Below are 72,089 nucleotides of genomic sequence, written 5' to 3' on the forward strand. Positions count from 1 at the left end.
CGGGGGACCCCGGCCCCCGCCGGCCGGGGTCTTCTTCCTGCGTTTGGTTTCTGACTGAGTCTGACGTCCTATCCTTGGGAGCTTAGCCGAGTTTAGGTGGCAGAGCCGGTGGTGGGAGGTGGGGCTAGTGATTGGGAGGCGGGGATAGTGCTGGGCAGACTTATACGGTCTGTGCCAGAGCCGGTAGTGAGAGGCGGGGCTGGTGGTTGGGAGGCGGAGATAGTGCTGGGCAGACTTATACGGTCTGTGCCAGAGCTGGTGGTGGGAGGCGAGACTGGTGGTTGGGAGGCGGGGATAGTGCTGGCCAGACTTATACGGTCTGTGCCCTGAAGAGGACAGGTACAAATAAAAAGTAGCACATATGAATTTATGTTGTTGGGCAGACTGGATGGACCGTGCAGGTCTTTTTCTGCCGTCATCTACTATGTTATTAAATTTAGATATTAGATATGCATCATATGTCAAAGAATAAAGTGGTTGCTCAAAGCATATACTAACCACAATTGCTCAACTGCAAAACATTATGCACAACTTCGTGCAAAAACACACTCAGAACCTTACTGTACCATAAATATTACACTGGGCAGAACCTAATATACCAATATACCACCCATACGGAAAATGTAGACCATCAACAATATGAAACAAGGATCATAATATCACAATTCTCATGTAGAGCCACAAAACATCCTAATTCATGTTTAATGTGGGATAAAATGCCATACATAAGTAAATAAATATAAACATTTAATGTTGAGCACCTGATTCTCAAAGTGGACATATTCCAAACACTATAATGAAAATAAAATTATCTTTTCTACCTTTGTTTGGTGACTTTGTTTTTCTGATCATGCTGGCCCAGTATCCGATTCTGCTGCTATCTGTCCTCTTAACTCCGTTTCCAGGGCTTCCTTTCCATTTATTTCTTTATTTTCTGCCTTTCTTCTTCATTTCTTGTCCTACATCCGTAAGTAAAAGCTGGGTGCTCCGCAGACTTGACTGTCCAGTGGATCCAACTTCTACCTATATTCTTCATCCATGTGCAGTTTTTCTCTCTTCCTTTTCCCTCATCTCATCTCCTTCCTCACTCTTCCCTCCCCTCCATCCATGTCCAGCATTTCTTCTCTTTCCCTTCCCTCTCCTCCATCCATGTCCAGCAACTCTCCTCTCCCCTGCCCCCCCTCCAGCCATCCACACCCACCCAGCGATTCTCTTTGCTCCCCTGCCCCCCTCCAGCCATCCATACCCACCCATTGATTCTGTCCTCTCCCCTGCCTCCCTCCAGCCATCCACACCCACCCACCCATTGATTCTCTCCTCCCCTCTCTGTTCCCAGGCAGATTTTCTAACAGGAGCTGCTCATCCAATCAGAGAGCTCTATTTGAATGCAGATTAACATACAGACACTCTAATGGGAATTTTTAGTAAAAAAACACTAGCTTTAGCTAAACCCTTCGTTTTTGGATCAAACTTCACATTTTTGATCAGAGCCATGCCCTAACATTAAGGCTGTAAACATTTCCAACAATTTTTACCCATAAATATGCAAATGAGAACCTCCCAAAAACGGACTAATTTGCATGTGGCTTGAGCAAATTTGAGTACATAGCATACCAATCCCACTTCCTAGCACCTAAATTCTGCAATTAGATTTAATGCAAATACTTTTAAAACTTATTTTTAGCACTTTTAAAATTTCAGGGGTCAGTGCAAGTCTCTTTGGTATGAAGTGCTCATGTGTAGGAATTCATCCTAGTTAAATATCTCCCTGGCAACCCAGGATACCTCCAGTCAACCCCCCTGCTCTGCTCTCCCAGCAGTAAGGTAATCAAATTACAACTGGTTATACACAAGGCTAGAGATGGCTTTCACTGCAGCTGCTGCTATTTAAACCCCCCAGAGCAGCGGGACTCCTGGGAGAACTACTACTACTACTATTTAGCATTTCTATAGAAACAGCTGATCCATCCTGCTGTGGCTGGGGAGGCATAACCTCTCCAAGCCTCTTATACCGGGCGCCTATGGATGTACTGACCAAATACCAAAAGTGATCCTAGAAAAGAGCAAGGCTTCAAATACTGATGTTGTAATTCACCTGAGGACAAATAACCTGGCCAAAAATATCAAGTTTACAGCACAGGGAGCATTCCAGAAGCTTGAGGAAGGTCTGAAATCTTTGGTTCAGACTGTGGCTTTTTTTGAAGTAATTCCTGTATGGGGGAAGGGAGAAGAAAGACTACACAAAACAGTGGATTTCAATAAGTGGCTTGAGTCTTGGTGTAAAGAAGAAGGTTTTAGATACATAGGAGCATGGGGTAATACATGGAAAAATAACAGGCTCTACTGTAATGATGGGCTACATCTTTCTGTTACTGGAAAAAGGAGCCTTGGGGAGAGATTCAGACAGTATGTTTCTAGACTTTTAAACTGGAAGGTGGGGGTGTCAAAAGGAAGCAAGGGAATTTGGAAAGTCACCCCCAGAATAAACATGATGGCAGAGGGTAAGGTCATCTAAATATAGAAAACCACCTAAACTTACTATGCAAATGGAAAGCAATGAGCACAAATGCTGGTAGTCTAGGTAAAAAGGTTCAAGACTTGCAAGCTCTGATGTTTGAAGAAAACTTGGATATTGTTGCTATTACAGAGATGTGGTTCAATGATTCCCATGAATGGGATGTAACTATACCGGGCTATAATCTTTTTTTGGAAGGATAGAGAGGGCCGAAGGAGTGGAGGAGTGGCGCTGTATGTGAGAGACAATATCAGAGCGGCTGAAATGCAGGGGACCTGGGGAGAGGAAGAAGTTTAATGGATCAACCTGGAAAGAGAAGATGGAACCTGTATCTACACAGGGGTTATCTACAGACCTCCAGCACAAACGGAGAAGCTAGATAAGGATCTGATTGAAGATATTCAAAAGATTGGTATGAAAGGGGAGGTGCTACTCTTGGGAGATTTCAACTTGTCTGATGTGGATTGGAACGTCATGTCTGCGGAATCAGAAAGAAGTAGGGAGATAGTGGACGCCTGTCAAAGTGCCTTGCTCTGACAAATGGTGACAGAACCCACAAGGGAAAGGTCAATGATGGATCTGGTGCTCACGAATGGAGGAAGTGTTTCCAATATCCGGGTGGGTGCCCACCTATGTAATAGTGATCATCACACCATATGGTTTGATATAAGGGCAAAGGTGGAGTATGGACGCACAAAACTCAAAGTACTGGATTTCAGACGTACTGATTTTGATAAAATGGGGGAAAACCTGTAAAAGGAGCTGTTGGCATGGGAAGGCGTAGGAGAAGTGGAAAATCAGTGGTCAAAGCTAAAGGCTACTATAAATATGGTGACTGATCTTTACGCGAGGACAGTAAACAAAACCAAGAGAAACAGGAAGCCTATATGGTTCTCCAAACAAGTAGCTGAAAAAATAAGAGCAAAAGAGGCTTTGTTCAAGAAATACAAAAGAATGCAGTAAGAGGATTTAGGAAAAGATTATCAGATTAAACTGAAAGAAGCGAAGAGGGAAATACAGCTAGTGAAAGCGTGAGCAGAAGAAAAAATGTCTAAAGATGTAAAGAGAGGTGACAAGACCTTTTTCAGATATATTGGAGAAAGGAGAAAAGATAGGAATGGAATTGTAAGACTGAAAGATAATGAGAATGGTTAAGTGGAGAATGAAGAGGATAAAGAGAATGTGCTAAACAAATTACTTCTCTTCGGTATTCACTGAGGAAAATCCTGGAGAAGGACCACGATTGGCTACCGAGAGAATATCTGGGAATGGAGTGGATACTGTGCCGTTTACGGAAGAAAGAGTTTATAAACAGCTGGAGACTCTGAAGGTGGATAAAGCTATGGGGCAGGATGGGATATTGAGGGATCTCAGGGAGGTCTTGGTGGGACCTCTTAAATATTTATTTAATAGATCTTTAGAGACGGGAGAGGTTCCACGAGATTGGAGATGAGCGGATGTGGTCCCTCTTCACAAAAGTGGAGACAGGGAAGAAGTGGGAAACTACAGACTGGTAAGTCTCACATCGGTGGTAGGAAAAATAATGGAGTCGCTGCTGAAAGAAAGGATAGTTAACTTTCTAGAAGCCAATGGGTTACAGGACCCAAGGCAACATGGTTTTACCAAAGGAAAATCCTATGAATCTCATTGACTTCTTTGACTGGGTGACCAAAGAACTGGATGAAGGACTTGCGCTAGATGTAGTCTACTTGAATTTCAGCAAAGCCTTTGATTCTGTCCCCCACAGAAGACTCGTGAATAAGCTGAAAGAGCTGAATTTAGGACTGAAAGTGGTGAACTGGATAAGAAACTGGTTGACCAACAGGTGGCAGAGGGTGATGGTAAATGGAATCCACTCGGAGGAAAGGAAGGTGAGCAGTGGAGTTCCTTAGGGGTCGGTGCTGGGGCCTATTCTGTTTAATATATTTGTCAGAGATATTGATGAAGGAAAGGTTTGCCTTTTTGCGGATGACACAAAGGTAGCCTACTACTACTACTACTATTTAGCATTTCTATAGCGCTACAAGGCGTACGCAGCGCTGCACAAACTTAGAAGAAAGACAGTCCCTGCTCAAAGAGCTTACCATCTAATAGACAAAAAATAAATAAAGTAAGCAAATCAAATCAATTAATGTGAACGGGAAGGAAGAGAGGAGGGTAGGTGGAAGCGAGTGGTTACAAGTGGTTACGAGTCAAAAGCAATGTTAAAGAGGTGGGCTTTCAGTCTAGATTTAAAGGTGGCCAAGGATGGGGCAAGACGTAGGGGCTCAGGAAGTTTATTCCAGGCGTAGGCTGCAGCGAGACAGAAGGCGCGAAGTCTGGAGTTGGCAGTAGTGGAGAAGGGAACAGATAACAAGGATTTATCCATGGAGCGGAGTGCATGGGAAGGGGTGTAGGGAAGGACGAGTGTGGAGAGATACTGGGGAGCAGCAGAGTGAGTACATTTATAGGTTAGTAGAAGAAGTTTGAACAGGATGCGAAAATGGATAGGGAGCCAGTGAAGGGTCTTGAGGAGAGGGGTAGTATGAGTAAAGCGACCCTGGCGGAAGATGAGACGGGCAGCAGAGTTTTGAACCGACTGGAGAGGGGAGAGGTGACTAAGTGGGAGGCCAGCAGGAAGCAGATTGCAGTAGTCTAAACGAGAGGTGACAAGGGTGTGGATGAGGGTTTTGGTAGAGTGCTCGGAAAGAAAGGGGCGGATTTACGGATGTTGTAAAGAAAGAAACGACAGGTCTTGGCAATCTGCTGGATATGAGCAGAGAAGGAGAGAGAAGAGTCAAAGATGACCCCAAGGTTTCGAGCTGAGGAGACAGGGAGAATGAGAGAGCCATCAACAGAAATAGAAAACGGGGGGAGCGGGGAGGTGGGTTTGGGGGGGAAAATGAGAAGCTCGGTTTTGGTCATATTTAATTTCAGGTGGCGTTGAGACATCCAGACAGCAATGTCAGACAAGCATGCTGAAACTTTGGTTTGGATGCAAGGTGAGATATCAGGGGTAGAAAGGTAGATTTGGGAGTCATCAGCATAGAGATGGTAGGAAAAGCCATGGGATGAGATTAATGAACCAAGGGAAGAAGTGTAGATAGAAAAGAGGAGGGGACCAAGAACAGAACCCTGAGGTACGCCGACAGGTAGAGGGATAGAAGTAGAAGAGGATCCACCAGAGTGAACACTAAAGGGCGGAGGGAGAGGTAGGAAGAGAACCAGGAAAGGACAGAGCCCTGGAATCCAATTGAGGACAGGGTATCGAGAAGTATGCTGTGATCGACAGTGTCAAAAGCAGCGGAAAGATCAAGAAGAATGAGGATGGAATATTGACCTCTGGATTTAGCCAGTAATAGGTCATTGGAGACTTTAGTAAGTGCAGTTTCGGTTGAGTGGAGAGGGCGAAAACCAGATTGTAGTGGGTCAAGAATAGCATGTGAGGAGAGAAAATCAAGGCAGCGGCGGTGAACAGCACGCTCAAGTAATTTGGAGAGAAAAGAAAGGAGGGAGATGGGTCGGTAATTAGAGGGACAAGTAGGGTCGAGTGAAGGCTTCTTAAGGAGAGGTGTGACCACAGCATGTTTAAAGGCAGCAGGGACAGTCGCAGTGGAAAGTGAGAGGTTGAGAATGTGACAGATAAAAGGAATAAGAGCAGGAGAGATGGCATTAAGAAGGTGGGTGGGAATGGGATCAGAGGAACAGGTGGTACATTTTGAGGAAGAAAGGAGAAGTGTAGTTTCCTCAATAGTAACTTCAGGAAAGGAGGAAAGGGAATGAGGGGAAGGAGAGAGAGGGGAACGAACTAGTGGAGGGAGAGATGGGGAGGTAGAGAAAGCAAGGTTTATCTTTTGAACCTTGTTGTGAAAGAATTCAGCAAGGGTCTGAGGAGATAATGAAGGGGGAGTTGGGGGAGGGGGCACCTTGAGGAGAGAGTTCAATGTGGTGAAGAGAAGTCGAGGATTAGAGCCAAGAGAGTTGGTCAGTTGGATATAATAATCCTGTTTGGCACGTAAAAGAGCAGATTGGAAGGAGGTCAGCATGAACTTAAAGTGTAAGAAATCAGCAAGGGCCCGAGATTTCCGCCAGAGGCGTTCGACGGAGTGGGTACAGGAACGTAGGTAGCAGATATTAGAAGTCAGCCAAGGTTGGGGTTTTGTACGCCTTACAGGGCAGGTCATCAAAGGTGCAAGAGTGTCTAAGGCAGAGGATAGAGTATTGTTGTAAAAAGAAACAGCCTCGTTGACAGACGTGGATGGTGCCACAGTAGAGAGGAGGTTTGAAACATGGGAGGATAGAGATGAAGGGTCAATATCGTGAAGATTCCTAGATAAATTAGATAAGATAGGACGGGACTGGGAGGGAGGAGATTTAAGTGTGAAAGTTATAAGATGGTGATCAGAGGAGAGAAGATCAGAGGCAAGGAAACTAGAGGGTGAATAGTTGGAGGAGAAGATGAGATCAAGACAGTGACCATTTTGATGAGTGGGGGAGGTGGAGCATAGTTGGAGATTAAAGGAGGACGTTAAAGCGAGTAACTTGGAAATATAAGAGTTGGAAGGATCATTAGCAGGAATATTAAAGTCACCAAGGATGAGAGAGGGGGAGGAAGGATCATGGAAGAAGGCAAGCCAGGCATCAAAGTCACTGAGAAAGGATGAAAGGGACTTATCAGGGGGACGATAAATGACCGCTATTCGAAGAGGCAGAGGAGAGAAAAGGCGGATAGAGTGGACTTCAAAGGAGGAAAAACAGTGAGATTGAGGTGGAAGAAGGGGTTGAAATCTGGAGGAGGGAGAGAGAAGTAGTCCAACACCGCCCCCACGGCCAGCAGGGCGAGGAGTATGTGAAAATAGATAACCGCCATGGCACAGGGCTGCGACTGAAGCAGAGTCATCAGGGCAGAGCCAGGTTTCTGTTATGGCGAGCAGATGGAGGTGACGCGAGATAAAGAGGTCCTGGATATAGGCGAGTTTGTTACAGATAGAGCGGGCATTCCATAGGGCACAAGAGAAGGGCAGAGGAGGGGAGTAGAGGAATAGAGATGAGGTTAGAGAGGTCACGGTGAGATCTGTAGAGTTTGGATAATAGTTGGTGAGGAGGGCCAGTATTGGGATTGATGTCACCGGCTGAGAGTAAGAGAAGGAGTAAAAGAGAGCGGAGGAGAGTAGGAGAGGTGTGGCCACGAAGGCGGAGATTAAAAGCCAAGAGGGAGGAAGAGGGTAGGAGAGAAGGTGAGGTGATGAAGTCGATGGATGGGCAGTGAGTTCCTGTAGTGGAGAGAGGTAGGGGGTGAGGGAAAAGATTAGGAAGGGACAGGGCTAGGAAGAGAATGTGAATAGGGGCCATAAATGGCTGAGGTACTTTAGCAACTGGGAAGAAGATTAGATGTAAAGAGAAAAATGCCCCTGCACCTAGAGCTGAGTCCCTGAGTGGATCGGAGTGGACCAGGGTGTCACCCCGGAGAAGGCTGTAAGGATATGCAGATGAGCTGCAAGTCCTCCACAGCACCTGAAAGGCAGCTGGTGGTAGAGCTGGGCACCTCTCAGCTGAGGAAAGGCTTACCAGGGGATAGGCCGAAGCCAGCATTCCTCCCCCTGAGGGTCACCTGATCCTAGCCAAAAAGCACCTGGAAACTCTGTGCGCTTGGAGCGAGGGCCCTGGGAAGATCTCAAAAGCATTCGGCATTAAGACTCCTGATGCAGGCCTAACGGCCGAAATACGACGTTGTGTCGAGTCTTTATACCTCAATAAACATCTTTATTATTATATATCCTTTCAGTCTTTGGAATCCTTGGTCGTCCTCCCACTTTTATTTCATTTCTGGTACTCAAATGCCAGGTCACCCTTCAGGGGTGGAGTGATCACTGAGGGACCCACACTACAATAGCCAGGCCCCCTGCAACCAGTCACAGAATCTATGGTAAGGCAGAATTTGTATGTAGAGCCTGAGCTCTTTCATTAAAATATGAGGACCATGGGTCAATTTTAACAGACAATGGAAAAGGTGCCAGTACTCAGTACCCCCAAGTACCCCCTCAAAAAAAGCCCTGAGTATTGTGTTCAGTTTTTGAGGCTGTATCTTGCTAAAGACGTAAAAAGACTGGAAGCGGTGCAAAGAAAAGCTACAAAAATGGTATGGAATTTGCATTGAAAACCGTACGAGGAGAGACTTGCTGACCTGAACATGTATACCTTGGAGGAAAGGAGAAACAGGTGTGACATGATACAGATCTCTCTATATAAAACGCACCTCCAACGTTCTAAAGTGAGGCGACAGAGACCACTTTTCGTCCATGAGTGTTTGCCCCGCCCATGCGTCAAACGTGATGACGTCGAGGGCGGAGCAAAGACACACACCGACCGTGTCGCGCTCCTGATTGGCTGTGCCTCAGGTGATGCACACACAGTTCGATTCCCACTCCCAAACACTCACACGGACTTCTAAACCACCTTGCCTTTTAATCGGCGACGAAGAGGAGCAGGAGGGGGACAGCGAAGAAAATGCAGCAGTGTTCAGGAAAAAAAAAAGAGTCCCGCCTCTTCCTGAGGAGGGGGTAGCTACCAGCACGGGGACCAACCGCGAGGAAAGCGCGGCCGAAGACCGCCACTAAACCACCTCTACATCGCGGCCCTTACTCTGCAAGCTTTTCATGCGGTGAAGCCGGCGTTATCGCGAAACAGGCAGGGGGAGGAGTAGGGAAACTCGCGGAGCGTGTTTCCCTACTCCTCCCCCTGCCTACGAATCAGCTGTCAATGATTCCTGCAGATGAATCAGCTGTCAATGATTCCTGCAGACTTCAAAACCACCTCGCCTTAATCGGCGCCGCAGAGGAGCAGGAGGGGGACAGCGAAGAAAAAGCAGCGGCGTTCGCTTAAAAAAACAAACACACAAATCCCGCCCTTTCCTCAGGGGGTAGCTGTCTTTCTAAACAAGCTCTGCCCCTTTCCAGATGCGGTGCTGTTCCGTGCCAAAAATCCACCACCCGCAGGGGGAACAAATGAACTCCTTAATCCACCAGTTCACAGACAAGACATAATTAGCATGCTATGCAGGAGTGACATAAGTCCCCTTCACTGGCAGGCAGGCAGGCAGGCAAGGAAGGAAGGAGGGGGGAGGGCCGACACCCAGGCACACACTCTCATTCACACACACACACTGGCACACAATCACTCTCTCAGTCACAAACACACACTTGCATCTGGCAGGGAGGGAGGGGAGGGGGCCACCCTGGCCCACACTGCCACACACTCTCTCTCTCTCTGCCACAAACACACACTTGCACCTAGGAGGGAGGGGGCCCACCCTGGCACACACTCTCATTCTCACACACACTCACATTCCCACAGAGACACTTGCACACAGTTTCACTCTCTCAAAATCACAAACACACACTTCCACCTGGCAGGGAGGGAGGGGGGCCCATCCTGCAAAACACTCTCATTCCCACAAACACACACTCTCTCACAAACACATTCACACACACTCACTCTCTCTGTCACAAACACACACTCGCACATGGCAGGGAGACAGGGAGGGGGGCCACTGGCAGCAATGGAGGGGGCCACAGAAACACATTCCCCCGCAAACACCCTGACCGCCACACCCTCTACACAAATGCTATCTGTGACACACACACAGACACACTCTCTGTGTCACACACACAGTGAAGCACAGTTACAGATCGCAAAACAACCCCCCTCCCCAACATTCTTACACGATAATCACCCCCGCACTACTACTTTGCCACACCCTCTTTCACTTCCAAACACACACTCACAATCTATCTTGGTGACACATTATCTCTGTCCAGTGGCGTAGACAGACCTGACATTTTGGGTGGGCCCAGAGCTAATATGGGTGGGCACTATGTATATATAGGTGTGAGTACTGTTTCTTGGGATACTCCTAAATAATGCCTTAGAGTGTACTTGATGATGGATTTCTAAATAAATAATCTGCCCATCTGTCCTGCATCAACATAACCACATAAATACTCGGAGCCTATGTTGCAAACCTTAACACCACCAATTCTGAACACACAAATACCAATAAGAGCGCCTTTAAAAAGGCAGCAGTGAATATACATGACACCAATGTGTGTCCTACTGGAAAAGTCAGACAAGTCAGACTGATATGGATACCCACACAAGCCACATGCCAGAAGAATCTCTCACATGAAGAACACAGATCAACCTTCATCAATTACAGCATAAAGGACCAAAACTTTTAAATTGTCCTGTAGCCTATGTAGGACAATGAAAGTGTTGCGTAGATGTATAAATCACTGGGATATAACAGTATTCCTCGAGTGCATTTAATTGGAGACTCACCAAGCATGATAGGAGAAATAAGAATGGAAGCCATCTAACTAAAAGAAATTCCAATATGGACTAGTTAGAATTGGATAAGACTTGAAAGGAAAGAGAAAGGGGAGGAGTGGCCTAGTGGTTAGGGTGGCGGACTTTGGTCCTGAGGAACTGAGTTCAATTCCCGGCACAGGCAGCTCCTTGTGACTCTGGGCAAGTCACTTAACCCTCCGTTGCCTGCCACATTGAGCCTGCCATGAGTGGGAAAGCGCAGGGTACAAATGTAACAAAAATAAAATAAATATACTGCCTTTCTGTGGTTACAATCAAAGTGGTTTACATATTATATACAGGTACAGGGCAATGGAGGGTTAAGTGACTTGCCCAGAGACACAAACTTTGATGGATTAAGATCCAAAAGACACTATGATAATAGTAAGAAGAAAAGGAGAAAAGTTACTGACTAAAGTGACAGACTAACCAAACTAGAATCATGTGCGACATCACTCTAAAGTAACATGATTGGATGATTACAGCAACCTGGTTAATATGAAATATTACTACAATGAAGCTTGGTCATAAACATGAGTTTGTGGAAGTTTACCAACAGATATAAAGGCCTTTACCTGCACACTTGAAGTTCTGAGAATCCAGTCCTTTTTCTGTGGGTATGTGGGTCAAGCACTGTAACAAAGAACTGTCTTCTCTCACCACAACCTGTGAATTCCTGCCCCAGTCCCTATTCAATGGCTCATCGCTGCTTCTAAATAAGACGTCAGGGCCCCTCGAATAAGCTCCTGCCAGGCCTTGGCTTCCTTGGCACTCTCAGCCTGTAGTCGCAATGAGGTCTTTGAGGTTACAACTCTGAAGAAAGCAGGGCCTCCAAGGCTGGCATCTGGAAGGATGTCTCGAATTATGTTAATTCCATAGACCTGGCACAGGGTCTTTGTGCAGTCTGTCACCACAAAACACTTCAAAGCCTCCAAGGACAAAGAGAAAATGAAGCGGCTCCAGCTCCGATCCACTCTCATGTACAGAACAGATGCCTTGAATGCATCTTGTTCCACAGACAGCCCTGATGGCCAGTCGAACACAAGTGGAGAACCAGTTGGATTCATGGTGTGTTACTGTCAGATTCTGGGAACTTCAGGACTTCCCAGGTCTCTTCATGCTGGGGGCGACATTTCTGCAGCACATCCTCCCTCCAGTCTGTCCACCCAGTCCTCAGCTTCCCGTAGGTACAGCTTCTTGTTTGGGAGAAAGAGATCAAAGCGGCCATCGGCATGTGCCGGCCCTACTGCATCACACCGGAGCAGGGCGCAGTTCTCAGTGCAGGTTCGGTCCTCAGCATTTAGGCAAAGGCGAAACTCAAAGGGTGAGAGCTCACAGTAGAATTCCTTCCAGATACTCATGGCCCCATGACGTTCCAAATTACCCAACTTCAAGAGTCCCCGGAAGGGGTTTGAGAGCCCTATCTGCCTGCACTACGGACCGGGGGGGGGGGGGGGGGGGGGAAGCAGGAGGTACCGCGTGACTGTGGCGCATGCAGCAGCTGAGCTTTTTATTTTAGTGTGAGTCACGCGAGAACGAGGCTGAGGCAGGGCAGGAGGACTGGAAGTTAAAAGCTGCTGAGACTGGCAAAATGCAGGTGGGTGGGACGTCAGCTGAGCAGGTTGCCACCGCGACGGCAGAAACTAAGGCTGTGGCCCGTTCAGCTGCTGCTTTGCTGTGTACTTTTCGCTGGCGCAAAACTGGGTGGGCCTGAGCTGAGATTGGGTGGGCCCAGGCCCACCCAGGCCTACCCGTAGCTACGCCTCTGTCTCTGTCTCTCACACTCACACACACACACAACCACCGCCCCCCCCAACCCCCCCCCCAAAAAAAAAAACACAAACACTGATCCACAACATGGACAGATGGCCACTCACTCTCTCCCCCACTACACCCTCACACTTCAACAACCCCGCCATCCCCCAACCCCCCACCCCCCACAAAACCAACATTTACAACAACAACAAAAAATAAAAGACTACAACACCACACTAATACAAGCCAACAACAACACGCCCAACCCCCCCTGTTACAAAATCATATTGCACATAATACTACAATGTCAATTATTCATTACTAACACAACAAAATTATCCACAAATTCCCTTTCAAAACATTCATTGCAGAAAACAAATACCTTGCTAGTGCCCATTTCATTGCTCTCAGAAACTACTACTGCTACTACTACTACTTAACATTTCTAGAGCGCTACTAGGGTTACGCAGCGCTGTACAAAATAAACAAAGAAGGACGGTCCCTGCTCAAAGGAGCTTACAATATAAAAAAAACGAAATGTCAAGTTGGGGCAGTCTAGGTTTCCTGGGTAGAGGTGTAGAGGTTAGGTGCCGAAGGCGACATTGAAGAGGTGGGCTTTAAGCAGAGATTTGAAGATTGGCAGGGAGGGGGCCTGGCGTATAGGCTTGGGGAGTTTTTTCCACGCATGGGGTGAGGCGAGGCAGAAAGGGCGGAGCCTGGAGTTGGCGGTGGTGGAGAAGGGTACTGAAAGGAGGGATTTGTCTTGAGAGCGGAGGTTACGGGTAGGAACGTAAGGGGAGATGAGGGTTGAGAGGTAAGGAGGGGCTGCAGATCGAGTACATTTGTAGGTTAGTAGCAGAAGCTTGAATTGAATGCGGTACCTGATCGGAAGCCAATGAAGTGACTTGAGGAGAGGGGTGATATGAGTGTATCGGTTCAGGCGGAAGATAAGACGTGCAGCAGAGTTCTGAACGGACTGAAGGGGGGATAGGTGGCTAAGTGGGAGACCAGTGAGGAGTAGGTTGCAGTAGTCAAGGCGAGAGGTAACGAGAGAGTGGATGAGAGTTCGGGTGGTGTGCTCAGAGAGGAAAGGGCGGATTTTGCTAATGTTATAGAGGAAGAAGCAACAGGTCTTGGCTATCTGCTGGATATGCGCAGAGAAGGAGAGGGAGGAGTCGAAACGGACCTTTTTTACTAGTGTTTAAATATTTGAAAGGTATTCATCTGCAAACAAACCTTTTCCGGAGACGAGAAGGTGGTAGAACTAGAGGGCATGAACTGAGGTTGAAGGGGGCAGACTCAGGAGTAATGTCAGGAAGTATTTTTTCACGGAAAGGGTGGTAGATACGTGGAATGCCCTCCCACGGGAGGTGGTGGAGATGAAAACGGTAATGGAATTCAAACACGTGTGGGATAAACACAAAGGAATCCTGTTTAGAAGGAATGGATCTATGGAATCTTAGCAAAGATTGGGTGGCGACGCCAGTAATTGGACAGTAAAACCAATGCTGGGCAGACTTCTACGGTCTGTGACCTGATCGTGGCTGAATAGATATGGATGGGCTGGAGTGTAAATTTTAACGGGGCTTCAATGTTAGCTTCAGAACTTTAGTAGTGCTGGGCAGACTTTACGGTCTGTGCCCTGAGAAAGGCAGGGACAAATCAAACTTGGGTATACATATAAAGTATCACATACCATGTAAAATGAGTTTATCTTGTTGTGCAGACTGGATGGACTGTAATAGGATTGGTCAGTTCCTTGAAGCACAGCCAGAGCTCAGCATCCTGCACAGTAATGCTCAGACACCAGAGAGAGAGGGGGGGCCTGACACCAGAGGGGGGGGGGGGGAGAGGTATCTCTGTCACACACACACTCTCTCTCTCACAGTCAATGTCTTTCTCTCTCTCTCACTCTCACACACTGTCTCTCACACACTCTATGTCTCACACTGAATCACATTCATTCTCTATGTGACACACAGTCACTCACACACTCTCTTGGTCTCATACACTCAGTCTCACAGAGAGTCTGTGTCTCACACACACTCTCTCTTGCACACACTATATCTGTGTGAAACACACTCTCTCTCTCTCTCTCTCACACTGTGTCTCACATACACACTTGCACACACTCTCATTCTCACACACACACTCTCTCTCACAGACACACTCGCACCCAGACTCACTCTCTGTCTCTCTCTCTCTCTCTCTCACACACACACACACACACGCACATTCACAGTCACTCTCACATACACTCTCTCAAACATACACACTCCATGGAAAACCTTGCTAGCGCCCGTTTCATTTGTGTCAGAAACGGGCCTTTTTTACTAGTTTACTATGTTACTATGACATTCCAAAATTGCAATTTGATGGATCCCAGTCGGTGAGAAAAGAAGAGAGATAAAAAAAAAAAAGACATTATAGTGTAGCACCAACTGGGAAGAAATGATCAAACACACTGGAGAATACTTGCTGCTCATGGTGCCTAGGTGCACAGGCAGACCTAAGTCTAAGTAAATCACAATTTCTATTCTGGTGACTCCAATAAATTGTGCAAATTGGATTACAACAAAGCAAAAAACAAACATTTATTCAGACTAACGAAAGTATCACAAGACTGTTGTACTTTTTATCTGTGTTTAAAGCAAACCAATTTGTCAGATAAAGGGAAATTTCCATGGTGCTTGACAAAACAGTAACAGCATTCACAGGTAGTTCATTAACTTTGAAAGATAATAGCCAGTATCTAGCCAGCATGTAAAAGAGAGTGGAGTGTACTGTACACCTCACAAATCTGGCAGATTTTAGAGCAATTTACAAAAACCATTTCTGCATGTGAATATCTATTTAAACAGGTAAATCTGTTGAAAATTGCCCACACTGTAATCAGGTAAAAGTATTTGCCTTACTTCACAATACTTTTAACCAGTTTTTGTGAAGGTGTTCCTGGACTAGGGATAGTCAGGGGAGGCAACAACATGCACAGTTTTATTTTTATTTTCAAAACTACATGTATTATTTTGGATAAAAATTATCCACAGAAAAACTGGATGCAAATCTCTGCAGGTATGTTTTATTTGGGCAAGTTTCAAAAGACATATATATACAAACCCTTTTCCTTTGAGAACTAGTGCAAAATTTGCAATGTAAAAGTATCTGTAGACTTTGTACTTGTCCACACAGTTTGAAAATTGCCCTCATAGCCACCAGTTTAAAGATTGTGAGCCTAATATTCAGTGGCACTTAACTGAGTAGGAGTGTATCATAGCCAGATAACTGTTGCTCACTGAGGCCATACCCCAATTTTCAGCAGCATTATCTGGATAATAACATAACACTTTATTCTTATAGTCCACAATACCTTGCAGTTCAATGCAGGTAACATACAAAGGCTGGACACCCCAGGAAATATAATAATAAAATAATTAATAAAAAAACCTAATACATTCACCTCCTCCATAATTCCTAAATAAATATGTCTTAAGCAATTGTCTAAAATGTACAATGCCACTGAAAATCTTCATTGACCACCTAACACTATCTGGGTAGTTCTGGGGCAGTCTGAGGGCAGAACTAAAACAGCCAGTAATTATCTGGGTACAATCAATATTCTGTACCAGTACCCGGGTAACCATCTGGATAACTTGTGTGGATAGTTACTCGGGTACTGCCACTGAATATCAGAAGTAGCTAGATAATTTCTTGCGGTAAGTCTATACCTGGATATTCACAGACAGATGATCAAAACCCCGCGCTGTTCCAAACAGCGCTCCAAAATAGCGCTAGAACAGTGCAGGGCATTATTAGACCTATGATCAGAGATAATTGCATGCAAATTTAAGCACGCAATTATCTCCAATCATGGGGTAGAAGTGCGGCAGAATTGTGCCAGAGAATGCGCTCAGCACAATCCTCCCGCACTTGTTTGACAGGTCTGGGCTGTCAAAAGCCCAAACCTGTCAAACACAGGGGCTGGAGGTCCAAAGGGACCACCAGGCCCCAACTACCCCTGCCCCGAGCAACGGGGGCTGGAGGTCCGGTGGACCTTCGGTCCCCCCGACGATTCCCCCCCCCCCCCCCCCCCCCAGGTTCAGGGAGGGCTGGAGATCCGGTGAGTCTTCAGTCCCCCCTAACTCCCCAGCAAAGGGTCCCTGGTGGCCTAGTGGGCGCCCAACCAACCCCCCCCCCCCCAGCGACAGGGGGCTGGAGGTCCGCTGGACCTCTGTTCCCCCCAAGGATCCTCCCCCAGGTTCAGGAAGGGCTAGAGATCCAGTGGGTCTCCAGCCCCCCCTAGTCCCCTAGCAAGGGGTCCCTGGTGGTCCAGTTCCTCCTACCTTGTGTGTTGGAGGAAGGAGGGTAGCCTGCCTCCCTCCTCTTCCTGCAATGCCGCAAAATGGTGGCGCCACAAAATGGTGGCGCCCAGCCCTGCCCAGTGTATCCTGGGATACGCTGGGCGGGGCTATACACCATATAAGGGAGTTTCTGCAGGCATTGTTTCACGCGCTCAAGGGCTTTGATCATGGGGCATTAGCAAACGCTGGCACTAGTATGGCTCTAACAGCCTCCAGAGCCAGTGTTTGCTTCTGATCATCCCCCTGTGTGCTGGTATCCAGTTACTGGCCAGCACAGAATATCTTGGTAGAATTTTAAATGCTGCAGCTAATGTTTTAAAGCAACATTGACCACAGAGTTCAAGTAATTTCAACAGTATGTCCTGAATCGTAGATTACGACCTATGGATCAGAACCATTTGATAATTCCATATAGATCATTTTTAATAGGAAAAGATGGGAAATGAAGGCTTTCTGACAACGGGCTGCTGAAGAATGGACCTTTAGGAAGGCACTGAAAATTTATTTCGCAGATTTAAAATTTTGATTTTATGTTTTATTTATGTACTTTTATTATTTCTAGTGGCATGCGGTTAGGGCCTTCAAGAGATTCACTGAATTCCCAGTCCTACCCTACCAATGTGCTATTTTACCTTTGATCCAGTTGGTCCCTTCCCTTATCAGCAACAGAGCAGACAGCATGATTGGTGCAAAGAAGTAATCCCACCTCAGTGGAGTGCACTCAGGGCCTCAGTGGCTACATTGAATCCTCAAAAGTTTAGGGAGGGCGGGGGGGGGCTGTCAGATGTGCTAAGGATTCAGGAGGCTAGGATTGCCAACTCTCTGGATTTTTTTTAGGATTCTATGAATTTGTGAATTACCTGTCTCAAAGTCAGAAAGATGGCTAAGTTTGTGGATATTTTTCAGAGTTTAGCTCACTACAGCTCTCTAATATTCCCCCCTTCAGTGAGATGTGTACCTGGGAGTTTTTAGGTGAAGTCCACTGCAGTGCCCTCTACAGTGGCCCATAGCTCTGCTGAGATGTTTATGTGGCCAGTCTACTAAGAATACTGGCTCCTCCTACATCCCAATGGCTTGATTTTGTGCATTTTTCACTTGGACTTTTTTTTTCTCCAAAAATGAACATAAAAACATAGAAACATGACAGCAGATAAAGGCCAAATGGCTCATCCAGTCAGCCCATCCTCTGTAACCCCTAACTCTTCCATTTCCTAAGCGATCCCACATTCTTAGCCCATGCCTTCTTAAATTCAGACATGGTCCTCGACTCCACAACCTCCACCTGGAGGCCATTCCACGCTTCCACCACCCTTTCTGTGAAATAATACTTTCTTAGATTACTCCTAAGCCTATTCCCTCTTAACTTTATCGTATGCCCCCTCATTTCAGAGGTTTCTTTCAGTTAAAAAAGGCTCACTTCCTGTACATTAATGCCCTTGAGATATTTAAACATCTCTATCATATCTCCTCTCTTCCTCCTCTCTTCCAGTGTATGCATGTTGAGGTTCATACGCTTGTCCCTATATTTTTGTGTTCAAGACAGCTTACTAATTTTGTAGCTGCCCTCTGGACCGACTCCATCCTGTTTATATCTTTCCGTAGGTGCGGTCTCCAGAACTGCACACAGTACTCTAAATGGGGCCTCACCAGAGACTTATACAAGGGCACTATCACATCCTTTTTCCTGTTGGTCATCCCTCTCTTTAAGCACCCAAGCATCCTTCTGGCTTTGAACGTCGCTTTTTCTACCTGTATGGAAGATTTAAGGTCATCATACATAATCACCCCCATACATAGAAACACTTTGCCCCCTATATTGTATCGTTCCCTCGGATTCTTGTGACCCAAGTGCATGACCCTGCATTTTTTAGCATTAAATCTTAGTTGCCAAATATCGGACCATTCCTCCAGCTTTGCTAGGTCCTTCCTCCTGTCATTCGTCACCCGCCATGGTATCCACCCTGTTGTAGAGTTTGGTATCTGCAAAGAGACAAACCTTTCCAGACAGCCCTTCCGCAATATCGCTCACAAAGATGCTATAAAGAGCCGGCCCAAGGACTGATCCACTGATAACATCCCTTTCTTCACAGCAAGCTCAATTTACCACTACTTTCTGTCTCCGTCCATTCAACCAATTTTTGACCCAATCAGTTACTCTAGGTCCCATACCGAGGGCACTCAATTAATTTATCAGTCGCCTGTGGGGAACTGTGTCAAAGGCTTTGCTGAATCTAAATATACCACATATAGTGCCCCTCCCACATCCAACTGTTTGGTCACCCAGTCAAAGAAGTCAGTCAGATTCATCTGACAAGGCCTACCACTAGTGAAGCCATGCTGCCTTGGGTCTTGCATTCAATTCAATTTGAGAAACCTCACAATCCTCCGCTTTAGTAGCATTTCCATTAGTTTACTCAGCACCGAGGTCAGACTGACAAATCTGTAATTCCCAACCTCCTTCTTACTTCCACTCTTGTGCAAAATCCTCTGGGACCACTCCAGTCTCAAAGGAAGCATTGAAGAGGTCAGTCAGCAGAGTCGCCAGAACTTCTCTGAGTTCCTTGAGCACCCTCGGGTGTATCCCATCAGGCCCCATCGCTTTGTCTACTTTTAGTTTAGCTAGCTCCTCACAAACACAGTCTTCTGTGAATGGGTCTTGGTCTACCATACATCCATCCCCTTTAGCATTTGTTTTCTTCCAGTCTACCCCCGGCCTTTCATCTGTGAACACAGAGCAGAAATAATTGTTCAGCTTTATCCTCATCATCTTCTACATATTTCTCTCCCTCAGCTTTGAGCCTCACAATGCTATTACGGAACTTCCTCCTGTCACTTACATATCTGAAAAAGGCCATCCCCCAATTTTACCACATTAGTTATCTTTTCTTCCATTTGCCTCTTCACTTTCGTGACAGCTTTTCCAACTTCTCTTTGCTTATCAGGTATTCTTGACTGTCATGTATAGAATGTTTGTACATTTGGGAAGCTTGCCAGGTGCCCTTGGCCTGGATTGGCCGCTGTCGGGGACAGGATGCTGGGCTCGATGGACCCTTGGTCTTTTCCCAGTGTGGCATTACTTATGTACTTATGTCTTCATCTTTCTGAGTCGTCTTATAATGTGTGAAGGCTAACCTCCTTTTCCATATCTTTTTAGCTACTACATTCGAGAACCAGAGCGGCCTTCTTTTTCTCATACTTTTATGTAATTTTTGTAACATAAAGGTTAGTTGCCTTTAATATAGTTCTTTCAGTCTTGTCCATTGCAGTTCTACTTCTTTCAGCTGTTCCCATCCTACTAACTCTTCCTTGAGAAATTCTCACATCTCGGCAAATTTAGTTCTTTTGAAATCCAGGACCTTCAATCTCAAATGAGCCCTCTCTCCCGTTTTAATATTGAACCACACCATTCAGTGATCACTAGATGCCAAATGGTCTTCCACCTTGACGTCAGAAACATTCTCTCCATTTGCAAGCACCAGGTCCAGAATAGCTCTATCCCGCGTCAGTTCCATTACTCACTGCTGAAACAATTCTTCCTGTAGAGAATCCAAGATCTCTTTGCTTCTAGACAACACTGCAGCAGGGACACTCCAATCAACATCCGGCATATTGAAGCAGTGGCGTTCCTAGGGGGGTGGTAGGTGCGGTCCGCCCCGGGTGCACACCGCTGGGGGGGTGCCGTGCGCACCTGTCCTCCGTTGTTCCATGCTTCTTCTCTGCCCCGGAACAGGTTACTTCCTGTTCTGGGACAGAGAAGAAGCATGGAACAATGGAGGACAGGCGCGCGCGTGCGGCACCCCCCCAGCGGTGTGCACCCGGGGGGGGTTCCTTCGCGGGGGGTGTCCTTTCGCCGGGGGGGGGTCCGCGCTGCATCCGGGGGGGGGTGCTGCACCCGGGGGGAAGGGCGCATCGCGATCCACCCCAGGTGTCAGCCCCCCTAGGAACGCCACTGTATTCAAGTCACCTATAAGTAGTACGTCTCCTTTCCTAGCTATCTTGTGGATGTCTTCAATTAAGTGTCTGTCCATTTCCTCCAACTGTGAGGGTGACATGTATATTACTCTGATATATATATATTTTTTCCTTTCCCTTTCCAGTTTAACCCACAGCACTTCTTCCGTACCCAACACGTCCTGCAGTTTCATCACTTTAATATCATTCTTAGCATATAATGCCACTCCTCCATGTTATGATCTCTGTTTCCCAGGGGACCCAACACAGCCACCTCTCACAATATGCCATGCAAGCCTCCAAGGACCAGATCCAAAATGGCTCCCCTCTTGTTGGTTCCTGGACCAGTTGCTCCAAGTACGCAAAGCTTTTTTTTCCAAAAGGTATTGCAGCGGGGGTTTATAGAAGACTGCCCTTCACCCTAAAAATAGTCCCTTAAATAGCCTGAGCCACCTTAAGATCACTGGTCCCACCCCGGGAGGAAGTGAGTCAGGAGGGATGGAGTCAAAACCAGAAAGTATAAAAGGCAGGGCCAGACTGAGGTTAAGGGAAGGAAGAACGGTAGTCCCAGCATATGCCGCTACAACTAGGGTTACCATATGGCTCCAGAAAAAGGAGGACAGATTGCTGCCTGCCTACTGACTCTGCCTGTACCTGGATTACTCTCTTGACCTGCTGCCTGTCTAGCCGTCATGTTCATCACCCCGCTTCCTGCTCCATCTCGTAAGCCCTGCAGGCTGCTCGCACCTAGAGGCTCAACCTCTGGGGAACGGTGGTCAGCGCAGGTGAAACCCGGGGTTGTCTGGCCACCAAGCAGAACCTGGTCCGAGTACCGGGCTCAGCAGTGCTCTACTTGGTACAAGAACTCACAGGTCTGACACAAACCTGGAAATTGGAGAAGAACCGAGAAGAACTTACAGGCTGTGTTTGGGGCGTAGCAGCCCCACCAGCCATAGACTATGTTTTGGGCCTGCCAGCCAGAGGACTGCTTGAGATTGTATTTACTGAACTACAGAGGCGATTCACCTTGTGTTCCTGGCCCTTGGATGTAACAGGATTCAGTTAATAAACCACTCATGTTCATTTATATACCTTTGTCTGCGTATGTTATTTTGCAGGCCCACCTCAAACCCTTACTTGGGGTATCATATGTGCTGTCAGGAATGGAATCTTTGAAGCTTATCGTGCCCAAGGAAGCTGGATCTGTGACTTCTGGTGCTCTGAGCCTATCAATGATATTATGATGGAACATTGGGCAAAAGGTATTAGCCCTGCCCTAGTTAGGGGGGACCATAGGCGGTCGGTGGCCCAACTGTTTGGGGAGGCTAAAGGGGGCGTGGTCAGGGGCGGTGCTTACATCCATAATTATCTGACAACACAGAAAAAACTAAGTAAAATAGTAACAAGTAATACCTTTTATTAAATTTAGATATTAGATATGTATCATATGTCAAAGAATAATGTGGTTGCTCAAACTGTCTGAGAGCTTGATGGCTGAACAGTATAGTTGGAAGGAAAGTGCATTTCTATAGAATAGGCAGTTAGAACTTTTGGATGACACAAAAGCACCAGTGCTAAGGTCCAATTTCAGAGTGCAGAGATACCAAGGGTGTCCCATCCCAAACGTGAAAAGTACCGTCCCAATTAGTGAGATTCAAGGTTAGCAAGTGAAAGTTGAGCTACTACTGAGAATGCTATGAGCTAAATGAAGTCCAAATTCTAATATTAGGCATATTGAAAAGTAATGCAAAATCTTAAAAAAGTCACTCAGGACCTATAAAGCAAATTGACTGTAACATAAGAATAGCCATACTGAGTCAGACCAACAGATTTAAATTTCAGAAACTGACACATTCACTCACTAAATTAAAAAATGAATAAATATTTGAAACAAAAATGTATAATAAGGTGATACCTTTTTCTTTAACTAATTTAATAAATTTTTTGACTAGCTTTTTGGAGTTCACTAACCTGAGGAAGGAGGTTTAGACCTCTGAAAGCAAGTCAAAAATGTATTTAGTCCAATAAAAAGTTGTCATCTTATTTTACATTTTTTTGTTTTATTTTTATTTATTAATTATTAACCTGTAAAGTGGACTAACATGGCTACTTCATTCTACATTAAAAATAATTTTACCTTTGCTATCTGGCATCTATTTCTTCTAATTGTGCAGGTCGCAGTCTCTGGTTACTGCCTTTCTATCTTTTAACTTTCCATATCTCTTGTCCATTTATCATTTTTCTCTCTTCGCATGTCTTCTTCACATCTTCTACTACATCCATTTCCGACACTGATATTTTCTTTTCTGCTTTCTTCCATTTTTCTGCCTCTCTAACCACTCAGACTTTTCCATGCTTCATTTTCCCTGTTTTCCATCTTTTTCCCTCACCCAGGGTGTGTGTGTGTGTCTGAACTCCCCCTCAGACATATCGGATCTGTTTCTCTCTCCCAGGATCTTGTGTGTGTCTCTCTCTACCTGCCTGCCATAATTTCCTCTCTGTTTCTCTCCCTCCATCTTTCTTCCCCCTCCCTGCCATGCAGCATCTCTTCTCTCTCTTCCCCTGCCCCAGGCTCCCAGGATCTCCTCTCTCTCTCCCACCTCACCCTACCTCACATAGCATACAGATCTCCTCTCTGTCTGTCTCTCTCTCCCCCACCTTCCAGCATGGCTCCTCCCTCTCTCTCTTCACTTTACACCTCAGCCTCTCTTCTTCCACTGCCTGTTTTTCTTTTCACTATCCAGCTTTGCTCCTCTGTCTCTTCCCCTCCCCCCCCAATCTGCCTCTTCTCCCCCAAAACATCTAGCCTTGCTTCTCTGCCCCCCCCCCCCCCCCCGTATCCAACATTGTGCCTCTGCCTCTTCCCTCCCCCATCCTCTCTGTTTCCTCCCATTTCCTGCCTCCAGCATTATCTTCTCTCTCTTTTTTCTTCCCCCTGGCCTAGCCGCAAAAAGAAAAAGAAGCTTGAACTTCCCTTCCATGCTGCCCTGCCCCTGGCAGCATCTGACCAGCTTCTACCTGGAGCCCTGCCCCAGCATCCTCCTCTGTTCAAATCTCTGCACCGTGTCCCAGCTCCTTCTCACCCTCCCTCGCCCACCCACCCGTGCCCCCGTGGCCCTCACCTGGAGCTCCACAGCGGCACAACCTCATGTTCCCGGGCATCTTCAGCAGTTCCAGCAGCTCTTTCCTATTTCTGTCTCGATCAGCCATCGACGATCCTCTTCCCTGCCGCCAAACCCACTGCCTCTCCGATTCAATGGCGATCGGCAAACAAACACTGTGCACGGAGCCATAGAGCTCCGCATGGCAGCGCTGACAGCTCTTCCGGTCCCATTCTCTATGTTGCATCATAGAGGGTGGGACCAGAACAGCTGTCAGCGCTGCCATGCAGAGCTCTATGGCTCCATGCACAGTGTTTGTTTGCCGATCGCCACTGAATCGGAGAGGCAGCTGGTTTGGCGGCAGGGCAGCATGGAAGGGAAGTTCCAGCTTCTTTTGGGCAGGAACCGGAAATCTGCCAGGCAGTGACATGCTGAGCCCCATGACTCCAGTTAATACGCCACCAAAAGAGGTTGCATTTGGGCTGGGGAGGTTTAGCCTCCCCAAGCCTCTTATTCGGGGTGCCTATGGGGGGACTAATATCTAGTGCCGGACAGGCAGGTTTTGTTTTTGTTAACTGGTGTATTACATGGTTCTGGTCACTAGTGGTACAGCAAGAACATTGAAAGGCTACTCCAGGCCTTGGTGGAGGGCCAGCAACAACAGCAATAGCAACAACAACAGTTTGAACAGGCATATCTTGAACAGCAGCAACAGCTACAGCAGTAACAACAAGTGCAGCAGCAAGGGCTGCAGAAGCTGGTAGAGCTACAACAGAATGCTCTGGACCAAGCAGGAAGGGATGTCCAGGCACCCAGCCTGCAAGTGACCTCTCCGGTTTCAGTATTAAAGAAAATGGTGCTGGAGGATGACCTGGACTTTTTACTGACCAATTTCAAAAGAACCGCCACCTTGCTGGTTGGCCAGAAGCATCATGAGCAGTTATCTGGGGAATTTACTGACCGGTAGCAGCTAGGCAGCATTCCAAGATGTGAATTCCACTGGGATGGCCACCTATGCGGAAGTAAAAGCTGCCATTTTGGAGAGGGCAGGTTGCACCCTAGAGGCCTATCAGCAACGATTCTGGAATGGGTCCCTACAAGTTCAAGAAAACCCATGGAGTTTCTTCTATCAACTCAAGGAGGTCACCTGGAGATGGCTGCAACCGGAAGGCAAGATGGGCCCAGAGATCGCAAGAATCATCCTCCTAGAGCAGTTCCTTGAAGGTTTACCCCCATCTATGAAGCAGCCAAATTTATCCCCTAGAGTGCTTTAGAAGCAGCCAAAGCCTTCTACCAAGCACGACCAGAGTGGAACTCTATAAAGGAAAGAAGAGGGCTGGAAGTCCTGGGAAGAAAAAAGAAAAAGCTGGACCAGACAACCAGAGGGATCAGAAACCACCCTCCAGTCCGGGGTTTCTAAGGAAGAGGTCAGAGCAATAGAAGCCCTCATCCACAAAAACATACCATGCACCTTTACCCTCTACAAATGCTGCAGCATGGAACTAATTTCAAACACTTGGAAACAGTTCTAAAAAAACTGCTGTTTCTACCAGCTACTATAATAGTTTATTCTGTTGTAGTGATTTTAAATTTCATTTCTTGATATATATATATATACATATGGGAAACTTTCAAATAAATAAAATAAGCTGTCAAATAAAAAAAAATCCACACATAGGCAGTCATAAGTGCTTGATATTATTTTTATTTAGAAACTAGTAAAAATGGCCCGTTTCTGGAACGAATGAAACAGGCGCTAGCAAGGTTTTCCTGGGAGTGTGTATGTTTGAGAGAGAGAGAGCCAGAGTGAATGTGCGGGTGTGTGACAGAGTGAGACTGTCTGTGTGACAGTGTGTGTGTGTGAGAATGAGAGTGTGTGACAGGGCTCCCTCCCCTGTTCCTAATGCCCCTCACCCCGTTCCCTCCCCTCCTTTTCCTCCTCCTTCCCACACTTTGGGTTCCTTAAGGCTTTCAAAAGTCTATGTACCCCCGTGGCCCTAACGCCCAGTATCCGGATACCCCACCGCTTTCCTCCTCACCCCTCCCCCAAGATGTAATACTTTCACGTACTTCATTTTTTAAAAAAAGTGTCCTATCTACCCTGTGTACAAATGCCCGGCATTCAGATGTGTTCCTCTCGTAATTTTCATTTCTTTCATTCATTCAGAACTCCCCCCCCCCCCCCCCCCCCCCCCCCCTCCCCGAACACTTTTGGTTCCTTCAGTCTTTTAAAACTCTCCTATGTACCCTGTGTGCTAATGGCCAGCATTCAGATTGTTCCCAAATGTTCATGTCTTTCAGTGGTTCAGAACTCCCCCCCTCCCCCCATTTAACACTTTCGGTTCCTTCAGTCTTTTTTTTATGTTTAAATTATTTTTATTGACATTGAATGAAAACGATACATTTGGTGATTAGAGAGGAGACATTATTCAATATCATAACATTGAAATTTCAACTTTTGTCCCCTTACTCTGTATGTGAAGCTGTCTAATGCCTCAAAACGTTCCACATGCGTTAACACTTAAACATAGTTTCTGTATTATCCACCAACATCTAGCTGTGTGTTGCTTTCGCCGTACATTTTCATAAACCCCCAAACCTCCTCCCCCCTCCCCTATCCCAACTCTCCCTCAGTTCTAAGCTAGGAATTAACAGTTAAATAATTCTATGCTTCCCCCCTATCTTGAGCTGTTCAGATCCATCAGCACAGTCCATTTTATAATCTGAGGCTTCACATTGTTTTCTATGTTGCTTGCTGCGAAGGGCTTTGCCTCTTGTAGCCCCTCGCCTGACATCGCCTCTCTTATTGTCTCTTAGTATGACCTGTCCTTGTCTCCGACTGTGCTCTATGTTAGATTTCTCTCAGATGATATACAGCAAATTAAAGTGTCTGTTGCCCTCCCCTTTACCCTTCCCCCCCCCCCCCCCCCCCCTTTCCTCACACACGGGAGCGAACTCCATCTCGCTCGAGTAAGTTGACAGAGTCATTCAACCTCTAATTTATTATTCTACTTCGGGCTGAGGGTTGTAAGGTGTCCCAAAAGTTCGCCCATGTCTTCTGCAGCTGCTTTCCTTCTCTGGAGGACAAATCCGCTATCCCTCGTCTTTCTAGATTTAGGAGTTCAATCATTTGGGATCTCCATGCTCCCACGGTAGGTGCTTTTTCTGCTCTCCAATGCAACAAAATAGACCTTTTTCCCATCAGCACAGTTCTATGTATGAAGGCCCCCAGGCCTGCGGGTGCAGGGCGTGCCCATTCATTTATTCCAAACAACATCAGCGGCTGGCATTTGATCTGGTGGTCCCAGTATCTCTGCGCTTCGCCCAATATCCGGGTCCAGAACAATCCCACCTGCTGGCAAGACCAAAACATGTGCCCCAGTGTTGCAGGGGCATGATTGCACCAGGGGCAGGCGGCTGAGTCCCCAAATCCAGCTTTATAGGCTCGCGATGGTGAAACATATAACCTTAGTATAAATTTGTAATCCATTTCCCAGTAGCGATTGAAGATAGAGCGTCTCTGTATGCTTGTCAGGTATTTCTGCAGGAGGTCCGCTGTAACTTCTGATGCCAGATCTCTGGCCCAGCTCTGTGCTCTTGTCTGAAAATCTATGTCTTCCGTCGTGTCTTGTAAGAATCTATGGTGAAATTTAAGCGGTACTGGGTTTTGGGCACCCAGAGTCAAGGCCGTGTTCAGTGTGTCTTGAACATCCTCGCTCAGATTTACCCAGCCTAAAGCTGTGATATAGTGTCTCATCTGAAGGCAAGCGAAACGGTCTCTCTCTGTAAGTCCGAATTCCTGTTGTAGATCTGCATACCGCTTCGGTTTACCTTCATCTGTCACCAGCTGACATAGATACTGGATCCCCAGTGCTCTCCACTGGCTGAATGCCGGCGATGTGGAGCCCTCCGGGAAGTCTGGGTTGTGATATATTGGCAGAAAAGGGGTGACCCGCCAATCAAATTTGTGTCGGTTGCATAACCATTTCCAGGCTGCTCTTGCTGCTGCAATTAAAGGGTTTGGGCCCTCTCCTGTATCTAGTCTTTCCCCGGGGGCGTGTAGACTCCATCCCAAATGCACCCTAGGTGTCATTGTCTTTTCCAGTTCTATCACTGAGAATTCACTTGTCCCCACTAACCAGTCTCTGATGTGTCTCATTGCACTTGCTATAGTGAGATGTCTTATGTTGAGCAGGCCCATCCCCCCGTGTGATCTCGGCTTTTGAAGTATGTGGACTGGGAGCCTGGGTCTCTTCCCATTCCATAGAAAGCTTTGCACTGCGCGATGCAACGCCTTCTCTTCTCTCTGTTTCAAATAAAGTGGTAGCATCTGGAACAAATACAACCATTTGGGAGCTATCATCATGTTGAACAGACCTATTCTGCCTGAAAGCGATAGTGGGCATGCTCTCCACAGTTTCAGCAGGCCTCTGGTTTTTGTCAATAAAGGCCTTACATTTGCATCATACAGTGTGTCCAGGGCCCTGGGGATGATCACCCCCAGGTATTGCAGATTACCTGCCGCCCATTGTAGTGGGAATTCTCCTCTCCAGTCTGTTTGCAATGTGTCATCCAGCGCTAGGGCCCTAGACTTGGTTCTATTAAGGGAATAGCCCGAGAGGGCGCCATATTCTTTGATGGTGTGTAGGAGAGACTCCAGGGAAGCCTGTGGGTTACTCAAAAGAACTACAACATCATCTGCATAGGCTAATACTTTGAGCTCCCTCCCGCCAACCTCTATCCCTGTTATCTTGCGTTGTGCTCTAATTCTGGCCAAAAGGGGCTCCAGCGTCAAAAGAAAAAGTAGTGGGGACAAGGGGCAGCCCTGTCGGGTTCCTCTCCCGATGTTGAACCCTTGAGTCTTGATTCCATTAATTCGAAGCATTGCTTGTGGATTTGCATACAGTGTTTCTATTGCCTCTGTAAACCACCCGTGCAACCCTATGCCCCTCAGTGTTTCGAACAGGAATGTCCACTCTACCTGATCAAATGCACGTTCTGCATCTAAACTGACTACCATTTGTTGTGTTCTTTGGGGGGAGTTAGACATTAATGTTAGTATCATTTTCCGTGTATTCAAGACCGACTGACGACCCCGGACAAAGCCCACCTGATCCTCCTGAACAAGACGGGGCATCCAAGGTGCCAGTCTCTCTGCTAGAATGCGTGATAAGAGCTTAACCTCCACATTTATCAGGGAGATGGGTCTGTATGAACTCGGGTTCAACGCATCTCTATCTTTTTTGGGAATAAGGCTTATAAGTGCTGTATTTGCGTGCAGGGGGAAATGTCCCAGTTCTACCACTGCGTTTAGATAATCAGTCAGGGACCCCACAATCTGTGCGCTCAATAGCTTGTAAAACTCTCCTGAGAGACCATCTGGCCCCGGCGCTGAATAGAGCTTTAATGCGCCTATCGCCTTCTGTAATTCTTTGGCTGACACCGGGGCATTGAGGAGGCCGACCTGATCTGTGGGTAGGCTCTCTAATCCCGCCTCTTTTAAGTAACATTTTATATTCTCCCGGTCTTCTGTGTGCCCTTGTTTCCCTTTGTATAGCTTTGCAAAGTGTTGGTAAAAGGTGTCAGCAATCTCTCCGGGGTCATGCGTCACTCTACCCACTTTGGTGCGGAGTGCTGTGATGTGGTGTGGTTTGCGCGCGCCCTTCACCAGTCTAGCTACCATCCCTCCCGTTTTATCTCCAAATTTGTGTAGCTTGTATTTTCTGTAAAGGAGGGACCTCATTGTTCGCTCATGCAGCATACTATTAAGTGCTACTCTAGTGGACATTAGTGTGTCATAATTCGTCTGCGTCGGTGTCCCTGCGTACGCCCGTCTCGCTTTTCCAAGCTGCTTTTCCAGAATTATTATTCTCCGGGCAATTTGTCGATTCCGCTTAGTGACGTAGGCTATTGTCTCTCCCCTAAGCACCGCCTTCGCTGCGGACCAAAACAAGATCTCATCTTCCTGGTGTTCTCGGTTATGTGTGACATATTCCTCCCACTTTTGGTGTAGGTATTTTCTGAAGTCGTCTGACTTGTACAAATATGCCGGAAACCTCCACCCCGGGGATTGTTGGAAAAAGGGGGCTGGGTCTAAATCCACCCAAATTAACGAGTGATCCGAGATTTCTTCTGGGCCTATAGAAGCATTTATTACTCTGGGGAATTCTGTCTGTGATATGAGAATATAGTCGATTCTAGACTGTGTCTGATGTACCCTGGATGTGTGTGTATAGTCCCTCTCCTCCCCATGTAATATTCTCCAGGGGTCTACCAGTCCCATCTCATGACATAATGTTTCCAGTATCGAGGGTGGAGCCGAGGGTCGCGGTGGCTGGGATTTGGAGCGATCCAAGGCCGCATCCATGACTTGGTTCATATCTCCTGCTAGAATCAAGGGAAGTGTATCAAGCCCCTTACATTTCGCCAAGACCTCTGCGAAGAAGTCTGCGCCTGCTGCGTTGGGGCCATATGTTGACACTACAAGCATTTCTTTTCCTTGCGCGTTGATCCTAATTCCCACTAGCCTCCCTTCCTGGTCTCTAAATTCTAGTCTAGTAGAGCACATGAGTGATTTGTGAATTAATATTGCTGTTCCTCCTCTCCTACCCGTGGCTGGTGAGCAGAACATTTCTCCTACCCAGTGGCGTTTCAGTTTCTCATGTTCCTCTTGGGACAATCTCGTTTCCTGGAGACAGGCTATCCCCACCCCGTGTCTCTGTAGGGCTGCGAGAATCTTGGTTCTTTTGACTGGGGAGGAGATCCCTCCCACATTCCAGGATATTATACGTATCTTATTCTGCGCATGAACAATGCACTGTTAATGTGTTGTGATGTGTTGTCCACCTTTGTCCCCTGGGCTCCCAGCCCACCCATGGGACTAACCATACTTGTCTCCTTCTTGCCCATCGTGTTCCCAGTTTCCAAAGTATAAGCTGCATGACTCTGTCAGAACCTCTATATCCTGTGTGCGACTCTCGTGTGTGTCCCTCTTTTGTTAAGCCCCCCACCCCTAACTTCCCTTTAGTTCCCTCTTCCTTCTGTGTCCCATCTAGTTTGTGATTCCTAAACATCTAATCTCTTACTTAATAGGGAGCCCCTTCCATGCCCGAAGCCCCCCGCCCTCAAAGGTGCAACGTACTTTTACTCCCTTGTCCCTTGAAAGAAAGCCAACCTTGTAGGAGCTCACTCTTCCTTTCTTTGTTCATTTTGGTCAATCGGGCGTTGTTCCAGCTCTGTAATATATTCATGTGCCGCTTCTGCTGAGTCAAATGTTTTCCAGCGGCCCTCCTGACGAATCTTGAGCACCGCAGGATATACTAGCATAAATCTGGCCTGCAGCGCGTAAAGCCGTCGACATAACGGTGTGAACTTCTTCCGGCGCTCTTGCAGGGAGACCGAGTAGTCCTGAAAAATTCTAATTTGGTGTCCTTCATATTTGGTATCATCGCGTTTTATGCGGTATCCACTCAGTATCTCTTGTTTATGTAAAAAGTTATGCACCTTCAAAATCACCGCGCGCGGGGCCTGGCGACCATCTTGCTTTCGGCCCACGCGATGCACTCTCTCCAGGCACAGGCCGCCCGCGTGGTCTGACAAGGCGAATTCTGTTTTTAACCACTGTTCCACGACTGTTGCCAGCACCGAGTCCCCAATCGATTCAGGTAGGCCGATCAGCCGCAGGTTGCTGCGTCTGCCTCGGTTTTCTAATTCGTCTACCTTATCTGTGAGCGTTGTTATTGTGCTTTCTAGGTGGCGAATCTGCTGTTGCATTGGGGGGTGAATGTCTTCCACCTCAGACACCCTGTGCTCTAGTTCTCCAATCCGGTGTGACTCCTCTGCTAGTCGGGTCTCAAAATTTGCAATTTGCGTCGAGATTCTCTCTAATCTGGGTTCCAGAGCCTGTACCACCGCCGTATTTAGTTGCGTTAGTTGAGTTAGCTGCACCTCCGAAAAGGGCGGGCCACTCTGTGTCTGCGGCGGCTCCATGCCTGGGCCTGTGGCTTTCAGCGAGTCTTTGTCTTTTTTTACTCCTCGCGGCGGCATAATTTTCGCTGATTTTTCCACGTACTTGTCCATCACCCAGTTAGCCGCTGTTTTTGCTTTTTAACTGCACCGGGGCAAGGCGAGATCTCAAAATCTTTGACGATGTCGGGCGTTGGGCCTCGGAGAGCAGGAACTCGCGTCCTACTCTCTCAACGCATCACGTGACCCCCCTTCCTTCAGTCTTTTAAAACTCTCCTAGCAACCCTGTGTCCTAATGGCCAGCACTCTGATTGTTTTGCTTTGCCAAATTGTCTGTCACTGATGTCACTGAGGTCAGAGCATGCCTGCCTAGCAGACCACTTCCGGCAGGCACAGTCCCAAGCACATCCTGTTGGAGGTGAGAATTATTATACAGGATACCTTTATTGTCATCATAAGCAAAATTAAGGCATATACCACTGGATTCTATATAGAAAGACTTAAGTTGTGCGCACAAATCCAGTCATATTCTGGATTTGTGCACACAACTTAATTAATTAACAAGCTGCTGAAATCCACAATACAACGCTGCAAATAACAAAGCAAGCTCTTAGCAATGACAAAAACATTTTGAATATAACTTCCTTCACAGATGCCTCGAAACCCCTCCAACCCTTCCAGCTCTCCTTACATCCCCCTGATCCTCTCCCAAAAGAAAGAATGTAAAACCAAGGAGGTTTACTAAAACAGTAAAAAACTCACAAGTTTGTTATTGTTTTCAGTATTTTCTGCACATGTTTTGGGGTCATTCAGTATGGTGGCAAGCTCTGCCCACTGGCTTCAGCCCATAGAATGGGCCAGAGAGGCTCATGCCATTTCCTGTCTTATTAAACCTCCTTGTTTCTAAGTTACTGGTCCTGTCTCCTTTGTAGCTTATTGGCTGGCTAAGGAATGTCTGACCAATGGGCTACAAGGGGAGGCTGTAGCTGTAGCTGAAGAGACAGCTTTCCTTCCTGCTTTCCGCTGCAGCTTTACATCCCAAGGAGGTTTGCTACATCCCAAAGATTTCAACTCTGATGTCTGGGCGGTGCTGGAAAGAATATTCGGGGTGCCCTAGCACCCATAAAGCTGGAGCCTATGATTCATCTAAAATGCTCCATGGTAAATATCCACTCAAAATCCATAAAATATTAAGGGGTCCTTTTACTAAGGAGCGCCGAAAAATGGCCTGCTTTGTTTTAGGCATGTGTATTGGACGCACATAGATCCATTTTTCAGCGTGCCTGCAAAAAAGGCCTTTGTATTTTGGTCAAAAAGGGACGTGCAGCAAAATAAAAATTGGCATGCGTCTATTTTGGGTCTGAGACCTTACCGCCACCCACTGACAGTGGTAAGGTCTCATGCATTAACTGGTCAGTAATCGTCAGCGCATGTACACTGTCGATTACCACCTGGTTAACGCTACGTGGTAGAAAATAAAAATTATTTTCTGCCACTCGTATCAGACGAGCATAAAAAATGGAATTACTGCTCGGGGCACGCAATAGCCGGGCGACAGTTCCAAATTGATGCGTATTGGAAGCACACAGGCGCCTATATGCGCCTTAGTAAAAGGGCCCCTAAGAGATACTGGGCTAGGTTCTGTTGGCTTCTGTGAAAGTTACAAACTTGACACACTGATTTTTACAATTCCGAGCACTACAGCTACAGTCAAAAGATTTTTCTCTGCTTTAAAATAATTAAAAACTATTGCAGGAATATAACAGGGCAGGATAGACTTTCATTTCTTGCAAAACTATCAATTGAAGAAAAGCTACGCCTGACTTTATAGTCAAATATGAAATTCTAAACATGACCAGAACTGAGTTTCTTACCTTTCCCCCTAAACCAACCTCTCCTCTTCCCTCATTCTCTAGTTCTATAAATAACACTCTCATCCTCCCTGTCTCATCAGCTTGTAACCTTGGGGTCATCTTCAACTCCTCTCTCTCCTTCTCTGCACATATTCAACAGAGTGCTAAAACCTGTCATTTCTTTATAATATCACCTAAATTTGTCCTTTCCTTTCTGAGCACACTACCAGAACCCTTATCCACACTCTTATCCAGTGCTTTTTTTGTAGAAAAAAAGGTGCCAGTACTCATTATGGGCGGGGTCACCACATACAGCTGTATGGCTCCACCCCTATGATAGCCACACCCACATTAGCCAAACCCCTTATACCAGCTATGGCGCATATAAACAGACATCATTGAAAATATTATACTAGTATAGGAGAACAAAATAACGTGATTTTTTTTCATTATAAATAATTTCTGTAAGCTGTTACAGCTCCAGTATACCCAGTGCAAAATAAGACAGCAGATGTAAGTTCTCAAATTGGACTTATTTCAAACACTAAAATGAAAATAAAATGATTTTTTTCTACCTTTGTTATCTGGTGACTTTGTTTTTCTTATCATGCTGGCCGAGTATCTGATTCTGCTGCTGCTATCTGTCCTCTTAACTCCGTTTCCAGGGCTTCCTTTCCATTTATTTCTTTATTTTCCTCCTTTCTTCTTCATTTTTTGCCCTATATCCATAAGTAAGAGCTGGGTCCTCCACAGACTTGACTGTCCAGTGGATCCAGCTTCTGCCTATTTTCTCCTCTCCATGTGCAGTTTTTCTCCTCTTCCTTTTCCCTCATTTCATCTCCTTCATCTCTCTTCCCTCCCCTCTATATCCAGCAATTTCTCCTCTCTCCCTGAGCCCTGCCCTCCCATCCATATCCATCCATGTCCATCTGTCCCCTGCCCCCTCCATTCATTCCTATCCAGCAATTCCCCTCTCTCCCTGAGCCCTGCCCTCCCATCCATGCTCCTCTGTCCCCTGCCCCCTCCATTCATCCCTATAAAGCAATTCCCCTCTCTCCCTGAGTCTTGCCCTCCCATCCATGCTCCTCTGTCCCCTGCCCCCTCCATTCATCCCTATCCAGCAATTCCCCTCTCTCCCTGAGCCCTGCCCTCCCATGCTCCTCTGTCCCTTGCCCCCTCCATTCATCCCTATCGAGCAATTCCCCTCTCTCCCTGAGACCTACCTCCCATGCTCCTCTGTCCCCTGCCCCCTCCATTCATCCCTATCCAGCAATTCCCCTCTCTCCCTGAGCCCTGCCCTCCCATGCTCCTCTGTCCCCTGCCCTCTCCATTCATCCCTATCCAGCAATTCCCCTCTCTCCCTGAGCCCTGCCCTCCCATCCATACTCCTCTGTCCCCTGCCCCCTCCATTTATCCCTATCGAGCAATTCCCCTCTCTCCCTGAGACCTACCTCCCATGCTCCTCTGTCCCCTGCCCCCTCCATTCATCCCTATCCAGCAATTCCCCTCTCTCCCTGAGCCCTGCCCTCCCATGCTCATCTGTCCCCTGCCCTCTCCATTCATCCCTATCCAGCAATTCCCCTCTCTCCCTGAGCCCTGCCCTCCCATCCATACTCCTCTGTCCCCTGCCCCCTCCATTCATCCCTATCCAGCAATTCCCCTCTCTCCCTGAGCCCTGCCCTCCCATGCTCCTCTGTCCCCTGCCCCCTCCATTCATCCCTATCCAGCAATTCCCCTCTCTCCCTGAGCCCTGCCCTCCCATGCTCCTCTGTCCCCTGCCCCCTCCATTCATCCCTATCCAGCAATTCCCCTCTCTCCCTGAGCCCTGCCCTCCCATGCTCCTCTGTCCCCTGTCCCCTCCATTCATCCCTAACCAGCAATTCCCCTCTCCCTGAGCCCTGCCCTCCCATCCATGCTCCTCTGTCCCCTGCCCCCTCCATTCATCCCTATCCAGCAATTCCCCTCTCTCCCTGAGCCCTGCCATCCATGTCCAGATGGTCCTCTCTCCCTTGCCCTCCCGCTCCCATGTCCAACTGCCTGCCTGCCTGCCTGCCCACCCTGGCACCCTCTTCTCCCCCCAAGGATCCTTTTTCTTTTATTTTAAATTTACCTGACCTCCGAGTCCGACCGCATGGGCAGCAGCGTCACTGAAAGCGCTCCCCTCCCGAGTCCCGACGTCTCTAGCAGAAGCTTCCATGCGGTCGGACTCGGAGGTCAGGTAAATTTAAAATAAAAGAAAAAGGATCCTTGGGGGGAGAAGAGGGCGCCAGGGCAGGCAGATAAGTGGTGGTAAGCATGGCGCGGCGGCGCCAAACTTACCATGTCGGACCGACCCTGCGGCTCCAGCACACCATGCCCCTGGGGGACTGAGAGGAAGTGCAGGGCAAAAAAAAGGTGCTGGTTCGCCATACCGTTGCCGTACCGGCACAAAAAAAGCACTGCTCTTATCACATCTTGCTTAGACTATTGCAACTTGTTTCTCACAGGTCTCCTCCACAAAGCCATCTCTCTCCCCTTCAATCTGTTCAAAATTCTGCTGCCAAAAGATTGCAAATTAACACTATCAACTACTAAGCAAGATAAAAATAGGAACAACAAATATACCGTATTTTTCAGACTATAAGACGCACTTTTTTCCTCCCAAATTTGGGAGGAAAATGTTGGTGCGTCTTATAGTCCGAATGTAGCAACCCCCCCGTTACAGGCACCTCCCTCCCGCCGTCATCTACTATGTTACAGGCATCTCCCTCCGTTAAAGGCATCCTCCCTCCCTCTGTTACAGGCTCCCTCCCTCCGTTACAGGCACACCCGCTCTCTCCCTCCGTCGGAATTTTAAAACTCCTCACCTCGTCCTTTGTGGGCGGGACCAGAGAGCTGAGAGAGAGAAGGCTGAGTGAAGATCGCCGAGCAACATGCACGCTGAAGCGCTGCTGCTACCACGAGTCACACCGACGAGGTGAGGAGTTTTAAAATTCCGACGGAGGGAGAGAGGGGGTTGTGCCTGTAACGGAGGGAGGAAGGGAGGGTGGGTGCCTGTAACGGAGGGAGGGTGCCTGGAACAGGGAGGGGGGCCTGTAACTATTTTTCGGACTATAAGATGCACTTTTTTTTTCCTCCAAATTTGGGAGGAAAACCTAGGTGCGTCTTATGGTCCGGTGCGTCTTATAGTCCGAAAAATACGGTAGTTTGAAATGTCTATATGCGAATTCCAGAAGCCTAAGAAATAAAATGGGAGATTTAGAATATATTGAACTAAATGAAAAACTAGATATAATAGGCATCTCTGAGACCTGGTGGAAGGAGGATAGCCAGTGGGACACAGTCATATCGGGGTACAAATTATATTGTAGTGATAGGGTGGATAGATTTAGTGGAGGGGTATCATTGTGTGTTAAGGAGGACTTTGAATCAAATAGATTGATAATTCTGCAGGAAGCAAAACACATCTTGGAATCCCTATGGATTGAAATTCCATGTGTTAAGGGGAAAAGGATAGTGATAGGAGTGTACTACCGTCCATCTAGCCATGATGAACAGACGGATGTGGAAATGTTGTCGGAAATTAGGAAGGCTAACAAACTGGGCAACACACTAGTAAGGGGTGATTTCAAATTACCCAAATATTGACTGGGCAAATGTAACATCAGGGCATGATAGGGAGGTAAAATTCCTTGATGAAATCAATGACTGCTTTATGGAGCAGCTGGTAAAGGAGCTGACAAGAGAAGGAAAACTTCTAGACCTAGTACTTAGTGGAGCACATGATCTGGTGCAGGAGGTAATGTTGCTGGGGCTGCTTGATAACAGTGATCATAATATGATCAGATTTGATATTAGCTTTGGAGTAAGTACACACAGGAAATCCAATGTGTTAGTGTTTAACTTTCAAAAAGGAGACTATGATAAAATGAGAAGAACAGTGAAAAAAAAATTAGAGGAGCAGCTGCGAAGGTCATAAATTTACATCAGGCGTGGATGCTGTTCACAAATACCATCCTGGAAGCCCAGACCAAATATATTTTGTGTATTAAGAAAGAAGAAAGGAAGACCAAACGACATCTGGCATGGTTAAAAAGTGAGGTGAAGGAAGGAAATCCTTCAGAAAATGGAAGAAGGAACCGACTGAAAACAATAAGAAACAGCATAAGAAATGTCAAGTCAAATGCAAAGTGCTGATAAGGAAGGCAATGAGGGACTTTGAAAAAAGATTGTGTTGGAGGGAAAAACAGATAGTAAAATAAATTTTAGGTATATTAAAAGCAAGAAGCTGCCAAAAGAATTGGTTGGACCACTAGATGACCGAGTAAAAAGGGCAATCGGGGAAGACAAAGCCATAGTAAAGAAATTAAATGAATTCTTTGCTTTGGTCTTCACTGAGGAAGATTTGGCAGATATACCAGTGCCAGCAATGGTATTCAAAGCTGATGAGTCAGAAAAACAGAATGAAATCTCTATAAACCTGGAGGATGTAACAGGGCAATTTGACAAATTGAAAAGAAACAAATCTCCTGCACCGGATGGTATTGATCCCAGAGTACTGCTATAATTGAAAAATGAACTTGCAGAACTATTATTAGTAATATGTAATTTATCTCTAAAATTGAGCATGGTACCAGAAGATTGGAGGGTGGCCAATGAAACGCCGATTTTTTAAAAAAGTTCCAGGTAGATCCAGGAAATGATAGACTGGTGAGCCTATTATAGAGAATAAAATTACAGAGCATATTCAAAAGCATAGATTAATGAGGCAAAGCCAACATGGATTTAGTGAAGAGAAATCTTGAGTAACCAATCTATTACATTTCTTTGAAGGGATGAACAAACATGTGGTTAAAGGTGAGCCGATCAATATTGTGTATCTGGATTTTCAAAAGGCGTTTGACAAAGTACCTTATGAAAGATTCCAGAGGAAATTGGAAAGTCATGGGATAGGAGGTAGTGTCATATTGTGGTTTTAAATCTGGTTAAAATATAGAAAACAGAAAATAGGGTTAAATAGTCAGTATTCTCAATGGAGAAGGGTAGATAGTGGGGTTCCGAATTATAGCTACATAATGCAAGGTTCCACATTAGGAGTCACTGACCAGGAAAGGGATTTAGACGTCGTCGTTGATGATACGTTGAAATCCTCTGCTCAGTGTGAGGCGGCTGCTAAGAAACCAAATAGAATGTTAGGTATTATTAGTAAAGGAATGGAAAACAAAAATGAGGACTTTATAATGCCTTTGTATCGCTCCATGGTGTGACCACACCTCAAATATTGTGTTCAATTCTGGTTGCTGCATCTCAAAAAAGATATAGTGGAATTAGAAAAGGTACAGAGAAGGGCGACAAAAATGATAACGGGGATGGGAAGATTTCCTTATGAGGAAAGGCTGAAATGGCTAGGGCTCTTCAGCTTGGAGAAAAGACAGCTGAGGGGAGATATGATAGAGGTCTATAAAATAATGAGTGGAGTGGAACGGGTAGACATGAATCGCTTGTTTACTCTTCCAAAAACACTAGGACTAGGGAGCACGAAATGAAGCTAAAAGTAGTAAATTTAAAATGAATTAGAGAACATTTTTCTTCACACAACGTGTTATTAAACTCTGGAATCCGTTGCCAGAATGTAGTAAAAGCAGTTAGCAGTTAGCGGGGTTTAAAACAGGTTTGGATGGCTTCCTAAAGGAAAAGTCCAAAGACCATTATTAAAATGGACTTTGGGAAAATCCACTGCTTATTTGTAAGATAATATGAGTAAGCACACACAGACGTTCGAGGCAGTAATCGGATTTGGTGGCACTCCCCCTTGACAAAGTGAGCATGAAACAGGGACCTGTCGGGGTTTAAGAGCGCACCAACCTGCCTAAGATAAGTGCAGTGTGCGTTATCGCATTAAGGGTGTTGTAAAAGTCACTAGTTATATACTATTTGGGGTTTAAGAGCGCACCAACCTGCCTAAGATAAGTGCAGTGTGCATTATCGCATTAAGGGTGTTGTAAAAGTCACTAGTTATATACTATTTTGTTAGCAGATTCAGGATAGTAGAGGCTGAGTCAATGATTAAGAAATGAACACGAATAAGTGATTCACCTGTTGAGTGAAAGAAATACTATCGTGAAGTATACACTGTATATGAGACTCTGCCTCACCTTAGTTAACAGCCCTTAGGGTTATTATATTTGCATTTATACACTCTGTGCGCATCTTTTGTTATTTGTAGGTACTTGTGACCTGGATTGGCCACAGTTAGATGCAGGATGCTGGGCTTGATGGACCTTCGGTCTGTTCCAGTATGGCAATACTTATGTACTTATGTAGTAATTAATCAACAAAAAGGATAAGAGAGTATCTAAATATATATGAATACAAAAAACCTCTCTTGAATAAATTGCAAGATACGTGGAGGGGCATAATCGAATGAAAACGTCTATCTCCATGGGCGTTTATCTCCGAGAACGGGTCCGTGAAGGGGCGGACCGAACCGTATTTTCGAAAAAAATAGATGTCCATGTTTTATTCGACAATTTGTGAGCTGGGCGTTTTTGTTTTTCAGCGATAATGGAAAATGAAAGCGCCCGGCTCAAAAACGAATAAATCCAAGGCATTTGTTCATGGGAGGGGCCAGGATTCGTAGTGCACTTGTCCCCCCCACATGCCAGGACACCAACCAGGCACCCTAGGGGCACTTTTACAAAAACAAAAAAAAGGTAAAAGAGCTCCCAGGTGCATAGCACCCTTCCCTTGTGTGTTGAGCCCCCCCAAATCCCCCTCAAAACCCACTGCCCACAAGTCTACACCATTACTTTAGCCCTAAGGGGTGAAGGGGGGCACCTACATGTGAGTACAGTGGGTTTAGGGAGGTTGGACGACTAAGCATTAAGCAGCACAATTGTAACAGGTGGGGGGGGGATGGGCCTGGGTCCACCTGCCTGAAATCCACTGCACCCCCTAACAACTGCTCCAGGGACCTGCATACTGCTGCCAGGGAGGTGGGTATGACATTTGAGGGTGAAAATAAAAAGTTGTGAAACATCATTTTTTGTGGTGGGAGGGGGTTAGTGACCACTGGGGGAGTCAGGGGAGGTCATCCCCGATTCCCTCTGGTGGTAATCTGGTCATTTAGGGCACTTTTTGGGGCCTTATTCGTGAAAAAAAAGGGTCCAGGAAAAGTGCCCTAAATTCTAACTACAAACGCATACTTGTTTTCCATTATCGGCGAAAGGCGCCCATCTCTGTTCGGGTGATAACCATGCCCCAGTCCCGCCTTCACCACGCCTCCGACACGCCCCCGTCAACTTTGTACGCTTCCGCGATGGAGTGCAGTTGAAAACGTCTAAGTTCGGCTTTCGATTATACCGCGTTATTTGTTTTTGTGAGATAAACGTCCATCTCCTGATTTAGGTCGGAACTTGGGCATTTTTCTCGTTCGATTATAAGCAGGTTAGTGTGATACTATGTTCCTGTGAAGTGCAACAAAATAATTAATGAGAAAGGGAAAAAGCCTCTGTACCCCAACCTCCACCCTATATATTTTTAGAATAGGGTATGGAGGAAATAACATGGGTCCAATTTCTTCATCAGCATAAAAAGCCCTTATCTCTTATACCATTTATTGCTAAAAACTTCACAGGAATAACAGTTCGTAGATCCAAAAAAAGTATGAAAAAGTACTTAACTTAAATGTTCAGTTAGTAGACACAACATACAGAATAGGTCGATCACATCGATTGTGGCCAGATTTTCACTATCGTGGGCTGTCTCAAGGCGTGCATCATCCATAACTATAGACGCTGCGTGTCTTCAATGTCACACTGGATGAGCTTATAAACTTGTGTACATGGATTGACATCTACTTCCAGGAAAGAACTCAGGAAAGGGCTTATCAGTGATGTGTCTTCCATACTCCTCCACGAGTCCAACAACCTCCACCTTGGCCTGATGTGCCCGCTACCTCCGCTGAAGGTTCAGAGGAGCCCTTGGTGGTAGGTCAATGCCATCTGTCTGAAAAGGAGAGGGCACATCAGCGCAAGAATAAACTCTGTCTCTACTGCGGAGAACCTGGACATTTCCTGGCTCAGTGCCCTCATAAGGCAGGAAAGCACTTAAGCCCGGGGTGCGTAGGGAATCTTCCCCTGGGCACATGCAGCAGTTTCCTCAACTCTCTGTTGACAGTACCTGTAATGCTGCACTAGTCTGGTGGCACTGTGACTACCATTGCCTTGATCGACTCTGGAGCTGCTGGGAACTTCTGGGAGCTGCTGCCAACCTCCTACAGCAGCTCAGTATTCCCACTCAGCCTATCAGAACAGTCCTACAGGTCACCTCCATTCAAGGAGAGGTACTCCTTGAATCTTGATTCTGTTCAGCTGTAGGTGGGAGTCCTGCATCACGAGGAGATTCAGTTGCTTGTCCTTCACCAATCCATTCATCCTATCGTCTTAGGATTCCCGTGGCTTCAACTGCATTCACCTTGGATCAACTGGAGTAAGACCACCATAGAGAGATGGGGGTCCAGGTGTTTCTCCAAATGCTTAGACCAGGTTTCACCATGACAAATGATGGTGGTTACCTCGCTCATGGCCTCAATGCCCTCAGAGTATACTGATTTTCAAGACATCTTCGACAAGAAAGAGGCTAATACCCTGATGCCACATAGAAGCTTTGACTGCCCCATTGACCTGATTCCTAGGAAGATACCCCCCAGAAGATGTACTTACACCCTCTCACGTGAAGAATCTCAAGCCATGAGAAAGTACATTCAGGAAAACCTTAAGAAGGGATTTATCAGATCCTCTATCTCTTCCGCTGGAGTGGGTTTCTTTTTTGTTTCTAAGAAAGATGGATCCCTTTGTCCGTGTATTGATTACCGGGGGCTCAACAATATCATGATCAAGAACCGGTATCCTCTTCCGCTCATCTCTGAACTTTTTGATCGCCTACAAGGGACGGTGATCTTCACGAAACTTGATCTTCGGGGAGCTTGTAACTTAATCCGGATTCGAAAGAGAGATGAGTGGAAAATGGCATTTAACACCCATGAAGGACATTATGAATATCAAGTGATTCCCTTTGGCTTATGTAATGTCTCTGCACTTCGCCAGGATTTTATGAACTATATATTCAGGGATCTCCTATACTCTTATGTAATTGTCTACTTAGACGACATCCTGGTTTTTTCCGCCTCCATTTGAGACCATCCTAGACATGTTCAAACTGTCCTCCAGTGATAATCACTTCTTTGCCAAACTTGAGAAGTGTGCCTTCCATCAGACATCCATTCCCTTTCTCGGATATATCATCTCCTCCAAGGGGCTGCAAATGGATCCTGAGAAGCTGCGAGCCATCCAAGATTGGCCCCATACTCAGGGGCTTCAAGCCCTGCAATGTTTCCTGGGCTTCGCAAACTACTATAGACAATTTATTGATCAATATTCAATTATTACAGCCCCGTTAATAGCCCTCACTAGGAAGGGGGCTGATGTCAAGAATTGGTCCCCTGAAGCCCTAGAGGCCTTCAATCGTCTGAAGTGTGCCTTCTTGTCCACCCCAGTTTTGCAGAGTCCAGACCCAGAAAAGCCATTTATCCTGGAGGTGGATGCTTCCTCAGAATCAGGGAAAGCCATCCCGGCTTTTTCTTCTCTAAGAAGTTCAACCCTACCGAGCAAAGCAACACCATTGGGGATAGAGAACTACTGGCCTTCAAACTTGCCTTGCAGAAATGGCGTCACTTACTGGAGGAAGCTGCCCATCCTTTTGCAATCATCACTGACCACAAGGACCTCCTGTACCTGCAAAATGCCAAGTGTCTCAACCTTCGACAGGCCCAAAGGTCTTTATTTTTCGCTCGCTTCAACTTACGACTTACGTTCAGACCAGCAGAAAAGAACGTTCAAGCAGACGCCTTATCCAGGACCTTTGAATCTCCTGATGAACCAGAGGAACCACAGCATATGCTTAACCCGGCTTGTGTGGTTATTACCATGGGTGTTTCTCCATCGATCACTACTGTCCCAGTGCCAACCCAATTATGATGCACAGTCTTGCAATGGGGTCATTCCTCCCATCTGGCAGGACACCTGGGATTTTGGAAGACCCTTCATTTGTTCTCACGACATTACTGGTGGCCCCATATGGCGCAGGACGTCTGCCAGTTCATTGCCATGTGCCCCACCTGTGCTCAAAACAATGGAACTCATGCCAAGCCTTGGGGCCTCCTTGAACCCTTACCAATTCCTCAAACTCCTTGGCAAGAAATATCAATGGACTTCATCACCGACCTTCCGACATCCCAAGACAATACAGTAATCTGGGTAGTAGTCGACCGTTTGTCCTGAATGGTGCACTTCATACCTATGCCTGCTCTTCCCTCAGCAGTGACCTTGGCGCAGGCCTTCATGCAGCATATATTTCGCTGTCACGGGCTCCCTCAGTGCATCATTAGTGACCGTGGACCGCAATTCACCTCACGCTTCTGGAGATCCCTCTGCTCCACTCTAGGTGTCACTACCCACTTCTCCTACATATACATCCTCAGACCAACAGTCAAGTGGCGCGAGTAAACCAAACCCTCAAAGATTTCCTCTGTGGTGCGAAGTGGCGGACCTCATGTGTCACCTAGATACTATCCAAAATCCTATCTAGCTGATGCATGAGGTCTGCCACTTCGAACCAGGCAGGCAAGTGACCAGGCAATCCTCATGTCCACCAGCCACCTAGCTATCTACATGCCTAATAATCAAATCACCAACTACAACAGCCATCCTAACCCTTCCCTCCAGATCTCAAGCATATGTAAAACAGGGTTTTTTTCATTCTTTGCCAGCTCCGTGCAATTCAATGTTATTTCAACTGCAAAATTTTCCATTCCTTAATTCTCTCATTGCTCACCACAAGATTAGATTACTGTAACATCATCTATCTAGGTTGTACCCTGTCCTCTATTAAAAGGTTACAGTCATTACAGAACACAGCCATCCATTTACTTTGTCATGCACACCGTTAGGACTTTGTTCCTCCTGTGCTTGAAAAGTACCACTGGTTACCGAGCCATCAACGAATACTCTTTAAACTTCTAGTCCCTACATTCCAGTCCCACTGGCTCGGTTTACCTCTTTACCTCTCATCCTTCACTATTCCGTATTCCCCAGCATGTCTCCTAGGCTCAAGCAATGATCAGCGATTGGTTCTACCTGGCCCAAAATCTGCCCAACTCGAATCTACCCATCATTGTGCTTTTTATTTTGCTGCACCATTCCACTGGAATTCTCTCCCATTATGCATTTGCGCCAAAACCTCTTTGATACCATTCAAATCTAAACTAAAGACTTGGCTCTTTACTAATGACTTTTCTGTTGAGTAGGTCCTTACAGCATTTTCATTATTACCCACTGCCTGCAGTCCCTCCTCTCATCCTCTTTTCTACCCCTCTAGATCTCACTCTCCGTTCTATCCACTTTCCCTTTAAAATATTGTAGGTCCTTTCCTTTTTTCAAATTTTGTATTATTTTTATTGTAAACAGCCAAGAACTGCCAGTTAGTCAAGGCATTATAGCAAATTCAAATAAACCATAGCCATTCCCTCCTGGGCAGACGCTCTTGCAGACACATCCTCGGTGCAAGAGGATATTGCATCCCCTGGTGGGCTGGTCCTGGATACAATCGGCTTTCCATAATCAGGCTTCTTCTCTCCGGTCCGCTTTCGCTTCCAGAGAACCAATTACCATGAGACAGCCAGGTAGTCTCAGTTAAAAAATATAGCATTGAGCACTTAAAAAATGAGAAAAAAAGTGAAACAATATATGAAAAGTTTTTCTTTACTCAGCGTGTAGCTGGATTCTGGAACTCGTTACCAGAGAATGTAGTGACAACAGCTGGCCTTACGGAGTTTAAGGGGGGGTTTGGACAGATTCCTGAAGGAAAAGTCCATTGAACATTATTAAATATATATATATATATTTTTTTTTTTTTTGGGGGGGGGTTTTGCCGGGTTCTTGAAGCCTGGATTGGCTGCTGTCGGAGACAGGATGCTGGGCTTGATGGACCCTTGGTCTTTTCCCAGTATGGCGGTGCTTATGTGCTTATGTACCCAGAGAAATGTCCTCTTCTCTCTCAGAACTTCTCAGAAAGAAAGTTGCGAGACCAGCAAAAATTTTCCAGTCCAATTCATGCCCAACAGTAGCCCATAAAACAGCCCAACAGTTTCAATATCAAAAATAGCATTATAATTATAATGATCAGCATAATAATCATTATAATCAGCATAATAAGCATCATAATCATAACCAGCATAAACACAATCATAATAATCATATTATTATTAATAACAATTTCAAACTATTTTCATTTTTCTTTTTCATAAAAAGTAGACTTAGCAGTCTAAAACAAGTAAAGTCAGAAACAACACAGTTTATACCTAATTGTGCAACCACTCTTAGGATTCACCTTTGGTTTTAAAAAGCAAAACCATGTGCATGTAAGGACTGGATAAATGAATTAAAACAAAGTTCAAAGCAAATGTCCTTAATATGTAATACTTGCAGGTGAATTATCGAAAGAGAAGGGCGCCCATCTTCCTACACAAATCGGGAGATGGGCGTCCTTCTTGCAAGGTCGCCCAAATCGGCATAATCGAAAGTTGATTTTGGGTGCCTTCAACTGCTTTCCGTCACAGGGACGGCCAAAATTCATAGGGGCATGTCGGCAGTGTAGCGAAGGCGGGACTGGTGCATGCATAGAAGATGGGCGTCCTCGGCTGATAATGGAAAAAAGAAGGGCGTCCCTGACGAACACTTGGGTGACTTTACTTGGTTCATTTTTTTTCACAACCAAGCATCAAAAAGGTGCCCGAACTGACCAGATGACCACCGGAGGGAATTGGGGATCACCTCCCCTTACTCCCCCAGTGGTCATTAACCCCCTTCCACCCTCAGAAAAATCTTTAAAAGTACTTTTTTTTACCAGCCTCTATGCCAGCCTCAAATGACATACTCAGGTCCATCGCAGTAGTACGCAGGTACCTGGAGCAGTTTTAGTGGGTGCAGTATACTTCAGACAGGCGGACCCAGTCCCACCCCCCTACCTGTTACACTTGTGGTGGTAAATGTGAGCCCTCCAAAACCCACTGTACCCACATGTAGGTGCCCCCCCTTCATCCCTAAGGGCTGTGGTAGTGGTGTACAGTTGTGGGGAGTGGGTTTTTGGGGGGGGGGGCTCAGCACCCAAGGTAAGGGAGCTATGCACCTGGGAGCTTTTTCTGAAGTTCACTGCAGTGCCCCCTAGTGTGCCCAGTTGGTGTCCTGGCATGTCAGAGGGACCAGTGCACTACGAATACTGGCTCCTCCCATGACCAAATGGCTTGGATTTGGTCGTTTTTGAGATGGGAGTCCTCGGTTTCCATTATCGCCGAAAACCGGGAATGACCACATCAAAAACAACATAAGGGCGACCTAAATTTCATGTTTTGGGCGTCCCCAACCGTATTATCGAAACAAAAGATGGACGCCCATCTTGTTTTGATAATACAGGTTGCCCCACCCCTTTACGGGGCCATCCTGCGAGGACGCCCTCATAAAAACTTGGGCGCCCCGTTCGATTATGCTCCTCCACATAGCAATAATGAAACAGTGATGGAATATTCACATAGCAAGCAGCCTGAGCCCACAATTTCTTTTCCCTCTGAACATAAGAAGGAAGCCATGCCCTCATTATTCAATATCTCTCTGTAAAATAGTAGTAATAAAAAAAGGCAAGTGCATTTTTATAATATACCACTGCATTCCACAAAACACAAGGGGCAAATTTCCACATGCCATCTTTTTTCTTTTGATGCAGGCACAGGAAAGAAAAGATGTGAAATGCTCCCAGGTTTCAACCTAATTAATATTTTTTTTAAAAATTGTACTTATAAATGGCAAGTCTGATTGTTAAGCACCTGATTCTCATAACATAATGTCTGTTTTGGTGGCCCTTTACTAGGTGAAAACATCTCTGCACGAAAACAGGTAACCCCTATAACTAGCCCCTCCAAAGGACACAATGATTTGCAAATTAGAACAAATTACTACTCTAACCGATGAAACCAATACTTCCTCTGTGTACATTTGTATGCTGCACAAGCCGGCATGTTTGAAAATATAAGTGAGATCACATAAAAATGCTACCAACAATAAAGAATAATGTGGATACAGCAGTTCATAGATTTGCTTGCTTTGTTTTGAGTGAATTGGGAAGATGGCGGGTGCGCAGAGAGGGAAAGGAAGACTAAGTTCAGCTTTTTGTCGTCACAATGTCTCCCGTTCTCAATCAAAACCTCCTTGTTTGCTCCGTCCCTCTCTCCCTGAACAGCATTTTTTTTTACTTGCAGGCAGCCCCCTCCCTCTCTCCCTAGGTTAGCAAGCATTTTTTTTTACAGCTCCCCTCCTATCCCTCCACATCCTGCCCCCTCCTCTCTGGACCGGTGACTCCCTCGGTCCCTCCCTCCATGCTCCAGTCAATGCTCCCTGTGGACAGTGTTGCCAGGTGGGCGGTTTTACCGCCCAATTGGGCGGTTTTCTGCGACCCGCCGCGGGAAATTTTTGCCCGCGGCGGGTTGCGGTTTTTTGGGCTTGTTTTGTGTCTTTTGGGCGGTTTTTTAAGCGGTTTTTTCGGCCGCGGGGGGCGGGGTTAGTGACATTCTGGGCGGGGCCGATGACGGGGGAGGCGGGGCTGATGACGGGGAGGCGGGGCCGATGACGGCGGGGGCGGGGGTGATGACGCGGGGGTGGGGGTGTCAGGGGCGGGGTTTGAGTTTGGGCGGGTTTTGGGCTGGATTTGGGCTCCTTTGTGTGGGAAAAAAATTTTCCACCTGGCAACCCTGCCTGTGGATCCTGTTACTGCCTGCTAGCTACTCATGTCATGCTGGCACTGCTCTGCTGCCAGAGTGTCTCTGTCTGCCTCCGGAGTTCTCCTCCTCTCTCTCTGCTCACTGGTGGTCAGCCGGTCCCGTCTACCGACCAGGCACAGCAGACTCCCGCCTGCATGGTGATGGTCTGATTAGTCTCCTCTATCATCTCCATCTCCTCTCCTCTCTCTCGCTGTCCTCCAAGTCTGACCCTACCCGACCCAGGCAAGCAGTGGTGCACCCATAGCGCTCAACTCAAGCCAGAGGCACGGCATCCCACACCCATGTCCCACAAGGCCTAAGTGAGCTGAGAGAGAGGACGGAGGGGGGAACGAGCATTTAAAGTGGGTTGTTCCCTTTGACCAATAGGATGGCAAGGGGAAAAACCCACCAACCTGTGGGGCCCAGCAGTGAAACCCGCCCAATAAGTCGCTACCTGCGACTGTTCAAATTTTCCCGCGGGGCCTGCAGGGACCCGCCCAATACAGGTGTTTTCCCAAAGACTTGGTAGCATTGGAAAGCAGAGTCAGATTAAGGCATAGGCAAATTAGGTACATACCTCGGGCCCGAAAGTTTAGGTGGGCCTTGTGAAATGTGCTTAGGATACAAGAGGCACGGATTGTCAACTGCCTGGATTTTTTCAGGGTTCTAAAAATTTGTAAATTACCTGTCTCAAAACCAGAAGGATGGCTGTGTGGATATTTTTCAGCTCTCCATTCCCCCCCCCCCCCCTTCCAGTGCCCAAACTGTGGTAGAATCCAGCCAATAGGGAGGCTTCTAGTCACAGGAAGAAGCCGGAGGGGCAGAGCTGCAGTTGGGGAAGATGACTGAGCTTTGCACAGGGTATTTGGAGTGAACCAGTGGAATGAGTGAGTGCTCTGGGGCTGGGGGAAATTATTGTTGAAAAGGAATAGGAATGAAGATTGGGAAATGTGTGAAGGATCTACTAGCTGAGGAAAAGAAGTGGCAGCAAATGCCAGTCTCCCGCTGAATGTGGGAGACTCCCGCTTTGGTGGGTCATCTCCCAAACTCCCTCCAGACAACAAATGGCCAGACAACAAAGGTATGAAAATAATTTTATTTTTAATTTAGGATGAAGTAATGTGGTAAATGTGTTAATAAATGTTAATAAATGCAAATAAAACACAAAATAGAAAATAAGGTGATACCTTCACTGATTTTTAAAACATTCTTGATTAGCCTTCAGAGACCAGCACTTCCTTCCTCAGGTCAGGAGAGGATGCCATAACAGCATTATACTGTCCTGACCTGGCAGGAGGTGTTGGCCTCTGAAAGCTAATTGAAAAGGGTATTAGGCTATTAAATTAAATATTTTCTGAAATGGCCAATGGATTGAGGTGTGGCAGGGGCGGAGCCATGTAAAGTAGGTGGAGCGAAGACAGTTGGGCGGGACTGGGGGGCATGTACTACAATCTCCCTCTCAAAAATTGGGACCCCTTGGCAGCTCTGCAGTGGGGTGGGGACACTGCCTGGATGAGCACATGAACAGTAGGCCAGCACTAGAAAAGGAGCTAACTAGAGAGTGCATGCATGCATTTGTGTATGTTTCTGTGTCTTTGGTGAGGGTAGTCACATAAATAAAGCTTCCCTTTGAAAATATGGGGTGGAATGGAGAAGTTCACTGGTACAAATATAACTCTGCACATATTAAGTGAAGGGAAGTTTGCAGCCAAGGGAATTTACTTGGGCAAATTCCTATGAACAATGTCCTAATGTTGCAGGAATTGATGCATAAATTTATGATACTTCAGGAGTCAGACAGCACACACCAGAATGAGAGAGAAATCTTCTTTATTTGCCAGCAAACACAGTAGGACATCAGTTCTAGCTCTTTTCTTCTCTTTCTCAGCTCTCTTTGTCTCTCTCTCAGCTCTCTGTGTCTTTGTGGCTTCTGTCTCAGCTGCTTCTCTTCTTATGCTGTCTTCTCCTTCTTCTGTCTGTTCCTTCTGTCCTTCTCTTTCTTCTGAGCTCCTTCTGACGTAACCTGCTTCTTCTCCCACTTAAATACAGTTCTATCTAGCCTAGCCTAGCCCCCTTACTCTCCAATTGGTTAAGGAATAGATTGATTACCTTGCCTCAACCAATCAGTTCTATACAAATATCAGTTACATAGGTTCCAGACATCCTAAACTGACCTGTGACCTGGGGCCCCTTACACCAGACATTTGGGCTCCAGTCTCTTACATGTTATTATGATTGATTTCTCATCTATAGCTTAACCTGGGTTCCCTTAGAGGATAATGGATATTCTTACATTTATTATTCTCATATTCCTAGTACTAACTGCTAACTAAACTCTGGCATTCATTAAAGGGGTCAAGGGCCAATCTTACTTAATAGCATACATATCGGGTTATTACTTTCAAGACCATTTCTACATTTTACCTATAATTAATCAAGGAGAAGAGAGCTGACTAGTCCTGACCTCTTTCACCTATCAGCTTCCTTCACAGAACTAGCTAAGACCACAGAAAACTCAAAACACATGTTGGCCTCTTCACTGCAGACAAAGAGTAATACAGAATTTAACAGACATTCTACACAGACACAAAACTTATTAATTTACACAGAATACAGCATATTCTAAAGTAAGCATCCTTATAAGACATATTCTACATACTTATAATGGTCTCTATCTATATCTAAGCTATCTCCTTATAACAAAATCTACATATCAAGAACTTCTGAAATTATTTCAGCTTTAAACTACAGCATGTCATATGTCTGGCTCATTCCTTTGTTCATTCATAATAGTTTACAGCTGTGCCAGCATTTAGCAATCCATCACTCACAAGGGTGAAAGAAATTCCTGTCTCTGACCTTTTTAACCTTTTGCTCGGCAAGCTAGACATTGAAATAATATGAACCATCTGGCATTTCTTCACTTTAGTTGCAAGGTAAAAAGTTAGAATTCAACTTCAAGCTTTTAATATCATTTCTTATGTATATAATTTCTCAGAGTTAACACTTTCTTTGCCCATGGCTGCCTCATTCCCCCCTTTGAGACTAAAATCAGCTTATGCAGAGATAAGTCTCACAACTCAAACTCTGGAGATTATAGTGGTCCTAACTAGGAATAGACTTATGAACCACCATTACCCTACTTGTTAAGGTCCGACGGCATACTGCCGAAGCACATGAGGCCAGGAAACAAAACAACAACCCTGCTAAAACTAAGACTATTAGGGAAATGAACAAAGGACGTATCCAGGAGGTCAATGACCACCACCAGGAGGTAAGGTCTAATCCTCCTCGGTAATCCTCCACATTAAGGCTGGCCAACTGTAGGACTTTATCCATGGCATGCCTAACTACATGCGTCCTATTTATGACAATAGTACAGCACTCTGAAGAATTTAGCACTGTGCAGAGGCCACCCTGGGCTGCAAAGAGATAGTCAAGACCCATACGGTTATACCGAGAAACTATACTTAATTCATTAATTTGATCCTGCAATGCATTGACTACCACATTCAGCTCATGAACTAGAACATGAAGTAGGGATTGAAGTCTCCGGGTGGCCATACCTAGTTCAGTAATACCCGCTACCGGGCCCCCAATTGGAATCCAGGCCGTGGCAGAAAGGGCTACAAGTCTCTTTTTAGTCAGAGGATAAGTAGAGTTAATATACTGGAGGGCTAATTCAATCGCCTCATCCTCTGTGGCAACGGAGGAGGGTAAAGACAAGGCCTCTCGCTTAGAGCGGTGCGGGGATGGTGGCTTGAGAAGAGGAATAACTTTAGGAAAATAATTCAAGGTTACCAATACACAAAATCATATGTGGGGGGAAGAATCATGTGGAGGACATTATCACAGAGCCAGTAATGACCAAGGAGAGGGCGACGAAAGTTCCCAATAAATGTAGGCACAGGATGGAGATTAGGATGCCCATAATGCGAGCCCCTATCCCAGGGGGAACGAAGAAGAAATGGAGACTTTGTACACCATAGGTGCCAATCCCCAATTGTAACAGACCGCTCATATGATGCAACCCCTTCATACCCCGGGGACTTATGAAAGTAGAAAATAGGATGGGACACTATAGTCTTCTCAGTAGTATAGTTAGGAGCCAGATAATCACCTTGGTCATAATCTGCAGGTATGGTAGTAGGGCACATAGGAGTACCTGGAGAAACTACCCACACAGGTTCCTCCTTCTCTGGAAGAACATTAGTATAGTTACAGGGAATGGGAAGAACAGTTGAGATGTCTCTTGTTAAACAAAACACTCCAGAAGCTGGATAGGGAGACGTAAAAACTGGCCTTAGAGAAGAGTCAGAGGGGGAAGTAGCATTATAAAAGGACCACCAAGTATAATCCTGGCTCCAAGGGCCTGAACTCGAAAAGTAGGGAGGTATAAGAGCTGGGAGCTGCACAGGAACAGGAACAGCTGGGACATCTGTAGTATAAGGAGAAAATCGGGAACACACAATACAAGGGGAAGTAATCTTTGCCTGACTAATTAGTTCCTGGACAGAGTGTAACCAAAGGTTGGAACGAGTTGGGGTTTTAGGAACAAGGAGGCAAGGAGTAGAAAACAACAAAAGCATCCAAACTACTAACATTTTCTTTCTTCCTAATCTAAAACAAATACAGCAAACTAATTAAGCAATAATATTTCAACAGTCTGTGCTAATCACAGATTACTCTCATATAATGTTCTCAGTCTTTGAGTTCTTATACCAGTTGGGATAGACCCTCAACTGACAAGGATCAAGCTTTCAAATTCCAAGAAAGCCAGAATCTGGGCAAGAAAGAGTCTCAGTGTGAAGCCGAAGTTCAGCAGCTCCTGCAGTATGCAGTTGACCCTTCTTTTCAGCTAGTAGATTCTTTGGTTCGGGTCAAGCGCAACTTCAATGGCTCCGCTGGATCTCTTTCTGCTCTCCACTGTCTAGGCTCCGTCTGATCCGTGCTGGGCTCAGTCTGGTCAGCAGACTTAATTCGAGACCAATGGACCCATGGAGTTATCCCTGCGACCTTCACAGCTGCAGGGGTAGAAAGCAAAACAGTAAAAGGTCCTTTCCATCGGGGCCCCAAAGGCTGGAGCCTCCAGTCTTTCACCCAAACTCTATCTCCTGGCAGGAAGGAATGTACCTGAGCCTGGAAGGGGACAGGGTTTATTTCTCTCACATAAGACTGAAGCTCAGAAATTATCTTGCCCAAGAGGGCTACCTGCTCCTGTACCTGGGCAGACCCTAAAATCCCTATGTCTCCCTTAATTCCCTGCAAAATGGCTGGGGGCTTCCCATACACAATTTCAAAGGGAGAGAGGGCTGTTCCTTTAGTTGGAGTGCATCGGAGGCGGAAGAGGGCTAGTGGCAGTGCCTGTGGCCATTTCAGTTGGGTTTCCTGACAAATCTTTGCTAGGCTATTTTTCAAGGTTCTGTTTGCCCGCTCAACCTGCCCTGAACTCTGGGGACGATAAGCACAATGCAATTTCCAGGTAATGCGCAATGCGCGGGACAGGGCCTGAAGTGTAGCTTCAACAAAGGCGGGCCCATTATCTGAACCTATGGCAAGGGGCAGTCCATACCTGGGGATGACATCCCTAAGGAGGGCTCGAGCTACTTCTGTGGCTTTCTCAGTGACTGTAGGATATGCTTCCACCCACCCAGAAAAGGTACAGACCATGACCAAGAGGTATCGGAGCCTACCGCTCCTGGGCATTTCTGTGAAGTCTATAACTAGGGACTCAAAAGGTGTTAGTCCTCTAGACTGAACTCCTGGTGGAATACGGGGTCCCTGACGGGCATTATTCTGGGCACAGAGAGTACATCGGGCAGAGGCAGTGGCAACCAGACTATCCAATCCTTCCAGCACCACTACTCGACTGAGTAGGCGGGCTAGTGCTGTTTTCCCTAAGTGCGATAGGTCATGAGCTTGAGACACTACAGGCCAAGCTAGGTGGCGTGGCACCAGAACTCTGGTATCAGGGAGATGTAACCAGCCATCAGGTCTCCTTACTGCACCTTCCTCTTGAGCCCATTTCTCTTCCATTTGGGTATACATAGGCGTCCATTCTTGCAGTCGAATTTGGAACAGGGGAGTCACAGTACTTGCTGGGGGTCCTCGAGCAGCTTCCTTGGCCACCCGATCAGCATGGCGGTTCCCTCGGGCCACTGGAGTATCTACCCTTTGGTGTCCCCTGCAGTGAATAACAGCTACCTTCTTAGGGGCCCACACAGCCTCTAGCAGCTGAAGTATTTCGGGTCCATATTTAACAGGTTGGCCTGCAGCATTTATGAGTCCCTTTTCCTTATACAAAGCTCCATGAGCGTGTAGAGTTGTGAAGGCATACTTGGAATCAGTATAAATGTTGGTCACCAGTCCTGCTGCTAGCTCCAGAGCTCGTATGAGGGCCACAAGTTCTGCTTTCTGGGCTGAAGTTCCTTGGGGCAGGGCTCTTGCTTCTATCACCTTGTCTTCTGTCACCACAGCATAGCCTGCCAATCGCTTGGAGTTCTCCACATAACTGCTTCCATCTGTGAAATAAATTACATCTGGGTCCCTCCACGGAACATCTTTAAGATCTGGTCGACTGGAGTACACTTCATCCATGGTTTGGATACAGTTATGATCCGGTGGTCCCTCAGATGCTGGCAAAAGAGTGGCGGGATTGAATGTAGCCACTGTTTCCAGGTGTATCCGTGGATTCTCACACAAGCTAGCTTGGTACTTAACCATGCGGTTATTTGTAAACCAGTGGTTGCCCTTATACTCCATGAGGGTAAGAACTGTGTGGGGGACTTTAACAACCAGTTCTTGCCCCAAGGTCAGCTTGTCAGCTTCCTGGACCAGTAAGGCTGTTGCTGCAATGGCCCTCATGCAGGCTGGCCATCCTTTAGCCACTCCATCCAGCTGTTTAGACAGGTATGCAACAGGCCTCTGCCAGGATCCCATCATCTGGGTCAGCACACCCAAAGCAACCCCCTGTCGCTCATGGACATACAGTGAGAAAGGTTTCTCCACATCAGGAAGGCCTAACGCAGGGGCTTGGAGTAGGGCTTTCTTTATGGCAATGAAGGATTGTTGAGCAGTAGGTCCCCATTCAAATGGTTCATTTTCACCCCCCTTTGTGGCTTGGTAAAGGGGTTTCGCCATCAGTGCAAAATTTGGAATCCAAATTCTGCAGAATCCGGCTGCTCCCAGAAATTCCCTAACTTCCCTTCTGGACTTGGGTTGGGGAATTGCAGCAACTGCTTGCTTCCTACTGACATCCAGTCTCCGACTTCCCTGGGAAATACAAAAGCCCAGATACTTCACTTCTGACTGACAAAGTTGGGCCTTTGAGCGTGAGACCTTATAGCCTGCATCCAAGAGTAACTCCAGCAATTCTCTGGTAGCCTCAAAACACTCTTCCTGAGTCACTGCTGCAATCAGGAGGTCATCTACATACTGGAGTAAAACTCGCCTGGAAGGCTCAGATTTAAAAGTCTTAAGGTCTTGTCCTAGGGCAGTCCCAAAAATGGTGGGGGAGTTCTTGAACCCCTGTGGCAGGCGGGTCCATGTATACTGAAGCTTCCTTCCTGTTACTGGGTTTTCCCATTGAAAGGCAAAAAGCAGTTGACTGGCGGGGGCCACCCGAATACAAAAGAAGGCATCTTTTAGATCTAGTGTCGTGAAATGGGTAGCTCCAGAAGGTATCAATCCTAGCAGGACATATGGATTAGGCACTACAGGGTGTAATGAAATAGTGGATTTGTTAACCACCTGTAAATCTTGGACTGGCCGGTAGTCCTCAGTCCCTGGCTTCTGAACTGGCAACAGTGGCGTATTCCATGGAGACTGACAAGGTCGAATAATTCCATGGGATAACAGACGATTCAGGTGTGCTTGGATCCCTTCCAGAGCCTTTCTGGGAATTGGGTATTGGCGAAGATGGATTGGCCGGGCATTTGGAAGTAAGTCTACATGGACAGGAGGAATATTTCGGGCCAACCCTGGGGGATTATCTTCTGCCCATACCCCACTGACCTGAAAGCTGTCCGCCAGGGGTAGGTCAACTTGGCCATGTGACTGATGCAGCCGCCATTCTTCTTCAAGGGGGCAGCAGAAACTCAATATACCCTTTGGGCTAGATGTCGGGGGCCGAAAGGAGACTGAAGTCTGGCCATCAGAGTCAAAGGAAATTTGGGCCCTAAGCTTGGACAGCAGGTCTCGACCTAACAAAGGGATTGGACAGTCTGGCATATACAGGAATTCATGAGTGACTGTGTGTGAGCCTAACTGGCATCTACGGGTCGTCAGGAAGGGCCTCCGGTTCTGCACCCCCGTGGCTCCCACCACTCGGACAGTTTTTCCAGACACAGGCGCTAATCGCTCCGTCACAACAGAATGTTCAGCTCCTGTATCAATCATGAATGGAATTGAGCGGCTCCCTATAGTTAACTTGACCATAGGTTCCTGGGAGCCCAGTTTGTAGGAACCCGGTCTGTCCTATTCGTCCCATTCTGCCATCTCGGCTATCCCGATGATGTCAGATTCAGGAGGCTCATATCTTCCCTCTCGAACTCGGCCTCGGCTTCCTCGATCTCCTGGTCCCCTTCTCAGTCCCTGGCGCCTCTGGGGGCATTCATCTTTCCAGTGCCCTCTTTCCTTACAGTAGGCACACTGATCCCTCTCCAATCTTGGTCTGGGATTCTCCCCCCTTGGCCGGGATTGATTGAAGGAATCTCGGGGCCTGGCTGGTGGTCCGGGGTCCCATTTTGGCTTCCCATTAGCTAGAGGTCGACCTCGATTAAGGGTGGAATTAGTAATGGCTGCCGCTAAAAGGTCGGCCTTCTTCTGCATCTTCCGGTCAGCCTCTTGACGCACCTCCTGATCTCTATTAATGAAAACCTTGGTTGCGATCTCAATTAGCTGGGTGGTATTCATCCCTGCGAATCCCTCCTGACGCTGCAACTTCTTCCGGATATCTGGCATACTCTGGGCCACCAATGCGCTATTCACCATTCTCTGGTTTTCTAGGGCTTCAGGGTCAAATGGGGTGTATGTTCTGTAGGCTTCAATTAGTCGCTCTAAAAAGGCCCCAGGGGATTCAGTTGCCCCTTGGAGAATTTCAGAGACCTTTGCCAGATTAATGGCCTCTTTATGCCTTTCCTCATACCTTCCAGCAAGTCCCGGCAATAGCCAGACAACAGTTCATAGTGCTGCCCATTATTTGGATCCCAAACTGGAGCTGCGCGAGGAAACCGAGCTCTAACCCATTCCTCTAGGTTCTGTGTCCCCTCGGGGGCACGCGCTCGCGTGATGGCCTCAGCATTTTGCAAAATCTTCCGCCTCTCCTCAGTTGTGAAGAGGGTCAGGAGAAGTTGTTGACAATCAGTCCAGGTTGGGTTATGGGTGGCCATAATGCTAGCCACTAGGTCCACCACTGCCTGAGGCTTTTCAGTATAAGAGGGGTAATGCGTCTTCCAATTCAGGAGATCGGTGGTTGTGAAGGGTACATACTGATAGGCCTGTGCCTGTATAACCTGACCCTGATTATTAGGATCCGGTCGAGTGGTAGTTACCTGACGGAGTGGCAGAACTCTTGAGGAGGTGGGAATGGAATCTGAGGTAGAGCTAGGAGCTACCCTCCTATCATGCTCAAAGGTGATTGCAGCGGGTCTAACCCATTCAGGGGAGGTAGGTTGAAACCCTGAGGGATGGGGAGGGGTACTCATAGACTGAGAGGTGGTCACAGGTGAGTCAGTCCATTGAAAGGGATGCCGGGCCCCTGATGAGTGGGGAGGGGTATTAGAAGGAGAGGCTGGGCTGTCAGGAGTTGAGGAGTCAGGGAGTGGAGCCCAAAGCGGGTCTTCGGAGGTTAACAGGGAAGGATGTGGCAGAGGAGGGTAGAGACTGGCTGAAAAGTCCAACCTAGGATGTGGTGGGGTTCGCACAGTGGGGGAGGAACTATCCGGAGAAGCCTGTACTGGAGAAGCTTGGGCTGGGCGGCGTGGATCTCTAGGGGCGGCACGGAACCCCAACAATGGGCCATAAGGTGGTGGCTCAAGGTCTGAGGGGTCATCAGAGAGTATGGGTTTCTCAGACAGGGTAGGGGCGGAAGCCACCGATTGGGTGGTAGGCTTCCTAGGGCTCTTTCCCTCTTCTAGTTTAGATTTTCTAATCTTTCTTTGAGCACGGCCTAACATGAATTTTACTGGGGATCCCATATAAGTTTTCAACCAAGAGGGAGGGTCAGTCACAAGGCTATCCCAGGAATCTATATAAGGGAGTTGTTCAGAATATTCTGGTTCTCCTACAACTATGCTGTAGACCTTCCGGATTACTTCAATATCTAAGCTGCCACTAGGGGGCCACCCCACTCCCATAGATGGCCACTCAACTTCACACAAGGTTCTTAAAGTACTTGAGCTTAAAGTCTGTCCATAGTCATTAATTAAAAATCCTTTTTTGAAATTCTTAAGCATACAGTCTAGGGGAGTATCAATTTGTCTAGACGATTTCCCTCCCATAATGCTTACAGTTACAACACACAAAGAGGGGGGGGGAATTTTTGAAAGTGCAGTAAGGGGTCCGCACTCTCGAGACACTAGGTAGACAGACAGCAATCGCTTCCTTCCGTCGCTGGCCAATTGAACTCGCGTTAATTGGAAACGCAGCTATAAGAAGTCCGCACTCAGTTAATCATTCACGCATCACACATTCCATACAGAAAATCCCACCCAACAATTTCAAATTTCTCAGATACAGATAAGCTTAAGCGGTTTCGCTTCTAATCTCCACTAGACTAGAAGGTACTAGGGCCTTCGCTGAGAGTTGATCAGGCTCTCCTTCCCCCAATTTTTGAGGGGCTGGTTTACAACTTTCTAGCTAGAATTATAATACAGAATACAGAATACATACCCGGCGAATGTTCTTCAGTCAGTTGGGTGCTGGGATTAATGCAGGATTCAGGATCCCACTGCTGCCACCAAGAATTGTTGCAGGAATTGATGCATAAATTTATGATACTTCAGGAGTCAGACAGCACACACCAGAATGAGAGAGAAATCTTCTTTATTTGCCAGCAAACACAGTAGGACATCAGTTCTAGCTCTTTTCTTCTCTTTCTCAGCTCTCTTTGTCTCTCTCTCAGCTCTCTGTGTCTTTGTGGCTTCTGTCTCAGCTGCTTCTCTTCTTATGCTGTCTTCTCCTTCTTCTGTCTGTTCCTTCTGTCCTTCTCTTTCTTCTGAGCTCCTTCTGACGTAACCTGCTTCTTCTCCCACTTAAATACAGTTCTATCTAGCCTAGCCTAGCCCCCTTACTCTCCAATTGGTTAAGGAATAGATTGATTACCTTGCCTCAACCAATCAGTTCTATACAAATATCAGTTACATAGGTTCCAGACATCCTAAACTGACCTGGGGCCCCTTACACCAGACATTTGGGCTCCAGTCTCTTACATGTTATTATGATTGATTTCTCATCTATAGCTTAACCTGGGTTCCCTTAGAGGATAATGGATATTCTTACATTTATTATTCTCATATTCCTAGTACTAACTGCTAACTAAACTCTGGCATTCATTAAAGGGGTCAAGGGCCAATCTTACTTAATAGCATACATATCGGGTTATTACTTTCAAGACCATTTCTACATTTTACCTATAATTAATCAAGGAGAAGAGAGCTGACTAGTCCTGACCTCTTTCACCTATCAGCTTCCTTCACAGAACTAGCTAAGACCACAGAAAACTCAAAACACATGTTGGCCTCTTCACTGCAGACAAAGAGTAATACAGAATTTAACAGACATTCTACACAGACACAAAACTTATTAATTTACACAGAATACAGCATATTCTAAAGTAAGCATCCTTATAAGACATATTCTACATACTTATAATGGTCTCTATCTATATCTAAGCTATCTCCTTATAACAAAATCTACATATCAAGAACTTCTGAAATTATTTCAGCTTTAAACTACAGCATGTCATATGTCTGGCTCATTCCTTTGTTCATTCATAATAGTTTACAGCTGTGCCAGCATTTAGCAATCCATCACTCACAAGGGTGAAAGAAATTCCTGTCTCTGACCTTTTTAACCTTTTGCTCGGCAAGCTAGACATTGAAATAATATGAACCATCTGGCATTTCTTCACTTTAGTTGCAAGGTAAAAAGTTAGAATTCAACTTCAAGCTTTTAATATCATTTCTTATGTATATAATTTCTCAGAGTTAACACTTTCTTTGCCCATGGCTGCCTCACTAATAATGCCTCTATTCTGCCTATATCCCTTCAGAAGTATCAAAAAAGCTAAGGGGTCCTTTTACAAAGGTGCACTGAAAATGGCCTGCAGTAGTGTAGACACGTGTTTTGGGCACGCGCAGAATCATTTTTCATTGCACCTGTAAAAAATGCCTTTTAAAAATCTTTGCTGAAAGTGGACATGCGGCACAATCAAAATTGCCGCACATCCATTTTGGGTCTGAGACCTTACCACCAGCCATTGACTTAGTGGTAAAGACTCATTTAGTAACCAGGCGGTAATGACCTACTTGCATCAAATGCCACTTGGCATGCGTCTGATACTCACGTCCGAAATATTTTTCATACGCGTGTATTGGGCGTGTGCCAAAAATGAAATTACCACAAAAGCCACAGGCGGTAAATCCATTTTGCATGTGTTGGGCATGAATAGACGCTTACGCGGTTTAGTAAAAGGGCCCCTATATATTTTATTTTGCCTTTTCCATTTGTGAACCTTTTTTTTCACATGTAAAACTTTGTAAATGTATATCTTGGTCCTTAAATCTCACTCTTTCAGGCAGTTTGCTCTTGAAATCTCTGACATGTACACGAGGCAATGAAGAGTGAAAATGACTTACCCAGCTTTCCTGTTCTCAGCCCACTGCTGCAGAGCTGCCAAGTTACCCAGCTCCATGAAGGAGACTCATTGACCAGTCCTGGGTTTTTTTTAAACTTATATCCCAATTCAGTATTCTATTTGTAGTCCCTGATACCACCAGTTAAAACCAGGACTTCAGGTTCCATAATGTAGCAGGATAGAGTTGCAGAAATCCAGAACTGGCTCAGAATTTCCCTCCTGGAACCAGGTAACTTAGCAGCTCTCCAGTTCTGACCATGAAGCTACTCCATTCAAAGCATGGTTTTGCATAGTCCCCATGCTCACTAAGATGGCCGACAGGTAGGGAGCTCGGCAGATGAGCTCCAGAAGTCCCAAACGAACAGACCCACCTGAGCCATCCCTACCCGGACTGGAACAGTCCAGGAGGACACAGGACCGAAGCCGGAACCTTGCTAAGCTGATCATCCAATCAAGCCCAAAGATTTAAAGGGCAGGCGATCAGTCTTGGACGAACGTGTCCCCACCACGTGGCCCATCTGCTCGCCGGCAATCGAGGCCTAGAGAGAGCAGACCCACCAGGACCACCCAGGCGTCAGAGGCGTCACCCAGGTGTCAGGAATTAAATCGGAACCGGATTGCTGCTGTGGGGACTGATCCAAACAGGTCCAGCAATCTTGGATGCGAACGGCGAGCCGGCGAGTTAACCCAAAAACTGTAGCGCACATCCCGACGGGAGCGACCCAAAAGCGAGCCCTTCGAGAAGATCTTGGAAATCGGACCAATACCGAGTGGATCAGACCGAGAATCCCCTGGGCGCAAAATCGAGGAGTGATCTGGATCGCTAATCACAGCGGACAAAAAGAATCAACTTTCCTGCTCGGACCACTCGAGACCACCTGGGCCTACCTGAGCTTGCGAATACGACCGACCCTGGACGAGCTGAATCCGGAGCTGCGAACACCGGCAGCCCGAGCAAAACCAGCTGAGTCCTAACGCAAGGAAGGAACCGAGGTGAACCGCAAGTATAAATCTACCACGTGGCCGACAAACAACCCTGGCCGGACTGTGACTAGGCTCACCGGAATTACTAAACAAGAAGCTCCCGAGCTAAAAGTGCTCCCGGACTGACCTAGCCCCAGGAGCCGCCAGTTAGAGAACGACTTGCTTTCTTTCCAAATGCATGCACTGCTTTGCTTGCTTGTTCCAACTGTATGCACTGCTCACAGCTCACAGCCATGATTTAAAAATCTCATACTTTGCTTTGCTTGTTATGCTTTAAATAGAAGGCAAATAAGCTGCCATGCCTAAATAGTACCATTCTTTGCACTGATTATATGTAAATGCTTTTAAATTCCTATACATTTTCTACAATAGGCAAATGAGCAACCTAGCCAAAACAACATTACTCTCTGTAATGATTCCAATGCAACTGCCTTGCTTTAATAAATACAAGGCAAGTGAGCAGCTGTTCTGATTGCAAAGCAAAGAAAATTGTCGCTTGCACCGCTAATAGTTTTAAGTTAAATGCAACTATCTTACTTGCTTGTTCTGACTTTAGACAAATTAACCGCCTTGCACAGTCATGTTAAAGGTTAATATGTAATGCTTATTACTATGCTCTAATTGTAAATACAGGCTCAGCTTTGCTTTGATCACAAACCAAGCACAATCAGCATGAATTGTTGCCAAGCTTAAATGTAAACGCAGGCTTTGCATGCTTGAATGTAAACCAGCAACTTAATTGTTATAGCGCCTCAAATACTGATATGAATAGCAGCACAACTCTCCTAATCATCTACTGTCTCACCCTACTCCCACACGGAAACACAACCCATGACCCAGACAACAACAAACCCATAACTCACAAATCATACATAACTTACATACACAAAATGCCCACCCAAAGAACATACACAATAACCTAACTACAATACACCAACTTTGTGTACAACCTATCAATAACTCACCAGACCAAAGATACCACAACCAACCAAAAGGGAAAAACTCCACATACGAAAACCACCAACAAAAAGAAAGAAAAAACAACAATAATAAATTTAACCAACGAGAAAACAGACAACTAATAAAAATAAACACATCAAACACCTCCACGGAACAATACCGCTCAATCCAATTAGGATACATCAATGCAAGATCAGCAGTAAGCAACTCAGTGGACATACTAGACTGGATTACCACAGATAATCTAGACCTCCTATTCATCACGGAAACCTGGTTCCACAGCCCTACAGACCCCGCCATATTAGAGACATGCCCACCAGAATACAAAATCACCCACTGGACAAGAAATGGAAAAAGAGGCGGCTGAATAGCCATTATTTACAAATCCGAGTTTACCATCACAACCACAGGAGAATCTACCTCACCACAACTCGAAATTGCCTCGACAAGAATCAATCATCCAAACCTACTAGAACACCTCAACGCAATTCTATTCTACAGGCCACCGGGAAAGTGGCAAGATGCCCAAACACAACTTATGGACTTTATCTCAAACACATGTGTCTCTGCCTCAAACATCCTCATAATAGGAGATATCAACCTACATCTTGAAGACGACACCTCAACAGGCACACGAGAATGCAAAGAATTTCTAAAACTCTGGGATCTACACGCACCTAACACTCAACCAACACATACAAAAGGACACACACTAGACATTATTACACACAAATTTGGCCCAGACTCAACAATCCTACTCATGGACACAAGATGGACACCCACACTATGGTCAGATCACCACAAAGCAAATGTCTCTCTTCACTGGCGAACAACACACAAAAATGCAATCAACAAACATGAGCGCACAACATACACCACAAGAGGAAAAACAGACCCCACAACATTCTGGCAACAGATTTATCAAAACGAATGGTCAACAAACGCAGACACCATCCAATTCCTCCAAGAATGGGACGATATATGTAAAACAACATTAGACAAAATCACCCCAATCCAAACCAGAACATCACACAGGAAAAAATCAAATCCATGGTTCACCGAAGAGCTGAAAAAACTCAAAACAGAAGTCAGGAGACTAGAACGCGCATGGTACAAAAATAAAGATGAACAAACACTAAATACCTGGAAACTACTCCGGAGAAAATACAAATACACCATAAAACAGACTAAAAGACTACATTACAAAACAATGATCGGACCAAACTACAAAGATACGCACAAACTCTTCAACCTTGTGAATAAATTGCTAGACACCACACCAGTTACAAACAACAGCAAAGACATACCAAGTGTTGACAACCTTGCGAAATACTTCATGGAGAAAATTATACAACTACGACTCAAAATACCCGCCAGCCCTATCGAATACGCCACACTCCTAGACTGTCTAGACCCAGAAGACAGAATATACCTGGCAGACAGAACCTGGACCGAATTCGAATCACTATCAGAAGACCTCATCTCTGAAACACTCAAAAGATTCGCCAAATCCCACTGCAAACTAGATGTATGCCCAAACAACCTTATGAAATCAGCTCCTCAACAATTCATAATAGACCTAACGAACCATGTAAACTTCATGCTACAAAACGGACTTTTCCCAAAAGAAAAAGGAAAAATTCTACTCACCCCAATACCCAAAGACACAAAGAAAAGTGCAAACGAAATAACTAATTATAGACCAGTAGCATCCATACCACTAATAACCAAAATAACCGAAGGGATGGTAACAAAACAACTTACAAATTATCTAAACAAGTTCTCAATACTGCATGATGCCCAATCAGGATTCTGATCAAATCACAGCACAGAAACAGTACTAATTACCCTGATGACCAAATTTAAACAAATGATTGCAAATGGCAACAATATACTCCTCCTACAATTTGACATGTCAAGTGCCTTTGATATGGTCGACCACGAAATCCTACTACACATACTTGAATACTTTGGCATCGGAGGCAATGTGCTAACTGGTTCAAGGGGTTCCTAACCTTGCGCTCATACCAGGTCACATCAAATTCAACTACGTCTGCAGCATGGACACCGGAATGTGGAGTACCGCAAGGATCACCCCTCTCACCAACTATCTTCAACCTAATGATGACACCCTTGGCCAAACAACTATCAAACCATAACCTTAACCCATACATATACGCTGATGATGTGACTATATACATACAAAAAAAAACAGCACCACGGGCCTTTAAAAATGGAACACAGTTCTTTAATGAATGAGCCTTGACAAAAAGACCCGACACGGGCCGTGTTTCGGTGACTAGCACCTGCGTCAGGGGTCTACATAGAATACAAAACATAGAAATAATATATTTTTAAAAATTTTTAAAATATAATGAGTAAAACCAAAGATTAATATTTAGACTCATCAGCTATTGGATCACTTTTAGAACCTTTGTCTAAATTTGTAGACGTTTTTTTGAGACCTTTTATTCCATATGTTAAATCATATATAAGAGATTCTGCACATGTGATTCAACTTCTGGACGAGTTTGAAGGTTATGATGAAAATATTATATTAGTGACCTTTGACATTGAAAGTCTGTATACAAATATCCCTCAGGATAAGGCCCTTAATATTTTAAAGGATATTCTTGATAATCGCACAGACAACATGCGGATTCCAACATCCTTTATTATTGAATTAGCAACACTAGCATTAAAAGAAAATTTTTTATGCTTTCAAGGAAAATTCTACAAACAGATAAAGGGAACTGCAATGGGTGCAACTATGGCCCCAGACATCGCTATTCTCTATGTAGCGCAATTTGAAAAAGAATTTTTGGAAACAAATCCATTTCAAGATGAAATTAAACTGTGGAAACGCTATATTGATGATATTTTGATGTTTTGGAAGGGGGATCTTGAAAGACTGCAAACCTTTTATACCTGGCTCAACTCCCTAGATCCTAATCTCAGATTTACAATGCAATTCCATCAGAATTCTATTGCTTTTTTGGATATAAATATCATTAAAAATATGGACGGGTTTGACACAACGATTTTTAAGAAACCGATTGACAAAAACCAGTTTTTGCACTTTGACAGTTTTCATAGTAGAAGTCTCAAGGAGAATCTTCCACGATCACAGTTCCTACGGCTCCGGAGACTGTGTAGCCAAATAAATGATTTTGAAGAACAATCTAAACCTCTACAGAAAAAATTCCAGGATCGAGGTTACCCTTCAAAATGTATTACTAAAGGCTTTCAACAGGCTAGAACATCTGACAGAGAAAAATTACTCAAACCACGAGATGTTAGAAAAACACCAGATATTGTTTGCAGCCTACAGTTCTCAAACTATTCAAGAGATATTCAGAAAATTATATATAACAACTGGCATATCCTTGAAGAACACAGTTGCTTTCGAGATAAAAAAAAGTTACAATTGCACACACTAGAGGGAGGAATTTAAAAGAAATTATTGCCCCATCTTCACTGCCTCAAACTAACAATGATCAACGATTAGAACTGGATCATTTTGTTACTGGCCATCATCCATGCAAGAGTTGTTCGGTATGTCAGTTGTCAATGGATATTGTTTCCTTTGAACATCCACAGACTGGCAAAATTTATAAACTGCTGAACCACACTAATTGCAATACCACACATGCCGTGTATGTTATTATGTGCCCTTGCTCATTACTTTACGTGGGTAAAACAAAGAGAAAAATCAAGACGCGCATAATTGAGCATAGGAGTAATATCAATCGGGGTAATCTCACTGCCCCACTTGTGCAACATTATATGGAACAATCGCATTCCCTGTCTGATCTCCGGTTTTTTGTCTATCAAGTGGTTAAAAAGCCGTGGCGTGGTGGTGACCTTGATCTGCTTTTGTTACAACGAGAACAAAGAACTATTTTTGAATTTAATACAGTAACTCCTGCAGGACTTAATCTAGAGATAGACTTGTCTGTTTTTCAATGAATATTTAGACAATATGTTGTTTTCTTTCTTTTTAAACATTGGAAGGATGTTCTTTGCAGTTTATTTTAAGGAACATTTATATATGTGACTAATGGATGTATGATATGCTTGGTTTAAAGCATATATTTTTGATTGTTTGATGTCATGTATTTATGAACAAATGTTTCACACATGTACTCATTTGGTTTATGAACAAATGTTTCATATATGTACTTATTTAAGTTTAACACCTGATTGCATGGGTATATTCAACATAATATTATGATAAAACTACAGATTTGTAATGCCACACACGTTTCATTCTAGTTTTTAATGTTTTTTAAGGTTTCAAAAAATGTTGTTCATTATTTTTTAATTCATTTTAATTCATTTTTTTAATAATCATTTCATATAGTAAATACATTAGAATATATTGGTACATTTAATGATAAAACCATACAGTGGGGGAAATAAGTATTTGATCCCTTGCTGATTTTGTAAGTTTGCCCACTGACAAAGACATGAGCAGCCCATAATTGAAGGGTAGGTTATTGGTAACAGTGAGAGATAGCACATCACAAATTAAATCCGGAAAATCACATTGTGGAAAGTATATGAATTTATTTGCATTCTGCAGAGGGAAATAAGTATTTGATCCCCCACCAACCAGTAAGAGATCTGGCCCCTACAGACCAGGTAGATGCTCCAAATCAACTCGTTACCTGCATGACAGACAGCTGTCGGCAATGGTCACCTGTATGAAAGACACCTGTCCACAGACTCAGTGAATCAGTCAGACTCTAACCTCTACAAAATGGCCAAGAGCAAGAAGCTGTCTAAGGATGTCAGGGACAAGATCATACACCTGCACAAGGCTGGAATGGGCTACAAAACCATCAGTAAGACGCTGGGCGAGAAGGAGACAACTGTTGGTGCCATAGTAAGAAAATGGAAGAAGTACAAAATGACTGTCAATCGACAAAGATCTGGGGCTCCACGCAAAATCTTACCTCGTGGGGTATCCTTGATCATGAGGAAGGTTAGAAATCAGCCTACAACTACAAGGGGGGAACTTGTCAATGATCTCAAGGCAGCTGGGACCACTGTCACCACGAAAACCATTGGTAACACATTACGACATAACGGATTGCAATCCTGCAGTGCCCGCAAGGTCCCCCTGCTCCGGAAGGCACATGTGACGGCCCGTCTGAAGTTTGCCAGTGAACACCTGGATGATGCCGAGAGTGATTGGGAGAAGGTGCTGTGGTCAGATGAGACAAAAATTGAGCTCTTTGGCATGAACTCAACTCGCCGTGTTTGGAGGAAGAGAAATGCTGCCTATGACCCAAAGAACACCGTCCCCACTGTCAAGCATGGAGGTGGAAATGTTATGTTTTGGGGGTGTTTCTCTGCTAAGGGCACAGGACTACTTCACCGCATCAATGGGAGAATGGATGGGGCCATGTACCGTACAATTCTGAGTGACAACCTCCTTCCCTCCGCCAGGGCCTTAAAAATGGGTCATGGCTGGGTCTTCCAGCACGACAATGACCCAAAACATACAGCCAAGGCAACAAAGGAGTGGCTCAGGAAGAAGCACATTAGGGTCATGGAGTGGCCTAGCCAGTCACCAGACCTTAATCCCATTGAAAACTTATGGAGGGAGCTGAAGCTGCGAGTTGCCAAGCGACAGCCCAGAACTCTTAATGATTTAGAGATGATCTGCAAAGAGGAGTGGACCAAAATTCCTCCTGACATGTGTGCAAACCTCATCATCAACTACAGAAGACGTCTGACCGCTGTGCTTGCCAACAAGGGTTTTGCCACCAAGTATTAGGTCTTGTTTGCCAGAGGGATCAAATACTTATTTCCCTCTGCAGAATGCAAATAAATTCATATACTTTCCAAAATGTGATTTTCCGGATTTAATTTGTGATGTGCTATCTCTCACTGTTACCAATAACCTACCCTTCAATTATGGGCTGCTCATGTCTTTGTCAGTGGGCAAACTTACAAAATCAGCAAGGGATCAAATACTTATTTCCCCCACTGTATGTTTGTAGTATTATTTAAGTTTATATTTAGAATTTAATAATTAATTATAAATGCAATTTATAGACTCATAAGGTAGATAATAATGGCACAATATAAACATACAATTATAAGAATGAAGTGCTGTTTAAGCTCAATTTTAGCATTTATAAGCTTTTTTAATGACATAATAAAATAGTATATGAACAGTTAAATTTAAAATATAATTAATAGACAGTAAATAGATTATAATTGGGGTATGGTAAGTTCATATTTGTTCAGAAAATCTTTTTAAATTTGGTCATTTAATATTTGATAAATATTCAATTTAAGAGTAGATAAAAAATTGGCATATGAATAGTTAATTGAAGACACAATTTATAGATTTGCTAAATAGATTAAAATTGCAATATAGTTAGTCAATTGTTTTGATAATTACTCAATATCCTGTCATTTTATATATATTTTAAATAAATGGATACTTTAACAATGTAGGCTTTAGGACCTAGTAAATGATTCCTGCATATCTGGCAGGCTTTTAGACCCAGTAACCACCTAAATTCATTTGATAGGATAAAGGTTAATGCTTTGTGAAGATCAGGTGTTTTCACTTAAGTTAATTAAAAAATGTTTCCACCCTGTGTGACGTGGTATTAAAAGCAGAGCCTTTTGAGAGCACAGCTTTTCATCCATTTTGATACAGAAAGTGAAAGTGCCCTGGTGCTTTGTAGCTTTTACTACATGAGACATGGGGGTAAGTTTTTGTCATGACAATAAATTGTAGGAAGTTTCTAAGTTAGGCACTATAGTATTTGCTGCCTCATGATTTGACAACTTTTATCAATTGCACAATCCTCTTGGTAATGTCTGTGGCATTATGGTTTGTTATACTTATTGAAACCCTTCTGTTTGGCAATACAGTCTGAGGTATAGAGGTTTTTTTTTCTTTTGACACTTGAGTTAAAATGAAAGTCAGTATTTTATTGCTTATGAAAATCATTTTTGCTATGTTCTAAAAGAAATATTGAAGACATTTTATTAAATGAATGCTGATGTGAGAAACATATGTATGTGAACAAAAGCCCTGTTAACCCTTTGTCACTATTTAAGATGCCATTTGTATAATTAATTGTGATTGGCAGATAACAAAATAAATGCAAATTTTAAAGGTATTTTGTCACTAGCTAAAATACCATTAGCAGTTACAAATAAAATTTACATAATTAATTGTAATTGGCAGATAACGAAACAAATATACCCAGAGCTCCAAAAGATAATAGAAGCCCTGTTAATGCTATAATATATGTGTATATGTGTGTATGCATGCGCACACATGCATGTGTATATATATATATATGTGTATGTGTGTATGTGTATGTATGTATGTGTGTGTGTGTGTATGTGTGTGTATATGTACACATATACATATAGTGACAAAATGTTGTCTTTTTAAAATTAAGATCAATTAATGCCACTAGATATTATAGTTTTGGTTTTTTATATTTGAAGATGTATATATTTATTCACTTCTGTGCTGATTTGAATGTTTTTGAAGGTTTATGATATTATCAGTGTAATGTTTGAAATTTATTGTATATTTTAAAATGTTTTAAAAAATTATTTTTGACCTGTTAGTTTAAGCTTTTATGAATATGAAATTTAGTTATAGCCAGTATTATATAATATGACCTTTTTATAAAATATATTATAAATAATTAAAATAAGCGTTTTAAACATATAATATTAATATATGAAAAATTTTTTGTCCAAAAGTAAGGAATAATATATTATAGAGGAATATATTTGAGTTATTCCCCAAGTTTTCCACGTCATCACTGTGGTGAGTTACCATTTTTGTTTTAATTAATTATCCATTTATTTTTAAATTACTATATAATAATATATGAGAATGTTAAAATATTAAATGCAATGTTAAAATATTAAATGCTTTAGGTGTTTATATAGGCTTATATATGTATGCTTGATGAGTCTAAATATTAATCTTTGGTTTTACTCATTATATTAAAAAAAATTTTTAAAATATATTATTTCTATGTTTTGTATTCTATGTAGACCCCTGACGCAGGTGCTAGTCACCGAAACACGGCCCGTGTCGGGTCTTTTTGTCAAGGCTCATTCATTAAAGAACTGTGTTCCATTTTTAAAGGCCCGTGGTGCTGTTTTTTTTGTTTGGACTTTAGTTTGTACTTTGTTCCCTCTCTTTTGTGACTATATACATACCATTCAAACAAGACATTAAAGAAATCTCCAATGAAATCAACCAAAGCCTACACATCATGAACACCTGGGCTGATGCATTTCGACTGAAACTGAATGCAGAAAAAAACTCAATGCCTGATACTTACCTCCCAATACAACACGAATAAATTCACCGCTATAAACACACCAAAACTAAATCTTCCAATCTCAGAAACTTTAAAGATCCTTGGAGTTACTATTGACCGCCACCTAACACTTGAAACCCACGCAAATAACACAACCAAAAAGATGTTCTACTGCATGTGGAAACTGAAACGAATAAAACCATTCTTCCCAAGATCCGTCTTCCGAAGCCTAGTGCAATCACTTGTGCTCAGCCATCTGGACTACTGCAACTCACTATA

This window comes from Microcaecilia unicolor, chromosome 10 (genome assembly GCF_901765095.1).
Source record: "Microcaecilia unicolor chromosome 10, aMicUni1.1, whole genome shotgun sequence".
NCBI lineage: Eukaryota > Metazoa > Chordata > Amphibia > Gymnophiona > Siphonopidae > Microcaecilia > Microcaecilia unicolor.